At 33.6% G+C, this 72089-nt stretch overlaps 6 protein-coding genes and 2 non-coding genes across 9 annotated transcripts in view; 1 reads left to right on the forward strand and 7 right to left on the reverse strand.

Annotated features, from left to right (window-relative positions):
- Positions 1-1208: 1208 nt before the first annotated feature.
- LOC131182176 (probable LRR receptor-like serine/threonine-protein kinase At3g47570) lies at positions 1209-8933 on the reverse strand. The gene is made up of 5 exons (XM_058150845.1): positions 7709-8933; positions 7222-7602; positions 6289-6360; positions 1679-4372; positions 1209-1594 (listed from the first exon to the last, which is right to left on the reverse strand). The coding sequence occupies exons 1-5, from the start codon at positions 8931-8933 to the stop codon at positions 1209-1211; spliced, it is 4758 nt and encodes a 1585-aa protein (XP_058006828.1).
- A 10970-nt stretch (positions 8934-19903) lies between these two features.
- LOC110660818 (probable LRR receptor-like serine/threonine-protein kinase At3g47570) lies at positions 19904-26994 on the reverse strand. The gene is made up of 5 exons (XM_021819255.2): positions 24312-26994; positions 23842-24223; positions 22828-22835; positions 20374-20777; positions 19904-20275 (listed from the first exon to the last, which is right to left on the reverse strand). Exons 1-5 carry the CDS (start codon positions 26992-26994, stop codon positions 19904-19906), a joined length of 3849 nt encoding a protein of 1282 aa, XP_021674947.2.
- Positions 26995-32989: 5995 nt separating this feature from the next.
- LOC131182691 (small nucleolar RNA R71) lies at positions 32990-33097 on the reverse strand. Its single transcript, XR_009150952.1, has one exon. It is a non-coding gene; the product is annotated as a small nucleolar RNA R71 (small nucleolar RNA).
- A 7171-nt stretch (positions 33098-40268) lies between these two features.
- LOC131182709 (small nucleolar RNA R71) lies at positions 40269-40375 on the reverse strand. The gene has a single exon (XR_009150970.1). It is a non-coding gene; the product is annotated as a small nucleolar RNA R71 (small nucleolar RNA).
- A 21453-nt stretch (positions 40376-61828) lies between these two features.
- LOC110660819 (probable LRR receptor-like serine/threonine-protein kinase At3g47570) lies at positions 61829-63157 on the reverse strand. Its single transcript, XM_058150846.1, has 3 exons — positions 62776-63157; positions 62317-62664; positions 61829-62232 (listed from the first exon to the last, which is right to left on the reverse strand). The coding sequence occupies exons 1-3, from the start codon at positions 63155-63157 to the stop codon at positions 61829-61831; spliced, it is 1134 nt and encodes a 377-aa protein (XP_058006829.1).
- A 15-nt stretch (positions 63158-63172) lies between these two features.
- LOC110660820 (probable LRR receptor-like serine/threonine-protein kinase At3g47570) lies at positions 63173-64975 on the reverse strand. The gene is made up of 2 exons (XM_058150847.1): positions 64142-64975; positions 63173-64051 (listed from the first exon to the last, which is right to left on the reverse strand). Exons 1-2 carry the CDS (start codon positions 64973-64975, stop codon positions 63173-63175), a joined length of 1713 nt encoding a protein of 570 aa, XP_058006830.1.
- Positions 64976-67027: 2052 nt separating this feature from the next.
- Positions 67028-71190, forward strand: LOC110660797 (clathrin light chain 2). Its single transcript, XM_021819233.2, has 3 exons — positions 67028-67393; positions 67863-68016; positions 70628-71190. Exons 1-3 carry the CDS (start codon positions 67098-67100, stop codon positions 70988-70990), a joined length of 813 nt encoding a protein of 270 aa, XP_021674925.2. The 5' UTR covers positions 67028-67097; the 3' UTR covers positions 70991-71190.
- An 855-nt stretch (positions 71191-72045) lies between these two features.
- The window catches only part of LOC110660796 (uncharacterized), a 4823-nt gene continuing 4779 nt past the window's right edge, over positions 72046-72089 (reverse strand). For both annotated transcript variants that reach the window (XM_021819231.2, XM_021819230.2), the window contains one exon: positions 72046-72089. This exon is cut by the window's right edge and continues 593 nt beyond it. The gene's annotated coding sequence lies outside the window, so the exon portion shown is untranslated.

Genomic DNA, 72089 nt, shown 5'->3' on the forward strand with positions numbered 1-72089 from the left:
TTTTAAAATATAATAATTTAATTTTAATTTAATTCGATTTGAACTGAATACTAAACCCTAATTCCAAATCCTTCTCATTGATTACGGAAAATCCATACGAGAATCACTATGATTAGCATAGTAGTAAAAATTCTCTGCCAGCGCACATATTCATCCAAATTTTAGGCTGATCCTTGGAAGGAAAGTCAACCCCTATTTTGGCATGTCGCATACTCCACATATTAATGTCTTAAAAGGTTTGGTCCCATTAGCGAGAGGTCCCCATTAACCGTTGACTCAAAACCGACAAGCCACTTGCTTCAGTCGTAGTTTAGAAAACACTAATTCCCAGAAATTGGCTTGTGGACCGCAAGGCTAAGAAATGGGTTGGATTTTCATACTGCTAGCGTCTCTAAAACGTCGAGATCCATGAGCGAACCTTAAATATGGTTTGATAAGGGGAGCCACCTCCACATGGCATAATCTCTTTTATTTTCTTTTTATATAAAAAATTAATCTATCATAATAAATACTAAATTTTTATTTAAACATTTTCAAATTTTCAACTATTAAAATCTCATTACATGCAAAAATAATAATAATTATTATTATTATTTAAAATTTTTTCACTACATTTATTAAGAATTTTTAAAATCTTAATATTACAATTTCAGACATTATAAAAGTCTACTCATTATATTATATATATCTAAAAAAGTAATCATTAATTAAATTTTGCTTAGATTAAAAAAAATTCTGAAATCATTTGATTTTTCATTATTCTTAATAAATTTAAATATACATATACATTTCTGAGTATTTAACCCAAAATCGATTTTAAATAGCAAAGTATTAAAATAACGATATTTTATCAGTATCATATTACATTTTTTTAATATGTTAAGGGTGATTTTGGCGTAATGATAAAATCATATATCTGCAAAGCAGAATAAGACCCTCTTTAGAATCTATGAGTGTTGATGCATTATACTAAACCATGCATTATGAAATATTAGTTGAAGCATTTTAGCTCCAAGGTTGTAAGAACAAATAAGGCAATAGCCTCTCAACATGCAGTAGTTGTAGATTAATTAATTAAATGGTTTTTGTCTCTCTTAATCTCTATTGCAATTTAATTCATAGCGGAAACATATTATCAGGTGTGCTTTTTGTTCACAAATCACTAACGAAAAAGAAATTAACCCATAAGATCAATTACCCAAATGCGATTACAGTGTAATAGTTCTGTGTCCCCTAGCTCCAAGGAGTTCGTTTTTTATTGATTGCAGCTCTGCCACAACATTGCTGATATTCCTCCGTTCATGTGGAAGTTCTGCAGAGCAAGCAACTCCAATTTCTAATATAGAAACTAAGCTCTTCCGAACTCTACAGCCTCCTGCGCCCCCATTTTCCCATTTGACAATTTCTCGAAGCAGAAATGGATCCACAATCTCTGGCATTCTATCAGGCAGAGCTGCCCTAACGAAGTTGTGAAGGTTCAAACCTTCTTTAAATATGTCATTGGTTGGCTTCTTTCCCGTAAACATCTCCAACAAGAGGATGCCATAGCCGTATACATCACCATCAGTTGACACTTCACTTCCCATCCCATATTCTGCAATTACACAATAAAAAAGTCACAATAAAAGAATGGAAAAGGGAGAAACCTGAAGGAAATGACCAAGCTATATACATTTACCTGGAGCAGCGTAACCAACAGTTCCCCTTACACCAACTGAACTTGTTCGACTAGCAGGCAAGTCTTGTGTGGCTTCTGAAAGGATTCTTGCCAATCCAAAATCACCTACATGTCCTGTCATATCATGGTCCAGGAGAACATTGCTTGGCTTGAGATCACAATGAACAATTGGCGTTTCACACTGATGGTGAAGATAATCCAGTGCACAAGCAACATCAATGGTGACATTTAGTCTCTGAAGCAAATTCAAACTCCTCGGAGTTTCTTGTGTCTCCTCTGTTGTTGGCTTCTGATGTAACCACTCCTCCAGGCTCCCATTAGCCATGAACTCATAGACTAGAGCTTTGAAATCATTCCCCTGATAATCAACACTTGAGCATACGGTTAGTATCTTGATGAGATTTCGATGTCTAATATTCCGTAAAGCCTCACACTCCGCTGTAAAACTCCTTGAAGCTCCATGGCGTACAAGAGTAAACACCTTGACAGCAATAGCCATTCCACTTTGATCAAGAATTCCTTTATATACAGATCCAAAGCTACCAGCTCCAATCAAATTAGCCAAGGAGAAACCATCTGTAGCTTTTGAGAGACTATGGTGAGACACCATCAAATGCAAATTTTCAGCAAAGTCTGAAGTAGGTTCGTTTCTTTTCTTTCTAGTTAAAAATAGGAAATAACTAGAAAGCACAAGAATTACACATAGCAGCCCAGAAAGTGTCGATATTACTATCTTCCATGCAAGGGACAGTTTCCCTTTTGAGCGTTTAAAGTTGCATCCAGGGAGATGAAATTCGGGTGTTCCTCCACAAAGTCTGCTATTTCCAATGACTGAAGTTCGACTTGCATTCTTGAAAACTCCTCCTACTGGCACCACACCCTCAAAATTGTTGTAGGATAGGTTCAAAACTTGCAAGTAGATCAAGTCCCCTAAAAATTCTGGAATTTCACCAGATAAATTGTTGTTTGAAATATCTAATTCTTGAAGGCCTCTCAGTGAGATCAAAGATGAAGGAATGGGTCCTTGGAAGAAATTGCCTTGCATGAATAGAAATTCTAACGTCACACAACTACCCAGAGTGCTAGGAATCTCCCCTGTCAACATGTTCTCAGATACATTGAGCACATTTAAATTTTTCAGATTTCCTACTTGTAATGGAAGGACACCACTCAATCGATTATGAGACAAGTCTAGGTAAATGGACAAGGAAGAAAGGCCTATAACTTGTGCAGGTATGGAACCGCTTAGATGGTTATAAGAAAAATCCAATATTTGCAAATTTTGGCAGTTTCCAAGACTAGAGGGGATGTCTCCCTGAAGATTGTTTGTTGCTAAAAAAAATGCATATAAATTGGTTAAGTTCCCAACAGAAGCTGGAATATACCCCGATAACTCATTAAAATCTAAACTCAGTATATGTAGATTTTTAAGCTCTCCAATTACAGTTGGAATGTTACCTGAGAGATGATTGCCTGCTGCCAGGAAGACGATTAAGTTGATGAGATTTTGTAACCCTGCTGGGATGTTTCCAACCATATGATTGCCATTAAACTGCATAATTTCAAGCGTAGTTGAGAAGTTGCCAATTAGTTCAGGCAACATTCCTCCAAAGTTATTGTCGCCCGCAACCAAAACTCGTAAATTGGTGGCATTGGTTAACGAGGAGAGAAAATTCAAGTCACTGGCTCCCCCATTCCCAAGAAAGTTGTATTCGATAGAAAAGAGTTGAAGTCCAAGTGAGTTCCCAAAAGTAGGCACCTGGCCAGTAAGACTGTTCGATTGCAGTTGGATCACTTCTAAATTTGAGGCATTAGACAATGATGGTGGAATGGATCCTATCAACTGGGCTTGGAACATTCCGAGATGTCGAAGATTTGGAAGTGAGATTCCTAGAATGGAGGGAAGACTACCAGGATAAAATGGGTTGCCTGCTAAATATAAATCTGTCAGAGAAGAGAGATTGTAGATTGAAGGAGGGATTGTGCCAGAAAATGTGTTAATATGAAGGAAAAGCTTCCTAAGGGTCGTTAGTTTGCCTAAAGCATTGGGAATACTCCCACTGAAGTAATTCTCTCCTGCAGCGAGTGATTCAAGGGATGATAAGTTTCCAAAAGAAGCTGGGATAGCTCCTGTCAGGTCGTTGCCAGAAACAGCAAAAAGTGTGAGCTTTGAAAGGGAGCCAATCTCCATAGGTATTTCTCCAACAAGCTGGTTGTTTACAACGTGAAATTTGATAAGGTTGGAGCATCTGGATAAATTTGATGGAATCCCACCGCTAAGTGAATTATTGAAGAGATAGAGATACTGCAGTTTGCTAAGACGACCAATTTCAGAAGGGATTTCTTGACTGAAGCTGTTGTTATCTAGACTCAACTCTCTTAAAAAACTCAAATTTCCAATATGTGGTGATATGGAGCCTGCAAGCTGCAGGGACATGAGATTCAGTGAAATGACTCTCTGGTGTCTGTGACTACAAGTAACACCTTGCCACAGGCAAAAGTTAATGGAATCATTCCATGAGCTCATAACTCCAAGGGGGTCATGAGGTATCCTGGCCTTGAATTCAAGCAAAGCCAACCGGTCTGTCTCATTCCCACCAAGCGCACAATCAGTGAGACCAAGGAACAGGAAGAAAACGGAAGCATAGAAGCAGAAAAATGACCAGAAGTATCCCAACTGCATGGTTGCCGCGGCTAGACGAGAAACAAGTAAATCAAAAACCAATTAAGTATGCTATGAATCTCAAAGCTCACGTAAATTTAATCTGTTTGTTTTTTGTTAAAAAAATATATATTTAATGAAATATTTCATTCTCACTGTGACAAGAAAATTGCCATGCACCCTTGACTGATTATGTTTTAGACGGGGTAAAAATTTGTCTTTTCATTTGGCCAGCATAAGGCCGAATGAAAGAAATATTTTTAAAATAAAAGTGCCTTGGATGACAAGTTTATTCATATAATTTGGATATTCAGGTGGAATCATCGAAAGCACCAAACATGTCAACTAGAAAAACAACAATTTTATTTCGCCTTTTGTTTTGTTGTAATTTGCCATGTTTGGTCCAAATGGAGGTCTGAAATACAAGTAATCAAAGACCAACCAAATATCAAAACTCATGTAGTTCATATTAAAAATAATTGTTCGATATGAATTAAGTGATTAGCTCAGCTGTGTAAAATCTTTTTTATATATATTGAGATTATGTTTATTACTCTTATTAAATTTTTATTAGTGAAGGCTATGCACCAGGCTTAAAAATTTCTTTTAGAGGATAATTTTTTTTTTTTTTGAAAATGAAAATACTTTAATATCAATTAGAAAAAATTAAATTAGTATTTCATTTCTATTTTTATTAAATTTTATTATTATGAACACTTACATGCCTTGAACTTCTATCATTATTAACATTTTAATCTCTCATTGAAGATCTTTTAGTTAAATTAATAAAAATACAAGAAATGATAAAAATATATGAAAAAAATAAAACATAGAAATACTAGTTTTTTATACAACATACATTATACATTATTATATTCACTATACAGGCTTGAAATTGAATTTTTTTTTTATAATTTTTTATTAATTTTTTGTATATATAATATAATATTACCATAATATTATAAATATTATATTGAATTATTTGAATTAAAATATTAATTTTAACGTCATTATAATTAATTATATAGATAAAAATATCTATCAATTTACGAATTATCTTCTGAGTATAATTGGTTGGCAATTGAAGTTTGGTGGAGCTGGGTTTTGCGTTCTTGGCTTGATTTGCAGACTCTTCAGTCTTCAAGCCTCCTATGTGCTCTTTTACCTTTTGAAGATTCTAATGGCCAAGGAGTTCTGAGCTTTCTGCTTTTGTTAGCTCTTGGTCAGTTTAGCAAATCAGGGGCTTTCAGAAGTTCTTTGAATCAATGAGGATGCTTTGGTGTTCAAGCGAGGAACTCCTGATGGTGCTCTTCCACTAAAATGCTTCTTTTAGGGTGCTGTAATTTTCATTGCGCAAGGGATTTTTTTGGGCCTCATCTTGATTTTGATTGGTGGCCTTGGGTTTTATTTCGCTTTTTGATTATGGGAATCATGGATGTGGTTTGCTGTTTTCTTATGGATTAATTGCTTCAAGTATGATTGTTTGAGACTTGAAACATTGGTTAGCGCGTTTTTTGGTGTAAAAGCCTAAGGGATAAATCCGTAAGGCCTAGTATGGGCTGGGTCAAAGCGGACAATACTAACCAATGGGCCGGGCCGTTACTAGTGATATCAGAGCTTTGGTTTTCATACAAGTTTTGAATTTCATATTTGAAATATTTTGATAAGTACAACTGCTCAATTGTCATTAATTGATACATATAGTGCATTACATCATGAATATAGATTAATGGAGGGAAACCTCCTTGTGTTGGTTGTACAGGGAGTAAAATTTCTTGTGATTCAGTATGGAAGAGGGGGATCACACAGTAGAGCAGTCAGTAGCAGCTGAGGTACAGGGGGAGACACCAGCTCCTCAGAATGCCAGTGGGCCGAGCCGTTACAAGGTAATCTCCTGTAGTTGAGGGTGTTACTTCCATAGATAGATTAATGAAATTCCTAATTAGACCATGTACCCTTGCCCGCTGTTGTTGACTGACAATCCTTTTTAGAGTGCGCATTATACGAGCCATTATTTTATCTAAGACATAAACAAAAGGGAACATAAATAAATAAGAAATATATCATAGTGCAGTAATTATATTAAATAATGCAATAATTTGAGCTGATTACCATTATATTAAATAATGTTAGGAGTATAACGCTATTTAATTTTTTTTAATGCATCCTTACGGTAAGTAGCCCCAACAAATGCTACCATTATCAATCGAAAACAAACACTTCAAAAAGCAATAAGTAATATTTATATGTATCTATTATGAATATTTTATAGTCACAATATATAAAGATTAAGATAACATTGAAATGCACTTAACCTAACAACATGGGGGTAATAATACACATAAAATGAAAACATAATTATGAAAATAGTGTCCATAAATTTGTGATAATAATACAAAGTTTTTGAAAACAATGTGTCCTTATTCACGACATAGCCTTCAATGGATTTTAGACGTATCCCCTCATTTTTTATTCACCTCAAATCCATTTCATTCTTCTTCCTTAAAGAAGTTGGTCTTCTTTTAGACCTTTTCCGATTTGGGTCAGGTACAAAGATTAGATTTGGCCAATCATCATGATGTCCAAGTGTATGAAACTGTCACTCATAGTAATTAAGCGTTTGCTCCAATATATAATAATTTGAAACGTATTGCTCATAATTGATTGACATTGATTGGCATGCTGCTATCACATGGGAACATAGAATACGTATCTCTTGAAACATATTGCTCATAATTGATGAAATTTGGGTGTTCCCCCGCAAAGTCTGCTATTTCCAATGACTGAAGTTCGACTTGCATTCTTGAAAACTCCTCCTACTAGTACCATAGGTTCAAAACTTGCAAGTAGATCAAGTCTCCTAAAAATTCTGGAATTTCACCTGATAAATTGTTGTTTGAAATATCTAATTCTTGAAGGCCTCTCAGTAAGCTCAAAGATGAAGGAATGGGTCCTTGGAAGAAATTGCCTTGCATGAATAGAAATTCTAACATCACACAACTACCCAGAGTGCCAGGAATCTCCCCTGACAACATGTTCTCAGACACATTGAGCACATTTAAATTTTTCAGATTTCCGACTTGTAAGGGAAGGACACCACTCAATCGATTATGAGACAAGTCTAGGTAAATGGACAAGGAAGAAAGGCCTATAGCTCGTGCAGGTATGGAACCACTTAGATTGTTAAAAGAAAATTCCAATATTTGCAAATTTTGGCAGTTTCCAAGACTAGAGGGGATGTCTCCCTGAAGATTGTTTGTTGCTAAAGAAAATGCATATAAATTGGTTAAGTTCCCAACAGAAGCTGGAATATACCCCGATAAGTATCTGTAGATTTTTAAGCTCTCCAATTACAGTTGGAATGTTACCTGAGAGATGATTGCCTGGTGCCAGGAAGACGATTAAGTTGATGAGATTTTGTAACCCTGCTGGGATGTTTCCAACCATATGATTGTCATTAAACTGCATAATTTCAAGCGTAGTTGAGAAGTTGCCAATTAGTTCAGGCAACATTCCTCCAAAGTTATTGTCGCCCGCAACCAAAACTCGTAAATTGGTGGCATTGGTTAACGAGGAGAGAAAATTCAAGTCAGTGGCTCCCCCATTCCCAAGAAAGTTGTATTTGACAGAAAAGAGTTGAAGTCCAAGAAAGTTCCCAAAAGTAGGCACCTGGCCAATAAGACTGTTCAATTGCAGTTGGATCACTTCTAAATTTGAGGCATTAGGCAATGATGGTGGAATGGATCCTATCAACTGGGCTTGGAACATTCCGAGATGTCGAAGATTTGGAAGTGAGATTCCTAGATTGGAGGGAAGACTACCAGGATAAAATGGGTTGCCTGCTAAATATAAATCTGTCAGAGAAGAGAGATTGTAGATTGAAGGAGGGATTGTGCCAGAAAATGTGTTAATATGAAGGAAAAGCTTCCTAAGGGTCGTTAGTTTGCCTAAAGCATTGGGAATACTCCCACTGAAGTAATTCTCTCTTGCAGCGAGTGATTCAAGGGATGACAAGTTTCCAAAAGAGGCTGGGATAGTTCCTATCAGGTTGTTGCAAGAAACAGTAAAAACTTTGGGCTTTGAAAGGGAGCCAATCTCCATAGGTATTTCTCCAATAAGCTGGTCGTTATAAACGTGAAATTTGATAAGGTTGGAGCATCTGGATAAATTTGATGGAATTGCACCGCCAATTGAATTATTAGGGAGATAGAGATACTGCAGTCTGCTAAGACGACCAATTTCAGAAGGAATTTCTTGACTGAAGCTGTTGCTATGTAGATGCAACTCTCTTAAAAAGCTCAAATTTCCAATATGAGGTGATATGGAGCCCTCAAGCTGCAGAGACATGAGATTCAGTGAAGTGACTCTCTGGTGTCTGAGACCACAAGTAACACCTTGCCACTGGCAAAAGTTCATGGAATCATTCCATGAGCTCATAACTCTAAGGGGGTCATGAGTTATCCTGGCCTTGAATTCAAGCAAAGCCAACCGGTCTGTCTCATTCCCAGCAAGTGCACAATCAGTCAGACCAAGGCACAGGAAGAAAATGGAGGCGTAGAAGTAGAAAAAAGACCAAAAGTATCCCAACTGCATGCTTACCGAGCCTAGTTAGTTGAGAAAGAAGTTCAAAAAAAGCAGAAATTCAATGGCAGAAGATTTTGCAAAAATATAGAAGCAATAAGAGAAGTTGCCCAAAAAGTTGCATAACTAAAAAGGATTTTGGGTTTATATATATCATGGCTAATAATAATGTTAATATATAAACATTTTTAATGTGTGTGTATATATATATATATATATATATTTATAAATAAAAATAAAATAATATTTTAAATTTATTATTAATTACTCTATATTTTACTTTTTGCACATTTACGAGGATTTAACCTAAAATCGTTTAGAGTGGAGAAAGCGAATCCATATAGCCGACCCCAAATTTTTGGGATAAAGGTTGAATTGAGTACTCTATATTTTACTTTTATTACTTTTATATAGAATATATTTTTAATTCTCAAATTTTTTTAATGAAAATTTCATAATAAAATAATAAAAAAATAAAACAATATAATAGAAATATTTATTAAAAATATAAAATATTTGGAGTTTGGTTGAATTACATTATCATTTTCATCAATTTAAAATATCAAAATTTTTTTATATCTTTTTAATATATTAAAAAATATAATATATTTAAATATTATACTTATTTAGTAATATTAATATTATTTTAAAAATGTAATATTAATAATCTAAAAGCATAAATATATTTGAAAAACAAAATTTAATTATAGATATATAAAATAAACATCCGTTAACATATATATTATAAGTTTCCTAATAATAATATTTTTTTTTAAATAATTACTATAGTTATAAATTACGACAGTCAAGGGCGGAGCTACAGCCATTTGTGTGGGTTAATTGACCCAACTCAACTGAAAAAAAAAATTATATATATAATTAATTAAATTATTCATATCACAACTCACTAATTAGAAAATATTTTTTTATTTTACTAAAATGTTTAAAATATTATTATATTTAATAAATTTAAAAACACTTATCATTTTAATATTTAAAAATAAATAATAAATCCTAAACTTTTATTATTTAAATATCTTATTTTATATTTAATAGATTAATAATTATAAAATTTATTATTTTAATAATTAATATGTATATCTAATATATCGATTCAAACTGAATACTAAACCCTAATTCCGAATCGTTCTCATTGATTACGGAAAATCTATATGAGAATCACTATGATTAGCATAGTAGTAAAAATTCTCTGCCCGCGCACATATTCATCCAAATTTTAGGCTGATCCTTGGAAGGAAAGTCAACCTCTATTTTGGCCTGTCGCATGCTCCACATATTAATGTCTTAAAAGGTTTGGTCCCATTGGCGAGAGGTCCCCATTAACCGTTGACTCAAAACCGGCGAGCCACTTGCTTCAGTCGTAGTTTAGAAAACACTAATTCCCAGAAATTGGCTTGTGGACCGCAAGGCTAAGAAATGGGTTGGATTTTCATACTGCTAGCGTCTCTAAAACGTCGAGATCCATGAGCGAACCTTAAATATGGTTTGATAAGGGGAGCCACCTCCACATGGCATAATCTCTTTTATTTTCTTTTTATATAAAAAATTAATTTATCATAATAAATACTAAATTTTTATTTAAACATTTTCAAATTTTCAACTATTAAAATCTCATTACATGCAAAAAAATAATAATTATTATTATTATTTAAAATATTTTCACTACATTTATTAAGAATTTTTAAATTCTTAATATCACAATTTCAGGTATTATAAAAGTCTACTCATTATATTAAATATATCTAAAAAAGTAATCATCTTTTTAATTAAATTTTTGCTTAGATTAAAAAAAGTCTGAAATCATTAGGTTTTCCATTATTCGTAATAAATTTAAATATATTTTTATTTTTTAAATTATATTAAGAATACACATATATTTAAATAATAAGTCACTAAAAAGTTATTTATAAAATTTAAATATTTATTTTTAAATGGTATATGTTTATTTTCTTACATTATTTATCTTTTTATTGGTATATATCTATTAATTTAAAAAAATAGTAGAAAATAATTTATTTATTTATTAACTTATTTAAAAAATAAAAATTAAATAGTATATATTTTTATATTTTTTTCAAATACAAATACATAAGTTGTTATTAAAAAATCTATTTATTAACATTTGAAATAAAGTTATAATTAGTTAAGAATTTTATCATTAATAAAATTTTATAATATTATTTTAAAAATATGAAATACAAAAAATAAATATTAAATTATATTATTAAAATAAAATAATAAATAATTCACATAATGCACAGATAAAAAGACTAACAATATATGATGACTAAAGATAAATAAACAGACATTAAGGGCTACTAATTAAATAAATTTTAAATTTTATATAAGTATGGTGTGGATTGGAACCTGGCCAAAAATTCTCTTTAATTTTGATTTTGATTTGATTTAATTTAATTCATTTAATTTTATTAAATTTAGTGGTCAAATTTTTTATTTTTTAAATGTGAAAAATCTGATTTCAACCCAGAATCAGATTGAAACAATTAAAATCAATTTGGTTTAATTTAAAACAATTTTAATGAAATTCAAAATTCAATTCAATTCTAATTAAAGCTTGAACCATCTAATTTTGTGTGTTCTTAAAAATTTTTGAATCGAAGATTTTAAGACCTTGATTTTTGTGTGAATGTCCAAACTGACACATAATGTTGACCGTTAAGCACTTGCCAGTTGATTTTTGTGTGAATGTCCAAATAAGTTTTTTTTGGCGATACATAGACTTATGGTATCCCTTATTTTATATATATTATTGAGGGGCACTATAGCTTTATTCTATATTATTTTTGCCTCTTAATTTTAATTTATTATTAAAAAATTTTAATTTTAAATTTGATTTTATAAAAATTCCTCCCACCACTATTGTAGGTTTTCAAGTTAAAAAAATAATGAAATTATTATTTTATTTCTTTTTCATTTACACTTAAAAAAATATTGGCTATTTCAATTATCATCTAGATTTATTATAAAAATACCAATGCTATCATAATGATATACTTCATAGATAAGAGAAGTATTTATTCTTTACTTGAGAGTGCTGAAACTGCATATATAAATATTACACTGTAATGTAGAGAGTTTTTTTAATCTGAAAACCTGTTATTGTATATTAGAGGGATTTTTTTGTGAAATAAAATTATAGTTTAGGTATTTTTAAGTGACAAATTAAAATTAAAGAACAGAAATAAAATTACAGTTTAGGTAAAGTTTAAGTACAGACGATAAAAGATACCCAAATGTTAAGTGTTATGGATGGATAAAGATTGATATAGTCTATATGTTAGATCACTCATTGACATAAAAAGCAAATTAATTGCCAGAAAACCTACTTGGATAACAAGTAGATGAAAAAGGCTATAACTACCACAACACAAGTCAACATCATTCATTTCATCAAAATCAACCACTAGCACAACACAAATCAATATCATTTCTATCAATTCCATAATTCAAAACAATTCTCAATTCAATTGTCTTCAAAAATAATACTGAATAACTTCATTCATATTCCATTAAAGAAAAATCAATTTACATTCATCAACCCAAAATTTACATTAGAAAATCCAAAATAATATTATTACAAAATCTATACAACTGCTTAAGACCAGTTTATACATATACATATAGTTACATACACCAAAATAAATATTACAATAATGGTATAAAATTATACCCGACAAAATCTCAAAGATGTAGCTCCGAGATCCTCAGCAGCTCACTCTGCTGCTCCACTAGTCTCTTTATCTGCGATAGCAATAAACAACCATCACTGAGTACTATGACTCAGTGTGCACAACATACTAAAATAACATTTTATGCATAATTCAAATCACATTTATTCAAATATAGTACTGAAAATGAAAAGTAGATACAAAAGACAATTTATAATTTTAGTCAAAACAGTCTCATTTCGGAAGTCTCAAAACATGTTTCATAAAAACACAGTTATATCATGCTATCAGAATAATGTTCATCTCAATAGCCGAAGGCTTATGAGGAATTACAAGGCTAGCTAGCTCAATCTATGGGTACCCATTTAATTTCTTCCTCGACTGGCACACACCTCAACACTTCAACCAGAGAGGGAATCAAAATTTAAAACTAATTACTCTCATTAGTCATGCTAGTGAGGCATTCAAATATATGGTCATGACACTGTGGTTTCAAAACCATCTCAATAATTTTTCAAACATTTATTGACAATTAACACACATGCAGTTAAATTTTCAACAATTTAGATCAATAGCATAATATACATTTCAATCACCATTTTACAATATAAGTAAATCACAATTCATTTTATGCACTTTGCAAAGAAAATTTTAAAGAATATTTATGTTGTGCACAAACCTTGTGTGAGTCGCCTTTAGGCCTTGATTTGACGTTTCAGGTTCTTTCTAGGTATTCATTTCAACTGAACCACACAATTTTACAGTATTTCAGTATCACAATTTATCATAAATCCAAAAACAAATTCAAATCTATTTGTATCTAGCTTTAATATGCTTAACTTGATGTTTTTTAAAATTTACATTTCAGGGTTACTATTCACGATATTATTCAAGTCAAATTATTGACTTTCTCATGCTTAATAGGTATGAGAATTTTAATTTCACTCACATACCACATTTTGGTTACCTAATTTATTTATTTTTTTTGTTGTTTCCTCAAATTTTAAGTCTCTTAGGTGAAATTTCCAAATTTTAGATTTTGTGTCTTATTTTGTACTATTCCATTAGTCAAATTGCTGTTAAAATTTGGCTAAGTTTTCTTCATAGAAGTTGTTCCTTATTGTCTTAACTTTATTTTCCTTTTTGAATCACTCAATTTGGAGTTTTTAAGCCCAATATATAACTATTTGAATGGGGCTAGCCGGATTTGGTGTTACTAGAATTCTGGGCATTTTCTGGATACTGGCAGTTTCGGTGTGCTGATTGCAGGTGACTTTTCAAATAGGTTATGATCAAAATTTGGATTTATTTTCTTCATAAAAGTTGTAGGGCTATGTCTCAGTTTTCTATCAGTATAAGATTCAGGTCATTTCGACCTTCCTAGACCAAGTTATGGTCATTTAATAACTACTATTCATTTGGTCATTTTTTATACAGGGCAGTGTACCCAAATCTAGATTTGGCCTAATTGTTCACTATCTTAATGTCATTTTCTAGGCATGATTCCTAAATGAAAAATGTGTCATTTTGTGTCTATTTTCATTCCCAATTGACCTCACACCAATTAGGTTAGTAAATTTTCAATTTGGATCCCTGAAAAGGACCTAGGTCAAGCTGCCAAAATCTGATCACGAACCAATCCGAATTGTAACTTGGTTCTAGCAATTCACACACACCACAAATGGTCATAATTGACCATTTCTTAACTCAAGTAAGGTCAATGGCATCAATTAACCAATTCTCTAAATTTTTTCTCAATTGTCAAAATACTCAAGAATCCTAATTGCATAAAGTTCAAATCTAATGCATTCAAAATATATATCCATACTCCACATACATAACTCAACCTAAACAAACATTTAATTTCACTAAATTCCATCAATTCAATTCAAACCACACCTAAGACTGGTTGAATTTCTAGCTACTCCCCCAACAAGTGTTTTCTTTTGATTTTAAGTTAAGATCCAAGCTACTTAAACTAAAAACATAAGTATTAAACACAAATTTTCAATTTAACTACTAACCTCACACTTGAAATTCAATTATCAAATTTCCTTCACTTTCTCCTTTCTTTTTCCTCTTCAATCTCCTTCTCTATTATAGATTAGAAGCTTTTATCAATTGATTGGGGATGAGATTAGGGTTTAGTGGGGATTTAAAGCTTGAAGCAAGCTAATGGTGGATTTTAATGGAGGAAAAAAAAGTAAAGAGAGAGAGGAAGGAGATGAGTGTCGGCATGGTTGGGAAAAATGACCTTTTTCTCTTTTAATTTTTTTTTTTGTTTTTATGTTTATTTAAGCAATAGTTGACTTGGTCAAAAATGGGGGTAAATAAAATTGAATTATGATGTCATAAATGAGGTAATGTGATGATGTAAATTTTCATTTTTCTTTTCTTTTGCATTTATTTTTTCATTAGTTCTTTAATTTAATTCCTGATTCTGAAATTTTCTTTTCTCCGATTTTATTGGACAGTTAAGTCAGGAATCAGCTATAGGGGTGAATTGACCAAATTGCCCCTCGTTGATTTAATCCGGTTTGCAAATTATTTAATATTTCTTCCGGATCCCTGACCTAATTATTTGACATGCTTAACAACTTGTTTTCATAATTTTCTCTTTTTCACTGTGTTCACAATAGTTCTAAGGACCACGGCGTCACATTTTCTGGTTCGAAATTTGAGTTAAGACTGACCTTGCAGTCATTTCCCAGGAAGGTCACCCATCGCTATGACTCTTGGCTCATTTAACATTTTTTGTTCTGTTTTTCTTTTTTATACTTAACTATTTGGCAATTACGAATTATTTGCGTTTAGGGCTTATCTAGGTGTCTTAGATGTGATTCTAATCCCCTTAATTGTTTGGACTGATACTGGTCACTGGAATAGTAAAATGTACCAGACTATGCAAATAGGATTGTTACATTAAAATAGATTGTTAATCGATTTAGTAACTAATTCAGTCAGTTGCAATGAGAGTGGTTGCTAAATCAGTTAGCAATGTTATTAACAACCGATTTAGCAAATAAAAATTAATTATAAATAGCAACCGAAAACAAAATCGATCACTAAAATAATCAAATTTAAAAAATAAAATTTTTGATTAAAAATTATTGGTTGGTACTAACAATTGATTTAACAACCAAAATCGGTTGTTAATAGCAACCGATACATAATTGATTGAAAAAAAATCAATGCTTTTAGTTTGACAATTTTGTAGACATTTTGTAAGTCGGTGCCTATTTACAACTGATTTAGCAATCGATTGTCGGTTGCTAATTAAAAAAAAATTCTAAATAACAAATAAAAATTTTCATAAATAAATTATTCTAAAAATTACTAAAATAATAATTTATTAATGAAAAATATTCTAAAAATTACTAAAATAATAATTTGTTAATGAAAAATTAGTACTACAAAATTATTATAAAAATATTAAAAACAAATTACTGATAATAATTATTAATCAAAATAATAGATATAAAAATATATTTATAAGACAAATTAGTAAAAATTGACATATATATATTATAACAAAAATTAAGAAAATTAATTAGTAAAAAAAATTATTACTACAAATAATTTACTATAAAAAATATATGAACAAAAAATAAATTATAATAAAAAAATCAATTAAATAAAAAAGATAAGAAAAAAAAAAGATGATAAAGAAGAAAAAGATAATACTCAAACTCAACTACGCATTTATCCCAAAAATTTGGGGTCGGTTATATGGATTCGCTTTCTCCACTCTAAACGATTTTGGTTTAAATTCTTGGAAATGTGTAAAAAGAAGAAAAAGATAATGAAGAAGAAAATAGATACGAAAGAAAAATATGATAGAGAAGAGAAATGAGAAAAAAAATTATGAAAAGAAAATAGATTAGAAATGAAAAGATGATGGATAAAATAGATAAGAAAGAAAAAGATAAAGAAGAAAATGAGAGAAAAGAGAAAAAAAAAAAAAAGAGAGAGAAAAAGAAAATGAGTAGTAGTTTATCTAAGTGAATTAATAACCAATTATTGGTTGATATTTTTTAAAAAAATTGGGTTGGAATTTTTAAGGGAAAAATTTTGCAACTGATTCACAATCAGTTACAAATAAAAAAAATGGACGGGAACTTTGCAATAAATTCCCTATCTATTTCAAAATCGGTTGCTGTTAGTAACCAACTCCCAAATCAATTGCAAATTAAAAAAAAAATTGAGTAGAAATTTTTTAGGGGAAAATTAGCAACCGATTTGCAATTGATTGCAAAAATGATTTAAGTCTGTTGTAAAAATCGATTGCTAGTACAACTGACAAGGAATTAATTGCAAATTTGGAACCTTTTAAAAGAAAGCTATAAATTTAGTAAACAATTTGAAAATCGATTACTAATAGTAATGTCACGACCCAAAATTCTGAACCGTGACCGGCGCATAATTTAAGTATTCTTAAATCATGCAAGCCTTATCAGAGTATCTTGAATGAATATATTGTCACTTACTAATCCCAAAAATAGACAAAATCCAAATAAACAAAATGCTGAATAACATCATAAATATCCCATAAGTAAATCATGAGTCTCTCTACAGATTTCAAATAAAAACTTAAACTGTTCAATAAACTAAACTAATTATTAGCCCGAGAAAACATGAATTCGGGCATACCATGAGAACAAATCAAAGTTGTCCCTCTCCAGAAAATGGACTGAATATTTGGATCAGCTGCAGAATTCTACTGATCGAAGCAGGATAATGACGGAGAAAACGTGGTTTGAGCTAGATACTCAGTGAATGATAATTATAGCACACAACGGAATAGGAACAGGTAGACGCTTGATTAATTTCACAATAAATTTTCTATTCAATAAAATCATGCTCATGCTGTCAAAAATCATTAATAAAATAACTTCATAAAAACATATATATAAAAGAAATTCATTCAATAAAAATTTTATGGTACAGTGCACCAGGGTGATGATACCCCTCATCACCAAAGGCGGATGGTAGCGCGCTACGGATATCGAATACCTTCCTCCTCCTTCACAGATATCAATGCATATGATACTAATGCAAACCATAAACTGCAATGATGCATGACTCGACAATGCAACCTAATACCGTGATAGTCCACACGGCGGGGCCAGATAACAGAAACAGATACTGGGCACAGGTAGCAATTCAAAACAGAAAATTAATTTGTACAAATCAATCAAAATCAATAAAAAAAAATTTCAGATAGCAAATAATAACTGATAGTGCAATTCCAATAGTGTATTTTAATAGTTTCAGAGAGTCAAGAAAATCAAATCAATCTCAAATCAATTCAATAAAATCAAATCAATCTCAAATCAATTCAGTAACACATCAGTAAATTTTATAATCAAATATCAATCAATATAAATACATTAAAGGCCTGTTCCCGGAATCCTAATGGGTCTAATGCAGAGATAGTTGATAAAATTAATTATTTAATCAAAATCGAAATAAAATTCAATAATAATATAAAACTCTAGAAAATCATATATAAAATAATTGTTAAAATATTGATTTAAAATTTTATTTAATAACAAACTTAATGCTAAGAAATTTTAAAAGGGACTAAAACGGTGCCATGTACTATAATTACCACTCACCTGGAACCTCCAAAATAATAGCTAGATTCAATAAAAGAGAGACAATTTCAGCTGACAGAATGAATATTTGAATCTCCTACATACCCAAAATATAAAGAAAATATCAAATAATAATAAAATATAATAACTTATATATATATATATATATATATATATATATATATATATATATATATATAAACGTGAACGGGACGAGGTGAACGGGACGTCGTGGGACGAGAGGCTATAATAATAATAATAATAATAATAATAATAATAATAATAATAATAATAATAATAATAATCAATTATTATCCAACAGCAATTATGATCAATCCAATTCAATACTAATGATCAAGGAAATAAATTTCTAGGGTAGTTGTAACAAATCAATGAAAGAAAATAAAATTAAATTCACCCATTATTGAATAAAGAATGAGAATTTTTAACTTGAAAACAGAATCGAATGTGATGAATAAGAAGTAAAAATTTAGGGATTCTCTGTTGAGAGTATTTAATAGAAAAAGGAGGTGACAAACAGGTTTTGAGAGCAAAGTTTAACAGAAGAGATGATTAGGATATATATATATATATTTCAAGAGTTCTATTAGGTGTAGAATAGGATAAGAGTTATTATTGAACTGGGTTGTTCAGATTACAGATATATATTTAATTTCAAAAATAATATATATATATCTAAAAATAAATAAGCAGACCATCCAATAAAATATATATATTTTTTATAAATATATTAAATTATTGTTAGCTAATTAAAATAAAATAATAATAAATAATAAATGTATATGGGTTTTCACAAGTAACTGATTTTTACAATAAATTATAAATCGATTTCAAAATTTTGGAGCCAATTTTAATTTTTAATTTAATAATCGATTTTCTAAATTAGTTATTAATAACAATCGATTTTAACAACTAATTTCTTAATTAATTACTAATAGCAACTGATTTTAAAATTGATTACTAATTGTACATTCAAAGTTTTTTTAATTTCGATTAACAATTTATTCTTAAATCGATTGCTGTAAATTACTAATAACATTTGATTTCATTTAGTTACAAAAATCAATTACAGAACTGATTAATTTTTTATAGTGTCCCAACAATGGTGACTAAAGAATTCAAACCTCTTAACTTTGCAGTAAAATTTGTCTGGAAATGCTGTCCACCACTTTCACTAATCCAACCGTGATGTTATTATATTTTTATTCATCAGTTTACATAACAATATAATTTTGAAAGTTGAGTTATTAAACACCTTATATATTAATTATTGATTATAAATCGCTAATAATTGATTGCTAATGATATATTAACAGTGGATTAATGTCGATTGATTACGATCAAACAAGCGTTAAGTGAAAAGATAAACAAGGACTTTATGTTATGATTGAGATCAAAACAAGAGGCAGAGGGAGAGGAGATAACGATTAACAACTGTAATGGGATTCAATTATACAAAATTCCATCTCCTCCCTTTCTCTTTCTTTCCTTGCTCTTCTCCTTCTTCTGTTTTGCTGTAAACAAGTCACAACCTTTTAATTTTTGTAATTTTATAAATTAATAAAACATTATTTTCTCATATAAAATTATTAATAGATGTAATTAAGTACATGTTGTTCTTATATGAAAAATTTTATTTAGATCCAATTGATAATTATAAATTATACAAGGCCCTAATTCCTTGAATATCATCGTCCTGCAAGTTCTTGACCTCTCCAGCCCCAACATATGGATACATAACAGCAGCCTGAACTGTGCTATGTTGAAGACCCAAAGCATGCCCAATTTCATGCAAGCTAATGGTGTACAAATCAATAGAATGGGGAAATTTACCCAATGTCCATCTCTCTTCACTGTCGAAGTGAACTGCTCCAATGGGTGGTGCCCAAGCATGAGCATAAACCCCACCAGGACCATCAAAAGGATTATTATCTTTATGATGCCTTTTCTGGAAGGAAAATTTCAGGTCAGCATTTGCATAATCTTCAGTGTCCTTGAACGTATAATGGCTAACACTTGCCCAATCCTGTAAAGATTTCCGAATTGCGTATACTCCTTGTCTTGGTGTTCCATACAGGAATCCATAGGTTAGTGTTGATTTAGAAGGTGGCCTTTTTGGATTGCATCGTAGAATTTGTAGTCAAGATGAAATCCTGCATTGTTACCATTCATTTTATCTGGCACACCACATCGTGGCATCATCATCTTCGATACAATATTTGAGTCTAAGCTTCCTGTTACCGTGAGATTGTAATTCTGCTGAAACTTTCTGATGGCAGACTCTGTTTGCTCATCGAAATCATCATCACCACCACCACCTTCATTATTGTTGTTGGTGTTCAAATAATTGCTGCTGGACTGGTCATGGTTTAGGTAGCCAAATCGTTTAAGGTACTCTTTTAGCTCTTCGACGCCTTTAACTTTTTGACCCTTTTGAGATCCCTGCAAATTCTTTAGGAAATCAAATGGTGATGGTGGTGGTGGTGGAGATGCTTCTTCTGTCTTATTTGATTGATCATCTAATAAAACTGCATGATAAAGTGTATAGAAGATGAAGAAAAAAATGAGAAACAATGGGGTAACTAGTTTATGTGTCATGGTTGATCACGATGTGGTTTTCCTAAAGATTTTTGGCCTATTTATTGAGGAGAAAATTAAAATTACCATAATAATGTGCATGCTAAATTGTTAATTATTATTATTTTCTTTTTTTTAAAGAAGATTGTTAATTATTATTATTATTTGGAGGAAGGTTTTTTTTTTAAAAAAATTTTAGGTGAAAGGTTGTTAACTATTATTAGTAGCTATTACTGATAATTTACGGCTGAGTTAACTCAACCACTAGAATTTACCTATATACCATAAAATTAAAGAATTAAATTTTAGTGTTAATTGATGTGGCCCAACCGCAAGTGCACGGGTCGTACAACTAATATAGAAAAGTTATCGTTCCCTCGAAGAGTTGTGTTAATGATTGAATTTTTGATATAAAAATTGATTAATTCAAGTTAATTTTGAAATTCAAGCGATAGATTGATAGAATTTGAGGTGAGAAATCTATACATGCAAAATTTAATAATCTAATTACCAATATGAGGATTCAACTAAATTTGCAGTAAATTAAAATGAGCAAATTGAAATATGACAAGAATTAAAATGACAAGCAATTAAATTCGATTAAAAATTAACAATGATAAAAGGGTAATTCTGGAGTTTGGGGATTTATATTTAAGTTATTTTGGAATTTTTAAATTGGTTATCCAATTTTATAGAAATTATGAGTTTTAAGGAGATTAATTCTTAAATCCTTTGAATACCCTTTCGAGTAAGACAAAGAGTGCCTTAATTAACTTAATCCTACTTGTGAGTTAAAATTAATCAAGACTCATTAGATTCCTTAATTAATCTGTAAATCCTCTTAATCCTTACTCTATTTCTAGATATATCTAAGTTAATTAAGTCCAATTTCTTGATTATTTATCACAGGGTTTTCTCCTTTCGGTACTTCAACCATAGATTATGAATAATATTTAATGATCCTACACTAAGCATGTAATTAGGCACACAAGAAATGGATAAAACCTCATAAAAATCACAAAATATGGATTGCCCAATCAAAATTCACAAAATATCTTAAATATTATATTCTAACTCCAAAATCTATGAAAAACTACTCACTATCCATAATAATTACAAGAAATTCTGAGTAGATATGGAAATAAAACTTGAAACTATATTAAAAACTAAGAAGCCCAATACAAGAAATGTAGAAAATAAGAAGAAAATAAGAAAACTCTAAATCTGATCCAGAAATGGAGAGAGACGCCTCTTGCTCTGTTTTCTATCTGTTCCTTTCTTCTATTCTTTCTTCCTTCATTTCTTCCCCTTGCCAAAATGAGATAAGCACACTATTTATATTCTTCTGACAAGTAACCCTAAAATTGTGTGTTTGAGGTGAAGTTCACGTGTGAAAATCTTTCTACCAGCTCATTATGAAGAGTTGCACAAGTTGTGCAAGCTTCTTATGCAGATTCTATGCATTTTTTTGTGGTTCTAGGCACTTTCCGTGATGCTGCATAAGTTATATAGGCTGGTTGTACAGATTTTTCATACTTTGGAGTCCTTTGTGAAACTGCATAAGTGGACTGCATAAGTTATACAGCTGGTTATGCAAGTTTCGGCAGGTTTTGTGCTCTTTCCGTGATGCTACTTAAGTGAGGAGTAGAACTGCATAAGTTATGCAGCTAGTCATGCAAGTTTCGACCAAAGCAGTTGTTCCCTTTTTTAAGCTGCACAAGCAGGTGTGAGACTGCATAAGTTATGTGACAAGTTATGCAGGTTTTCGTGAAACTGCATAAGCAAGGAGCGAATCTGCATAAGTCATGCAGTAACTTATACAGGTTTCGGCAGGTAAAAAAATTGCTTCTTTTTCTTATGTATAACTGCACAACTTGTGCAACAGGTTATGCAAGCTTCGGCAGATTTGCGTTCTTTAAACTTCAAGCTTTATTTTTGATATTTTTAGCTATGGGAATCACTCCTCACTGGCATAATTTCTTTTTAGTCCCTCAAAAATACCATCTTGCCTACAAAACAAAGCAAAATTACACATTATTCCAAAAATTGATAATTATGAAAAATTATCTAAATAACTAATAAAATTAGGCAAAAGTGACTAACAAATAAATGAAATTGCCATAAAATTTAATCTAAATGACTATGCAAAATGCATGTATCATTAATTTAGAAAATTCAAGCAACATTTTTCTTTAAAAAAATAGAGAGTTTAGTTAAAGTTCTTGCCTAGATTTAGTCTATTTGGTCTATGAAAGACTCAAGATATAAACATGTAAAATTCAAATCCCATCATATCTTATATCTTGGATTCATAGTAGAACAAGAAAATTTAATTAGAGACTACAAGCATTAAAAAGAAATTTCCATATTAACATTCAAAATCCCAATCTCCTTTTATGATTAATTAATTTTACCTTAATAAGGACCTTAATCAAGCCACAGATTAGAAAATCTTATTATTAATAGTAATAGCCAGACTTTTACCATATATTTTCATAATTAATTTTAGAAAAAATTACTATATATTTCAGCTTAATTGCAGGCATATCTTTTTCAATCGATTTTAAATAGCAAAGTATTAAAGTAACAATATCTTATTAGTATCATATTACATTTTTTTAATATGTTAGGGGTGATTTTGGCGCAATGATAAAATTATTCTATTTATGATTTCAAGATGGCAGATTTCGAACATAAAAATAATCCATCTGCAAAGCAGAATAAGACTGGATACATAAACCCTCTTTAGAATCTTAGTGTTGATGCGTTATACTAAACCATGCATTATGAAATATTAGTTGAAGCATTTTAGCTCCAAGGTTATAAGAACAAATAAGGCAATAGCCTCTCCACATGCAGTAGTAGTAGATTAATTAACTAAATGGTTTTTGTCTCTCTTAATCAATATTGCAATTTAATTCATAGCGGAAACATATTATCAGGTGTGCTTTTTGTTCACAAATCACTAACGAAAAAGAAATTAACCCATAAGATCAATTACCCAAATGCGATTACAGTGTAATAGTTCTGTGTCCCCTAGCTCCAAGGAGTTCGTTTTTGATTGATTGCAGCTCTGCCACAACATTGCTGATACTCCTTCGTTCATGTGGAAGTTCTGCAGAGCAAGCAACTCCAATTTCTAATATAGAAACTAAGCTCTTCCGAACTCTACAGCCTCCTGGGCCCCCATTTTCCCATTTGACAATTTCTCGAAGCAGAAATGGATCCATAATCTCTGGCATTCTATCAGGCAGAGCTGCCCTAACGAAGTTGTGAAGGTTCAAACCTTCTTTAAATATGTCATTGGTTGGCTTCTTTCCCGTAAACATCTCCAACAAGAGGATGCCATAGCTGTATACATCACCACCAGTTGACACTTCACTTCCCATCCCATATTCTGCAATTACACAATATAAAAAAAATCACAATAAAAGAATGGAAAAAGGGAGAAACCTGAAGGAAATGACCAAGCTATATACATTTACCTGGAGCAGCATAACCAACAGTTCCCCTTACACCGACTGAACTTGTTCGACTAGCAGGCAAGTCTTGTGTGGCTTCTGAAAGGATTCTTGCCAATCCAAAATCACCTACATGTCCTGTCATATCATGGTCCAGGAGAACATTGCTTGGCTTGAGATCACAATGAACAATTGGCGTTTCACACTGATGGTGAAGATAATCCAGTGCACAAGCAACATCAATGGTGACATTTATTCTCTGAAGTAAATTCAAACTCATCGGAGTTTCTTGTGTCTCATCTGTTGTTGGCTTCTGATGTAACCACTCCTCTAGACTCCCATTAGCCATGAACTCATAGACTAGAGCTTTGAAATCATTCCCCTGATAATCAACACTTGAGCATACAGTTAGTATCTTGATGAGATTTCGATGTCTAATATTCCGTAAAGCCTCACACTCCGCTGTAAAACTCCTTGAAGCTCCATGGCGTACAAGAGTAAACACCTTGACAGCAATAGCCATTCCACTTTGATCAAGAATTCCTTTATATACAGATCCAAAGCTACCAGCTCCAATCAAATTAGCCAAGGAGAAATCATCTGTAGCTTTTGAGAGACTATGGTAAGACACCATCAAATGCAAATTTTCAGCAAAGTCTGAAGCAGGTTCGTTTCTTTTCTTTCTAGTTAAAAATAGGAAATAACTAGAAAGCACAAGAATTAAACATAGCAGTCCCGAAAGTGTTGATATTACTATCTTCCATGCAAGGGACAGTTTCCCTTTTGAGTGTTTAAAGTTGCATCCAGGGAGATGAAATTCGGGTGTTCCTCCACAAAGTCTGCTATTTCCAATAACTGAAGTTCGACTTGCATTCTTGAAAACTCCTCCTACTGGTACCACACCCTCAAAATTGTTGTAGGATAGGTTCAAAACTTTCAAGTAGATCAAGTCCCCTAAAAATTCTGGAATTTCACCAGATAAATTGTTGTTTGAAATATCTAATTCTTGAAGGCCTCTCAGTGAGCTCAAAGATGAAGGAATGGGTCCTCGGAAGAAATTGCCTTGCATGAATATAAATTCTAACATCACACAACTACCCAGAGTGCTAGGAATCTCACCTGCCAACATGTTCTCAGATACATTGAGCACATTTAAATTTTTCAGACTTCCGACTTGTAAGGGAATGACACCACTCAATCGATTATGTGACAAGTCTAGGTAAATGGACAAGGAAGAAAGGCCTATAACTTGTGCTGGCATGGAACCACTTAGATTGTTATAAGAAAGATCCAATTTTTGCAAATTTTGGCAGTTTCCAAGACTCGAGGGGATGTCTCCCTGAAGATTGTTGCTTGCTAAAGAAAATTCATATAAATTGGTTAAGCTCCCAACAGAAGATGGAATACGCCCCGATAACTCATTAAAACTTAAAGTCAGTATCTGTAGATATTTAAGCTCTCCAATTACAGTTGGAATGTTACCTGAGAGATGATTGCCTGGTGCCAGGAAGACGATTAAGTTGATGAGATTTTGTAACCCTGCTGGGATGTTTCCAACTATATGATTGTCATTAAACCGCATAATTTCAAGCGTAGTTGAGAAGTTGCCAATTCGTTCAGGCAACATTCCTCCAAAGTTATTGTCGCCTACAACCAAAACTCGTAAATTGGTGGCATTGGTTAACGAGGAGAGAAAATTCAAGTCACTGGCTCCCCCATTCCCAAGAAAGTTGTATTCGATAGAAAAGAGTTGAAGTCCAAGTGAGTTCCCAAAAGTAGGCACCTGGCCAGTAAGACTGTTCAATTGCAGTTGGATCAATTCTAAATTTGAGGCATTAGACAATGATGGTGGAATGGATCCTATCAACTGGGCTTGGAACATTCCGAGATGTCGAAGATTTGGAAGTGAGATTCCTAGATTGGAGGGAAGACTACCAGGATAAAATGGGTTGCCTGCTAAATATAAATCTGTCAGAGAGGAGAGATTGTAGATAGAAGGCGGGATTGTGCCAGAAAATGTGTTCATATACAGGAAAAGCTTCCTAAGGGTCGTTAGTTTGCCTAGAGCATTGGGAATTCTCCCACTGAAGTAATTCTCGCCTGCAGCGAGTATATCAAGGGATGACAAGTTTCCAAAAGAGGCTGGGATAGTTCCTGTCAGGTTGTTGCAAGAAACAGTAAAAACTTTGAGCTTTAAAAGGGAGCCAATCTCTATAGGTATTTCTCCAATAAGCTGGTTGTTATAAACGTGAAATTTGATTAGGTTGGAGCATCCGGATAAATTTGATGGAATCCCACCGCTAAGTGAATTATTAAGGAGATAGAGATACTGCAGTCTGCTAAGACGACCAATTTCAGAAGGGATTTCTTGACTGAAGCTGTTGTTATCTAGACTCAACTCTCTTAAAAAGCTCAAATTTCCAATATGCGGTGATATGGAGCCTGCAAGCTGCAGGGACATGAGATTCAGTGAAATGACTCTCTGGTGTCTGTGACTACAAGTAACACCTTGCCACAGGCAAAAGTTAATGGAATCATTCCATGAGCTCATAACTCCAAGGGGGTCATGAGGTATCCTGGCCTTGAATTCAAGCAAAGCCAACCGGTCTGTCTCATTCCCACCAAGCGCACAATCAGTGAGGCCAAGGTACAGGAAGAAAACGGAAGCATAGAAGCAGAAAAATGACCAGAAGTATCCCAACTGCATGGTTGCCGCGGCTAGACGAGAAACAAGTAAATCAAAAACCAAGTATGCTATGAATCTCAAAGCTCACGTAAATTTAATCTGTTTGTTTTTTGTTAAAAAAAATATATATTTCATTCTCACTGTGACACGAAAATTGCCATGTACCCTTGACTGATTATGTTTTAGACTTGGTCAAAATTTGTCTTTTCATTTGGCCAGCATAAGGCCGAATGAAAGAAATTTTTTTAAAATAAAAGTGCCTTGGATGACAAGTTTATTCATATAATTTGGATATTCAGGTGGAATCACCGAAAGCACCAAACATGTCAACTAGAAAAACAATAATTTTATTTCGCCTTTTGTTTTGTTGTAATTTGCCATGTTTGATCCAAATGGAGGTCTGAAATACAAGTAATCAAAGACCAACCAAATATCAAAACTCATGCAGTTCATGTTAAAAATAATTGTTCGATATGAATTAAGTGATTAGCTCAGCTGTGTAAAATCTTTTTTATATATATTGAGATTATGTTTATTACTCTTATTAAATTTTTATTAGTGAAGGCTATGCACCAGGCTTAAAAATTTCTTTTAGAGGATAATTTTTTTTTTGAAGGTGAAAATACTTTAATATCAATTAGAATAAATTATTTTTTTTAAAATTAAATTAGTATTTCATTTCTATTTTTATTAAATTTTATTATTATGAACACTTACATGCCTTGAACTTTTATCATTATTAACATTTTAATCTCTCATTGAAGATCTTTTAGTTAAATTAATAAAAATACAAGAAATAATAAAAATATATGAAAAAAATAAAACATAGAAATACTAGTTTTTTATACAACATACATTATACATTATTATATTCACTATACAGGCTTGTAATTGATTTTTTTTTTATAATTTTTTATTAATTTTTTGTATATATAATATAATATTACCATAATATTATAAATATTATATTGAATTATTTGAATTAAAATATTAATTTTAACGCCATTTTAATTAATTATATAGATAAAAATATCTATCAATATAAGAATTATCTTCTGAGTATAATTGGTTGGCAATTGAAGTTTGGTGGAGCTGGGTTTTGCGTTCTTGGCTTGATTTGCAGACTCTTCATGTCTTGAAGCCTCCTATGTGCTCTTTTACCTTTTGAAGATTCTAATGGCCGACGAGTTCTGAGCTTTCTGCTTTTGTTAGCTCTTGGTCAGTTTAGCAAATCAGGGGCTTTCAGAAGTTCTTTGAATCAATGAGGATGCTTTGGTGTTCAAGCGAGGAACTCCTGATGGTGCTCTTCCACTAAAATGCTTCTTTTAGGGTGCTGTAATTTTCATTGAGCAAGGGATTTGTTTGGGCATCATCTTGATTTTGATTGGTGGCCTTGGGTTTTGTTTCGCTCTTCGATTATGGGAATCATGGATGCGGTTTGCTGTTTTCTTATGGATTAATTGCTTCAGGTATGATTGTTTGAGACTCATGCAGCCTGAATTTGTTCTATTTTTGGAGCGCTCAGGTCCAGCTATGTTTTTGCTATACGCTTTCAACTTTGATTGGATTGTCATTTGGAGCAGTAAGTTGGGAATACTGGTATTTTATGCTGCTTCAGTTTTTCCTTGTTGCAAGTTCTGTTGCAGCCTGTCCTTGGTCATTGTTGTCAATCCTATTGCTGCTGTGTATAAGGCCTAATCAAGAACTATTCTTTTCGAATTTTTTTACCGTACAAGGTTACTGTAGAAGGAAAAAAAATCAGAATTGAGTGCGATTTGAAAAAATTATGAGAACGGGGTGAAAAAAATCAGGACACCAATCAAAATTGCGCGTAAATGGCCGAAACGCTAGTGATAATGGCATCCAAGTTAACACATTCAAAACGCTACTATCACGGGTCCAAAACGCTACTCATACTCTCCATCATTTCCCTGCAGCCGTCAAATCTTGGTGGGCCAAATATGATTTTATATAAAAATCCCAGAGCTGTTTGCAAGTCAGCAAGCGTTTTGGAACAAATATGATTTTATTTATATATAAAAAAATAATAATGTGTATAATATTTGAATTACACTATTAGGAATTTTTATGTTATATTTTTTAAAACATAATAATTTTGTATTTTTTAAAATATAATAGTTTTGTAAATTAAAAATATTAAAGTGTAAAATTGTAATCGTATTAAATTAACAAAAATATGTACTATAATTTTTTAAAATAATATGTTAGTTTTATAAAATAAAAAAAAATTAAAAGTATTATATTTGAACTATATTTTTTGAATAAAAATTTAAATTATAATTATTTAAAAAATAATTAATTTTATAGATTTAAAGAAATTAAATGTTAAATGTAAAAGGGTATTGTACAATTCAAATTACTAGAAAATGATGTCAATAAACTAAATTACGGGAGAGAGTGAATGTCAATTAATAGGAAGTATTTCGTACGCAGCACACTAGCTTAATTAGCATTCTGAAACCATATTCGTACATGCAGACATAAAAATTTATAACAATTTGTACACGTTAAAAAAATTAAAATTGTAAAATTATAATTTCGCAAAATATTTGTAATATACAAAAAATAAGAAATTAAGTAAAATTCATTGCTTTAATATTAATTTTTATTCTTATTATAATTATGAATAATTTATTTTGTTGATAGCAATTAATAAATTTAAATTTTAAAAGAAATTAAATTATTATTTATTATGTGTGAGCATTTATAACAATATAAAATTTAGATACTATAATTGATTTTCAATTAGTGTCAAATTAAGTTATTAAAAATTTGTAGGAAATTAAATTGCAATATGTTATAAAATTTATAGTTTTTAATAAATTGTGGGTTGTATTGTGTATTATATAGTCATTAGTTTTAATTACTTTTTTATTTTCAATTTAATTGTGCAAAAAATATAAAAATTGTCAGTAGCTTATTGTAGCAATTGACTTAAAGCAAGATATAACTTGAGAGAAGTATTTATAATTAACATATAAATGAAAACAAATATTTAAATCAGTCATGTGCCACAACCAAATCTTCGTATATGTCGTCTCGGTCGAAAAACTCGATGTTGTCCCCCTTCTTGATGTTCTGCTGGATGACCTTGTGCATCTTCGGGTTGGCTAGGTTACCTTTGATGTTGTCCTGATGATTCCTCCCCTGCAGTATAATGCACAGCACTTTGTTTATGGTGTCCAAATAGACCCACAGCAGATGGAATATGGCCTAAGGCACCAGACTAATATGGTGTAAAGTATTATTCTAACCCATATCAACTAAATTGATCTAAAGTATAGTGTGATGGCCCAATGCTTGATGGTTTGCCAAAAGGAGCAAATAAGCCACCGAATGGTGTTTGTGGCTGCTGACTCTCAGTGAAGTCAAATGTGCTTTTGTTTTGCATTTGAGTTTGATAAGGCATCCATAGTGCTGATGGGCCAGGCATTGATGGGGTAGCCATCCAACTAGTGTAATGAGTGGGAATAGTTTCTGAATATGGTTGGAATATAGTGGATGGAGCAGGGTCAGACAGTGCAGGAGCTGAAGGAATAGGATCAGAAGGATCAGGCGCTGATGTGATGCAATAAGGTGATACATGCATTTTGCATAGTCATTTAGGTTTAATTTCATGGCTATTTTATTTAATTTTTAGTCACTTTTAATCAATTTTATTAGTTATTTAGATAGTTTTCATGATTGTCAATTTTTAGATTAATTTATAATTTTACTTTGTTTTGTAGAAAAAATGGTATTTTTGATGGACTAAAAAAGAAATTTTATCAATGAGGAGTGATTTCTATAGCCAAAGATATCAAAAACAAGTATCAAAGTTAAAGTATCCATTGGCCAAATTGCGCATAACTTGCCGTATAAGTTGTGCAGTTCTGCACAAGGAGAAGAAGCAATTTTCCAAACCTACCGAAATCTGCATAAGTTACTGCATAACTTATGCAGATTCATGCCCTGCTTATGCAACTTAATGGAAAACTGCATAAATTATGCAGTCTCGCACCCTGCTTATGCAGCTTCACGGAAAGAGTACCCAAACTTGCTGAAATCTGCACAACTAGCTGCATAACTTATGCAGTCTCACACCTCACTTATGCAACATAACAGGAAGCACCTGGAATTACCAAATTTACTCAGAATCTGCATAGGAAGCTTGCATAACTTGTGCAAGTCTTCATAATGAGCTAGTAGAAGAATTTTTATACATGAATCCCTTTCTCAAACACACCATTTTTAGGGTTATTTGTAAAAAAGTATAAATAGTGTCCTTACCTCATTTTTTGCCATAAGAAGAAAGAGAGGAAGACAAAAAAAGAGGCAGAAAAACATAGGAGCGGTCGACTTCCATTCTTGGGGAGCAGAATCCAGCTTCTTCTTCTCTTCTTCACCATTTTCTACATTTCTCCTATCGGGTTTCTTTAGTTTTAGTTTATTTTCATGATTTATTTCCTCTTTTACTTAGAATTTCTTGTGTTAAACATGGATTATGAGTAGTTTTCTTTGATTCTGGAGTAAGAGATGTAATATTTTAGTTATTTTTGTGGATTTGAACTGGGTTAGTCCCAATTTAATAAAATTTATAAGGTTTAATCCATTTCTTGTGTGTTTATTCACATGCTTAATGAAGGGCCCCATTAAGTTATGTTCTTAATCCTTGGTTGAAGCACCGAAAGGAGAAAACCAAGTGATAGTTAATCAAGAAATTGGACTTAATTAACTTAGATCTAGAAATATGCTAAGGGTTAAGAGGGTTTTAATAGATTGATTAAAGAACCTTAATTTTTAACTCCACGAAAGTAGGATTAAGTTAATTAAGGCACTCTTTGTCTCACTCGAAAGAGTTTTCAAAGGATTTTAGAATTAATCTCCTTTAAACTCATAAATTTCATGGATTGGGCTAGCTAGAGAAAATTCTAAAATGACTTAAATATAAACCCTTAACTCTAAAATCGTCTTTTATCAATTATTGCTTGGAATTTTACTTTTGAGTGTTTAGTTTAATCTCATTTTATTAATTTTCATTATTAATATTATCAATTTCTTTATTTAGTGAATTATTAAATTAGTCATTGTTTGAATTTAGTTTTGCATTTTCATACCTTATGCTTCAAATTCCTAAATTTATTTTATTAATTTGATTAAAATACAATTTTAATATATTTTATTTTACATCAAAAATTCAATTGAAAACACAACTCTCCATGGAAACGATATCTTTTTCTATACTACTTGAACGACCCGTGCACTTGCGGCTAGGACACATTAAGTTTTTGGCGCTATTGCCAGGGAGTTGTTAGTTTAAGATTGAATTCTTGATTATTTTAGTTGTTTATAGTTTTATCTTTGTTATCTTTTCATTTTGTGTTTATTTGTTCTTTTTATGTACTCTTAATCTTTTATGAGAAGAGCTAGAAGCACAAGTGACACGTCCTTATTATTTAATCCCGAAATTGACTAAGTTTTGTAAAGCCAACAAGAAAGAAACCAGAAGAAGAAAAGAAGCATTGAGAGCAGCTGAAATTGAACAAGAAATGGCTGAAGAAAGAGTTGGAATCGATGGTGATAATGCTGAAAATGATCGAAACAATGATAATGCAGCTCATGGTGAAGAAGTTGTAAATGCTAATGTGCCTAAGAGAAGTATGATGGATCATGCATTTCCTCATTTTGATGACTTAAGAGAGAGTATAGCAAGACCAAGAATTGATGCAAATAGTTATAATATGGATTTTGGAGTACTACAAATGATTCAGAATTCTCAATTCGGAGGTCATCCTTTAGAAAATCCTCATACTCATCTTAAGAAGTTTGTTATGATATGTGACATGCAAAAGCAACCATGAGTGTCCGATGATGTAACAAGGATAAAATTGTTTCCATTCTCTTTGAAAGATAGAGCATTGGATTGACTTGATTCTTTACCTCACAACTCAATTACAAATTGGGAGTAGCTCACTGATGCATTTCTTGCCCAATACTTTCCACTTGGAAAAACTCAAGAGTTGAGCAATCAAATGATTGCTTTTAGACCAATAGAAGATGAGACTCTTTATGAGTCATGGATGAGATGGAAGGAGTTGGAGAGACAATGTCCACATCATGCCATTCCTAAATGGATGATAAACAAGAATTTTTATACAAATGTCACTTCTGCTATCAGAGGAATCATTGATGCTCAAACTGGAGGGGAATTCATCATTAAGCATGAAGATGAAGCTTATGAGTTGTTAGAGAAAATAGCAAAGAACAGTCATCTATGGAGTAGTCCAAAAGGGTCAACTCCAACTCAAAAAAGGCAAGTTGCTTGAATGTATGAGCTTGATCCATTCAACATGATCAATGCCAAATTTGATTCACTCACTAATGTCCTTGCTAAGAAAATGGAGGATTTAAGTATGCTAGTTAGTTCATCATCATGCTCTAGAAGTTCTCAACAAGTTACTTATGCAGAAGGAACAATGAGCTGTGGAGTAGATTATCCTTCATATGCTTGGAGGAATCATCCCAATTTTTTATGCGAGAATCAGCAAAATCAAGCTTCAACTCAAACTTTCCACCACAACAACAAGGGCATCAATACCAACAACCTAGGCAACCACCACCTAGTTTTCAGCAAAAGAATGCAAATCCTGCACCTCTACCAAAACAGCAAGAACAAAGTTCTACCACAAAGGCTTTATTATAATAAATTCTTGCTAATCAAACGAAGCATGATGAAGAGATGAGAGAGATGAAAGCAAGGCTGGAACAAATGCAAACACACAATAGGATGCTGGAAAATCAGATTGCACAACAAGCAAGCTCTTCAGGTACCAAATCAATGGTAAGACTTCCTAGTCAGATAGAAAATCCAAGGGAGCAATGTCATGCCATCACATTGAGAAGTGGTAAAATAGTGCATACTGAGAAGAGTGAAAAAGTTGAGAAGAGAGAAAATGAGAAAGATGTTGAGAGAGATGAAAAACAAAAGAGTGAAAAAGGGAGTGCAAGAAAAGGTAAAGAGGAGGTTGGAGAGAAAGAAGAGAAATATATACCTCCAGAGCCTTATAAGCCACAGCTTCCCTTTCCACAGAGATTTCAAAAAGCCAAGCTTGATAAGCAATTTGGGAAGTTCTTAGAGGTTTTGAATAAGCTATATCAAATGTGCCTTTTATTGATGCTCTTTCCCAAATGCCTTCTTATGCTAAGTTTTTGAAAGAAATTCTCTCAAACAAAAGAAGACTTGAAGATTATGAGACTGTAGCCTTAACTGAGGAATGCAGTGCTATCCTCCAAAGGAAACTTCCTCTAAAGCACAAGGATCCAGGGAGTTTTTCAATTCCATGCCACATTGGGGAATCATGTTCTATAAAAGCTTTATGTGATTTAAGGGCTAGTGCAAGCCTTATGCCCCTCTCCATCTATGAGAAGCTTAACATGGAAGATCTTAAGCCAACCCACATTTCTCTTCAGTTGGCAGACAGATCAATTAAGTATCTAGAAGGGATCTTGGAAAATATACCACTGAAGGTTGGAAATTTTTACATCACAGTTAACTTTGTCATTTTGGACATGGAAGAGTATTCTCATATGCCAATCATTTTGGGGAGGCCTTTCCTGGCTACAGCTGGTGCTTTGATTGATGTGAAAGGTGAAAAGCTTACTCTTAGAATTGGAGAGGATCAGTTAGTCTTCAATATTGGTAATGACAAGAAGAAGCAACATGAAGATGTAGACACTTGTTTGAGAATTGATATAGTTGATGAGTTAGCAAAAGAGCACTTTAGAAAGAGCTATCCAAAGGCTTCTCTTGAAAGTTGTCTTGTCCATGAAGGGACTATCAATGATGAAAATCCAAAAGAGGTCGTATTTGCACAATATTTGAAGAGTAATCCACCTTGTCATATGGCACCAATCTTTCAACTTGAGCAAGTGGAGAAAAGTGAGGTCAAGCAACCATCTCTCAAAGAAAAAGATGCACCAAAGGTCACCAAGAAAGAAATGGTTGGATTTTTAGACAAAGCAACAAGGATCTTCTCATGTGATGGAGAGAAAATGAAGTATAGATTTATTGAAGCACCTATTGGAAATAGAGGCAATAAATTCCAATTCCAGCCACCATGAAGCATGACAAGGGTCAAGCTAAGGACCATAAATTAGTGCTCTTAGAAGGCACCCCAAGTTTCTTTATTCTATTTTTATTAAGTTTATTCTATATGCATTATTTTTGTTTTATTTTAAATATCCCTCAAATTCAATTTTGACATTGTTGAATTTTTCCTTTTGTAGATGCATTTTGAAGGACTAGAGGCTATTGCACTGTTGAGAAGTTATTCTTACTTGATGTTTTAATTGTTTACTTCCCCAAAACTGATTTGTTTTAGTTGCCTTTGTTACGAATTCTTTTGGCTTGTGCAAAGAAGTTTTTGTGAGCTAATTCTACAGCATATGCTGTCAACTATTTCTCATTGGCCGAGGTTGGGTGTATTATCTTCATATATCTATGTCTTTAATGTTGGTATTATAGTGAGTGGTTCATTTTTGTGGTTGTGAGCTCAATTGGGTTGTGTTATTCAATTTTATGGTGCTGTATTTGATTAGAAAAACTGAGCATGCATGATTCATTTTTGTGGATAAATGTAACTTTCTGATTGTAGTGCAGTGGTATTAATTCTTGCTAAGCTTAAAATGTGATTAATGTCAAGCTGCAGGTTTTGAGTTGAAATGATATTGCTCACAAGTTTTTGTGCAGAAATTTTTGCTATCATGAACTTGAATGTGCAACTAATTTGGATTTGCATATGTTGATGAATTTTTATGTTAACTTTTAATGATTCATGCAATTTTTTGGCTAAAAATTCTCATTTTTAATGAAGCTTAAACATTAAAAGTCATTTTCCCTTGCAATTTCCAAATTTACAAAGTGATTTTATCAACTTTTGTTTCTGATGAATTGTGCATAGGCAAACTGCACAACTTATACAGTTTTTATACTTCATTTTTGTCCTGTTTCTCATTTCTGTCGAAACCTGCACAACTTAGTGCATAACTTATGCAGTTTTGCATCACTCAACTTCCTGTTATTTCATTTTTGCCGAAACTTGCATAAGGACCTGCATAACTTGTGCACCATCACCTCCATCCTTGCCACCACCTCAACAGCAGCACCCCCATCCAGTTCAGCAGCAGACTTTTTAGACAAGGGCAAAGCCATAAAAATATATTGATTCTTGATCTATTCTTGTTTAGCTTCTTGTAGTTTCCCTTTATATACAGTGTTTACATTTTTATAGTTGTTGGAACAAATTTAACTTGCTTTGATTTAGTTTGCTGAACAAATTGAATGGATGGTAACTTTGGCTTTTCACTGTTGCTTTACGATTGTGAGCTCCAATTGTGCGTACTAGTGTATATTCCTTCTTGACCCACAATTCTTTTCATTTTTTCTATTATATAATTCTGCTACAGTTTTTAGTCCACTGCACAACTTGTGCAGTTGTTTATGCAACTCATTTCAAGGTTTTGTATGCTGCATAACTTGTGCAGTCTGCTTATGCACTTATTTTACAGAATACTCTTACTGCGTAATTTGTGCAATCTGCTTATGCAACATGCATTATGCACTTTAAGCTGCTAAATCACTGTCCTGTGCCAGGTAACTTTTGACATTTGCTTTTCATTTCACTAATAACTGGTTATTCATTTTTAACTTGAATTTCAGTATGCACTACCTTAGACATTGAGGACAATGTCCAATTTTGAGTTTGGGGGTATGCATTAGTTTTAATTTTGATTTTTGCAAAAAGTTTTCACATTTTAATATAGGAAATAGTACAAAAAAAAAAATTTCATTCCATTTCATTAGCATACATATACATTGTAAATAGATTGCATACATTATGTTGTACATATATACATACATTACACATTATCTAGGAAGCATACCATATAGATATTACAAATAGATTTGTTTTATTTAGTTAATGCATTGCTCAATTTTTTTTTAAGGAATCATGCATTTATAAAATAAAATTTTTGCCAAGTCCTTTGAGTTATAAGAAGTTGCTTATGAGAGTGATTTGACTTACCTTTAATTGGGTTTGTGGATTGAAAGTTTCCTAAGAGGTGCAAAGTTTTGAAGTGTTTGTCATTTGCCTATATCTTCTTAGCCAAAAAGCCACCCAACTAGTCATTTGGAGATGGAAGTGTTTAGAGAGAGCTATAGGATAAAAAGTAGTCAAGTGATGTCTCACCAATCCTAGAACAAATTTTCTAAACCTTTCGAAGTGAAATACCAGCTTGTACTTGAAAAGAGAGATGATTAGGCATTCTTTGATTTAAACCTTCTCATTTTAAACCTTTGGCCTTTTTCCTAATTAAAATTAACCCTTGCAAACCCCTTTGAGCCTTTATATTCCTAATTTTTCTTGAAACCCTTATTGCTACCTAGCTAATGAACCAAACACTCCAACCCTTTTCATGAGAATAATTATTTATAATATTAGGTACACTATAAAAAAAAAAACAAAAAAAAGGGAGAAAAAAAATAATAAAAGGGAGAAGAAATGCTTATCATGATATAAAAATGCTAGTATACATGCTTTTCATTATTGTAATTCAAATTGAAAGAAATCTACCCAAAGTAATTAAAGGAAATGAGTTTGGGGGTAGCATTTTTAGGGTCAATCATCAAGAGAAAATACAAGATACAAGCTTAAAGTATCAAAGTGTCCCTCCATTTTATGTATTTTGTAAAATATGCTAGCACTTGAAAATTCTCATTGTGTATTTCTCTCCTCCTTATATATATATAAAAAAAAAGAGAGAAAAAAAAAAAAAAGGGTGTACCTTATGTTTTCAAGATTGAAAATATTCTCATGCTTTGAATCCTTTTTACCCTTTTTCTTCTTAGCCTCATTTTGAACCCCATAGCCCCATTACATCCCTAAAAAGACCTTTTATCTCTTGAATATACTTGCTACATTAGTGGAGATAGGAGTAAGGAGTTTGCCTATGGGATTGGAAATTCATTCATTAAATTCCATCATTTTATATTGTTACACTCATTTCATATAGGCATTTTAGGGTAGTTTTGCATCCATTTTGCCCTTATATTTTAGTATATTTTATGTTTTTAGCTTTATTTTAGCTTATTTGTTAAATTTAAATACTTTATATGTGATTTTTGTAATTTTGTTGTTTTTTATAGGATTTTGTGGCAAATCGAAGATCAATGAGTGCAATAGGAAGTGAATTGAAGAAATTTGGGATTCTTTAAGCATGGAGGAAAGTTGAAGAAATCAAACCTTGAAAAAAAGCAAACCAGCCGAAATTTGCTTGAGGCTTTGCTTAAGGTCATGCTTAGGGTAAAGCGGCAATGCTTAAGGTGCAACACAAGTCAAGCATGAGCAGAAAAGTCCATTTTACTATAAGTCTGCCGAGATTTGCTGAAGGTCTGCTTAACCTTAAGCGCATACGACTGCAGGCTAAATTTGCTAAGAAGCTACTTAGGGTTAAGCCGAACCCTAAGCAGAATGCCCAGAACGTGAATAGTGCTGCTGACTTTGATAATTTTACACCTCATTTCCTATCCACTCCTTGTCTTTTATTTACTTTTAGGGTAACTTTTAGGGACCATATAAATTCATCATTTCCTTATTTTTGCCACAAGAGGAAGGGGAGGAAAAACAAAAAGGAAAGAAAATTTAATAGAAAGAGAGAGGAGGCGCCATTTTCTCTAGGAAGAGGAGCTGCTGCACGAGTTTGGAGCTCCAGAAACCAGAGACCTTGGTTCTTCCACCTGGGTTTTCCCATTTCAGTCCTTTTATCATGTTTTTCTTTATTCTTCCATCTATATTTCTTGTAAATACCATTATGAGTGAGTAATTTCTTTAGATTAATTTGTGGATTTGGATTGGGTATTTTCTTATTTTACATAAATATGAGTTTTGATTCCTTCCTTGTGTGCTTGATTTACTTGCCTAATGTTGGTACCCATTGGGTATTGTGTTAATCTTTGATTGAAGGACCGAAAGGTGAAAGTCATTGATAGTTAATCAAGGATTGGAACTTAAAATCACCTAGATTTAGAAATAAACTAGGACTTTAAGAGGAATTAATTATTGGTTACAAAACTTAATGGGTTTTAAAATAATCAAATACATACGAAAGTAGGTTTGGTTATTTTAGAATACGCTTTGATTTGCTTGAAAAAGATATCAAAGGGATTTAGAATCAATTTCCTTCAAACTCTATTTTCTTTTAAAAATTGGAATGCCCAAAACAAATCCCAATTAATTTATGCATAAACACCCAACTCTGGAATCACTTTTACCATAATTAAACTTTTGCTTAAATTACCCATTGTTAATTTTAGTTTAATTGCGAGCTAGAATTAGAATTTATTTGTTTGCTCTTTACCCATTTCAATTGGATTAATCAATTTACCTTGCTCATTTACATTTACCATTTATTCATTAATCATTAGCCCAAATAATCGCTTCATTCATAGTTTAGTAATCAAACAGCAAATCCTCGTGGGAACGATACTTGATTCATCACTTTATTACTTGAGACGACCCGTATACTTGCGGATTAGTCACATCAAGTTTTTGGCGCCGTTGCCGGGGATTTGATTTTTGTTTGATATTGAACAATTGTTTGTTTGGTTAATTTGGGCATTTTATTTTATTTTCTTTTTACCATTTTACTTTGAGAATTTGTTTATTTTTGCTTTTCAGGTGCTTTATTTTATGAGAAGGACAAAAAGTGAAGAAATCAATCTATTCTTTGACCCAGAAATAGAGAAGACAGCAAAAGCTTTAAGAGCAGAATCTAAGAGGAGAAAAGCTGAAATTAAAGCTCAACAACAACAAGAAAGAGCACAAGAGCAAGAGCAATTACAAGAAGAAATGGCTGACAACAACAACAATAACAACCGCTCTGTGAAGGATCATGCCTATCCTAACATTGGAGATTTCATGCCAAGTATCACAAGACCAAGGGTAGAAGCTAATAATTTTGAACTGAAGCCTGCACTTTGTCAAATGGTACAACAAGCACAATTTGGAGGAAATCCAAGTGAAAGTCCACATGTGCATCTGGCACACTTTCTTGAGATCAGTGATATGTTGAAGATAAATGGAGTTTCTGATGATGCAATTCGACTCAGATTATTTCCTTTTTCTCTGAAGGACCGAGCTAGAGAGTGGTTACATTCTTTGCCACCGGGTTCTATCACAACATGGGATGAACTTTCTCAAGCATTTTTGGCTCAATATTTTCCACCAAGCAAGGCAAAGCTGAGAAATGAGCTGACTTCTTTTAAACCTAGAGATGATGAGAGCTTGTATGAAGCATGGGAGAGGTACAAGGATTTGCAAAGGAGATGTCCACATCATGGGATTCCTAAGTGGATGCTTGTTTAACACTTTTATAATGGAGTTTCACCAGCTATTAGGAGTACAATTGATGCATCTTCTGGAGGTGACCTTATGGAGAAATCTGAAGATGAAGCTTTTTCTGCTCTTGATAAAATTGCTTATAACAACTACCAATGGAGTTGTGAGAGGAATGAGATCAAGAAACCAGCTGGTATGTTTGAGCTTGATGCCATGAATATGATTAATGCTAAGTTTGATGCTTTGACAAGGAAGATGGACAAGTTAAGTATGAAAGTAAATTCTTCAGCCGGAGGTTCTAGTAATTCACTAGAAATTGAGTGCAAATGTCAATTGTGCACAGATTTTTCTTCACTTAATCAAGATTTTTCAAGTGAGCAAGTGGATTATGTAGGAACTACAATCAAAGACCGTGGTAACCCATTTTACGCAACTTATGATCCAAAGCATGGAGAAACCACCCAAATTTCTCTTGGGGAGGTAGACAAGGGCAAAATCGAATTTTCAAGAACCTTACGGATATCAACAAAATCAAATTTTCAGAGAATAGAGGTCCTCCTCTGGAATTTCTAAACCTCAAAATGTACCTGCTCCACCTCTACCACAACAAGCACAACTAGACAAGACAGCTAGATTGGAATCTATGATTGAAACTCTACTTGTGAGCCATCAAAGTCAACAAGAAATGATTTCTCAATTAGCATCTAAAGTGGATCAAATGGCAACACACAACAAGATGTTAGAGAATCAAATAGCTCAACAAGCTAGCTCTTCAAGTAACAAAGCATTTGGGAAGCTTCCTAGCCAACCAGAAAATTCAAGGGAGCATTGCAAGGCTATTACATTGAGAAGTGGAAAAATATTGGAGAATGGGGATAAAAATATTGAAAAGAAAGTTGAAGAAAAGAAAAGCAGAGAAGGAGATGAACAAACTGAAGTTGAAGTTAGAATTGAAGCTGAGAAAGAAAATTCAGTGGAAGAAAAAGGAAGTAAGGAGAGGGAGAGCAAAGAAGAAGAGCCCAAATATGTTGCACCTAAAGCCTACATGCCACCTTTACCATTCCCACAAAGGTTTCAGAAAGCGAAATTGGATAAACAATTTGGGAAGTTTTTGGAGGTATTGAAGTCTTTGCATGTGACTATTCCTTTCACTGATGCTTTAGCACAAATGCCTTCTTACGCTAAATTTTTGAAGGAGATTTTATCTAACAAGAAGAAATTGGAGGAATTTGAGACTGTAGCTCTCACGGAAGAAAGCAGTGCCATTTTGCAAAATAAGCTTCCACCCAAACTGAAAGATCCTGGGAGTTTCTCCATACCATGTCACATTGGGGATATCAGTATAGATAAGGCTTTATGCGATCTTGGAGCCAGTGTTAGTCTGATGCCATTGTCTATCTATGAGAAAATGAAGATTGGAGAAATGAAGCCTACTACCATATCACTACAGTTAGCAGATAGATCTATTAAATTTCCAATTGGAATAGTTGAGAATGTTCCTCTGAAAGTTGGGAAATTTTTCATACCAGTGGATTTTGTGGTATTGGAGATGGAGGAGGATGTACACATTCCTATTATTCTTGGTAGACCTTTCCTTGCTACTGCTGGAGCTGTGATAGATGTAAAAAATGGGAGGCTTACATTAGAAGTTGGGGAAGAGAAAGTAGAATTCAATTTGTTTCAAGCAATGAAAAAGAAAGATGATTCAAACTCATGCTTGAGAGTTGATGTGATAGATGAAGAGGTTAGAGAAGTGCTTAAAAAGCAACATCCTAAAGATCCCTTAGAAGCTTGTTTGGTTCATAACATCAAAAAAGGGAATGAGATTGAGGAAGTTGCAGAATATGCTACAATTTTGGAAGGAAATCCACCATTGCCTATGGCTGATATTGAAAAGATTGGGAATTTGAAGCAAGAAACAACTTCATCATCAAAGTTTGAAAAAGGTGAAGCACCTAAGGTAGAGTTGAAACCTCTTCCAACAAATCTCAGGTATGCTTTTCTAGGTCAAAATTCTACATATCCTGTGATTGTTAGTGCTAAATTGACTGATTGTGAGGTTGAAAAATTATTGAGAGTTCTTAGGAAGCATAGAAGGATAATTGGTTATACCATTGATGATATTAAAGGAATACATCCTTCTGTGTGCATGCATAGAATTTTGTTGGAAAATGACCATAAAGCCTCTCGAGAATCACAAAGGAGATTGAATCCAAACATGAAAGAAGTTGTGAAAAAGGAGATCTTGAAATTGCTTGATGCAGGTATCATTTACCTGCTTCGACAAAGAATTGGGTAAGTCCAGTTCATGTTGTACCTAAGAAAGGGGGCATCACAGTAGTGAAAAATGAAAATGATGAACTAATACCTACAAGAACTGTAACTGGATGGAGAATGTGTATAGACTATAGGAAATTGAATAAGGCAACTAGAAAGGACCATTTTCCATTACCATTTATAGATCAAATGCTTGAGAGACTAGCTCATCATTCTTATTTTTGCTACTTGGATGGCTATTCAGGGTTCTTTCAGATCCCTATTCACCCAGATGATCAGGATAAAACTACCTTCACATGTCCTTATGGTACCTTTGCATATCGAAGGATGCCATTTGGACTATGTAATGCCCCTGCTACATTCCAACGATGTATGATGTCTATATTTTCTGACATGATTGAGGGTATTATGGAAGTGTTCATGGATGATTTTTCTGTGTATGGTAAATCTTTTGATGAATGCTTATCTAACTTGTCTAAGGTTTTGCAGAGATGTGAAGAGTTCAATTTAGTTTTGAATTGGGAAAAGTGCCACTTTATGGTACAAGAAGGAATTGTTTTGGGACATCTTGTGTCAAACAGGGGTATTGAGGTGGATAAATCAAAGGTAGAAGTTATTGAGAAAATGCCACCCCCAACATCTGTGAAGGGAGTGAGGAGTTTCTTGGGGCATGCTGGATTTTATAGGAGATTCATCAAGGATTTCTCTAAGATTTCTAAACCTCTTACCAATTTATTGAGTAAAGATGTGGAATTTAATTTTGATACTAATTGTATGAATGCTTTTGCGGGATAAAGGAAGCTTTGATATCTGCTCTTATTATGGTTCATTTCGATTGGTCATTACCTTTTGAGTTAATGTGCGATGCTAGTGATTATGCCATTGGGGCTGTTTTGGGACAAAGGAAAGATAAGAAGGTGTATGCAATATACTATGCAAGTAGGACCTTAGATGATGCTCAAATAAATTACTCTACTACAGAGAAAGAGTTTTTGGCAGTAGTATTTGCAGTAGACAAATTCAGGTCCTATCTTGTGGGGTCTAAGGTAATAGTGTACACAGATCATGCAGCTATCAAGTATCTCCTTCAGAAAAAAGAGGCTAAACCTAGATTGATAAGGTGGGTGCTACTCCTTCAAAAGTTTGACTTGGAAATTAAAGATAAGAAAGGAGTAGAAAATGTGGTAACAGATCATCTATCTAGATTGAGGCAAGAACAAGGAGACAATCTGGGAATAGAGCCCCCAATAGATGATTATTTTCCTGATGAGCAATTGTTAGTAATCATGAATGCAAAAACCCCATGGTATGCAGATTTTGTGAACTATCTAGTGTGTGGAATCCTTCCACCTGATTTAACATGGCAGCAAAAGAAGAAATTTCTTTTTGATGTGAAGGATTATGATTGGGAGGAACCATTTTTGTTCAAGAGATGTGGAGATGGGCTGATTAGAAGATGTTTAGCTGATGAGGAGATAGGGAATGTTATCAAAGATTGCCATTCTTCACTTTATGGGGGTCATATGAGTGTGACAAAGACTGCAGAAAAAGTTCTTCAAGCAGGGTTCTTTTGGCCACACATGTTTAAGGATGTGAGGAAGTTTGTAAATGCATGTGATAGGTGTCAAAGGATGGGTAATATCTCAAAGAGAGATGAAATGCCCCTCCAAAATATATTGGAAGTGGAATTATTTGATGTGTGGGGCGTTGATTTCATGGGACCTTTTCCATCGTCCTTGGGACACAAATACATTTTAGTTGGAGTAGATTGTGTAAGCAAATGGGTTGAAGCTATACCATCTCCAACTAATGATGTAAGAGTTGTGATTAAATTCCTTAAAAAGTTCATTTTTACAAGATTTGGAACTCCACGTGCCATTATAAGTGATGGAGGTTCTCATTTTTGCAACCATCAATTTGAAAGATTATTGCAAAAATATGGTGTTAAGCATAAGGTTGCAACACCCTAACATCCACAAACTAGTGGTCAAGTGGAGATCTCCAATAGAGAGCTGAAAAGAATTCTTGAGAAAACAGTGAATTGTTCGAGGAAAGATTGGTCACTAAAGTTAGATGATGCTCTTTGGGCCTATAGAACAGCCTTTAAAACTCCTATCGGAACTACCCCATTTAGATTGGTTTATGGGAAGGCTTGTCATTTACCTTTAGAGTTGGAGCATAGAGCATATTGGGCCATAAAGATACTGAACTTTGACTTAAAGACTGCAGGAGAAAAAAGAATGCTGCAACTAAATGAACTTGAGGAGCTTAGATTGGATGCTTATGAAAATGCCAAGCTTTACAAGGAAAGAACTAAGAGATGGCATGATAAGCATATTAGGAGGAAAGAATTTCAAGAAGGTGATGTTGTTCTCCTATACAATTCTAGGTTAAGGTTATTTCCAGGAAAATTGAAGTCAAGATGGTCAGGGCCCTACACTGTTATAAAAGTATACCCCTATGGAGCTGTTGAGATAGGCAATGAGACCTCAGGGACTTTCAAAGTTAATGAGCAGAGATTAAAACATTATATTGTTGGAGAACCCACGCAAAAGTTTGTAGAGGTTTCATGGCTTGGTTCTCCAGTCAGGGATACTTAGGAGAATTGGAGTGGAAGGTCAAGCTTAAGACCTTAAACAAGCGCTCCTTGGGAGGCAACCCAAGCGTATCCTTTTATAGTTAATTAATTTCCATTTAATTTCATTTCAGTTTTCACCCCCATTAATCTCAAAAGTGACATTTGTTTATCTTTTGTAGGTCATTCATGAAGATGGGGCAAGTTTACACTTGTGGCAAAAACAAAGAATTGAAAAGAAGCAAGTATAAGCAAAATTCTGCACTTTATGCAGTGCCTGTGAACAGTAACACCTTTAAACTTGTGCTAAATTGCTGATATTGCAATATACTTGATAGCACATGTTTGATTTTGTGTTTTGTGTAAATTCTGTGAAATGCAACTTGAATGAGAATCAATTTTGATATTTAGGACTGATGAGAGCTTTATTGAAGTGCAAAAATAATGTTTGTTAAGTTTCACCTTTTAGTGTATATATAATTTTGTAGTCTGATAGGAATTTGCATGCTTTTGTTTGGAATTGCTGCTAATTTTTGAATTCTATGATTTTAGTTCTTGTATGCTACTGTTCATGCTGCTAAAAAGGTCAATTTCTACATCTTTTCTGCAATTCTTGGTTGATTGGAACTTGTCTCAAATGCTGCTGAAAATGTGCTTTTGGTATAAGTTTAGAAAGGAGGCCATTTCATTAAATGTGCAAAAAGGTAGTCACAATGGGTGCTTAAAATGAACAATGATTGCAAAAAGCTAAATGAACATGTGCTATGCTTACTAAGTTTATGAGAGAGATGAACTTAAATCCCTCAATTTTATGGTGTTTGTCTGTATTTGGTAATTGCTGAGGGTCATGATAGCATTTCATAGCTTTTGGACTGTTTTTGGCAAGCAAAACCATAATTTTTCCCAAAACCTGCCGAAACTTGCTGATGACATTGCTTATCAAGCAGAGTCTTAAGCAAATTCTGCTGAACCTTATGCTTAACCCCAAGCATGGCCCATCTTACAACAGGTCTGCCCCACAATTTAAAATAGCCCAAGATGTCCGCCAATTTGCCAAAAGCCTCCGCCAACACTCCCGATAGACCTCGTCGACTTCTTTTCCCACGCCATTTCTTCTGGCAATCTTTACAGGAAGCCGAACAGTCTCTTTCCTTTCATTAAAATGGTAAGAACGAAAATGTGGTCTTCCCACAAACCCAAACTCAGCAATTTTCGACCTAAAATGGGTACTCCATCTTCATTGCCCACAAACCCTAACCCCAGCCCCAGTCCGCCACTCCCTCAGTCACCACCACCACAAACGCTTCCATTACCACAATCGCCACCACCTCAGTCACCGCCACCACCCCCAAGCCAAATACCACCTCTCATTCCGCCGACTCCCCTCTCGCCGCAATCTGAGCCGTTAAATGAAACACCAATTCCCGACTCCCATTCCCCAGAACCAGCGCCTGAACCTGTGCCTACTCAAACGAAAACCCAAGGAAAAACAAAAAAGGCTGCAAGTAAACCTAAGAAAACCCCTGTCGGAAAACGGAAACAAGTACCCTCTATTCCTTTCAACCTGAATTCTCCACCTCAGCCGTCTTCTGAACCAGTTAGCAAAAGGACCAGGTCTTCCTCACAAACTCCAGCACCAGTGACCCAATCACCAATAACTCCGTCTCCCTTACACTCTCCAGCACCTGCATCATCTGCAGATACTATAGAGGAGGTAATTTCTCCATTACCTTGGGCTTTTAGGGATATGGATATGAAAAAGGCCTATGAGAAATTACTTTCTAAAACTATTTTGGCAAACAAGTATATGGATGAGCAGATTTTGAAAGAATTAGGCATTTATGATTCTGTATTTGCCTATTTGGATGTTGTTAGCTGGACTGATTTTGCTAAAATTAGGGAACCAGTGTACAAGGATCTAACCCTCGAATTTTTGAGTTCCCTAAGGTTGAGTTTCAAACCAACAGTGCCTGAACATAAAGATATGATATATTTTCGATGTGCTGGAATTGATAGGGAGTTAGACATGGCTGCTATGAATGCAATTTTTGGTTTTCAGGATTCGGGGTATAAAAACATTGAGTGGCAGCAAACTTTATGACCTGTTCAGTGCGGAAGGATATTGCACCTTTTGGAGGTTATTATAGGCAGAGGACTGCAAAGCCTCTAGGATAGTTGACCATGTATTGAAATACCTCCATAGGTTCATTACTTACCTTTGTTTTAGGAAGGGGACACGATATGATATTGTGGGTCTTTGAGGATTTGTTTCTCTTGTGGTGCATGAAGGAGAGAAAACAAGTAAGTACAGCCCATTTCATAGCTACTCCTTGGCACCAAATTGTCACAAAGCATACTAAAGGTAGTATTGTTTTTGGGGGGTATATAACTGCTATAGCAAAATCATTTAGCTTTGATGCTAGTCTATATAAATTCTGCGGTTTGGGAATCATATATAAACGACACAATGTTGCTGCATATGGATGTTTGTGAGAAAATAGGCCATACCTATACTCTGTTACAGCAGCATCCTGATACCCCAGGTACTGCAGACCCCACCACTTTTGCACCAGCAGAACCACAACCAACCTCTACCCCACAGTTTTCAGCAGACATTTTATCCATCTTAAAATCCTTGGAATCCAGAATAACAAATTTCACTGTCCAACCATCTGTTCCCTCACCTGACACCACAGAAATTCTTGCTACCTTGAAAAACTTAGAAATCAAAATTGAAGCCATGGGTCAGGAGCAGGTTAACCAAAAGAAGAAGCTAGAAAAGAAACTTAAAAAGAGATTTTTATCTCTTAAAAAGAAACAGAAGCAACATCAACTTCAAATGCTGGAGCTTTACAACAAACTGGCCCAATCCTACAACAATTTATATCATTGGGGCCAAGCCATGTTTCAAGAAATGAAAGACTTAACAGAAAACTTGGAAACTGCTTCTGAAGCTTCGGATCACAATGAACCTACTGCAGAACCTGAAGCAGACCCTGATGCAGCAACAAAGGCTTGATAGCAGAACTTGATCAGTAGCAGCAGTTTTAATTTCTGTTTTAAGTTTATTTTTGTAATTTGTTTATTTTAATTTTCAAACTTTGGTCATGGTTGTAATACTTTGGTACTTAGTTTTTATTATTATCTCTGCACTTCTTTCCTTTAGTTTACTTTATTTTATTTTATCTTCTGATATGGACATAAATACTCTGTGAATGTTTCTTGGTTTAATTTTTTATTTAACTGTTACATTTTATTTCTTTACACTCTTTCATTTTCTTGAACATTATTTTTGCACTTTATCTTTTCTTCAATCCTAATTTTGTTGACATTGATGAGTTGCACAAATTTTCTTTGAGCCACACCTGTTCCACATCAGTTGGAGGTAACAGCTTACCCTTACACCATTTAAGCTTATGGTATGTTACCAATCCTTATGCTTTCGCTTTACCCTACGCAACAGGTTAAGCAACATCTTAAGCAGTGTAAACTCATACATTTGGGATACTTTTTCACATTTTTCTCTCTAAAGCTTCATTGTTAATATCATTTTGAGCTAATTTTGGAATTCTTGAGCTTATATTGATTTAATCCCCAATTGTATAAATTTCAATAATTGAGTAATTCACACAATTTTGCCCATCTTTGCATTCATTTTAGACATTGAGGACAATGTTTCATTTGAGTTTGGGGGTGAGGGCAAAATTTTTGCAAAATTTTTAAAATTTTCTTTTATTCATTTATTGCATTTCATTCATCCATATATAGATAATCCATACACTTTTACATATACCACACACATGTCTATACCCATACACATACATTTGCATATAGTTTTCATATAGATTACATTTAGTTTTAATTCGATTTATGCATTCATTTTAGGATCATGCATATCATAAAAATAAATTTTTATCTTATCCTTAGAGGATTGAGAGTTGCTTTGAAGAGCAATTAAGCTTACTTTTAGAAGGGTTTAATGGATTGAAAGTTCTAGATAGGTGCAAATTTATTAGATTCTTGCTTTAGTTTATATCTTCTTAGCCAAGGGCCACCCAATCAATTGCATTGACTTTAAGTGCTTAGAGAAAACTCTAGGGTGAGAAGTAGCTAATTGATGTCTCACCAATCCTAGAACAATCTTCCTAAACCTTTCAAGGCGAAATCATAGCATACACTTGAAAAAGAAATGATCTAGGCATTCTTTGAATTTTAAACCCATATTTTAGCCTTAGCCAACCTCACTTAAAAATTTCCCTTTGGAACCAATTTGAGCCTACATTTATCTCTCTTATTCCTTTGGAACCCACATTAATGCCTAGCCATAAACCCAAACACTTACCTACCCTCTATGAGATAATCCTTTGAGTGATAGATACAATTAAAAATAATAATAATAATAATAATAATTAGTTGGGAGAAGTGACTAAAAAAAAGAAGGGCTAGCAAATTCAATTATGGTATGTAAAGTAATTCACCACCCAAGTACACAAAGAAATGAGTTTGGGGGTGAATTGAAAGGGACAATTGTAATTCAAAGTCAATATCATTTATATAGTCCCTCTAAAAGCTTCAAAATTATATGCTAGCATTGGTGAATAGTTGTAAAGTTCCTTCTTCCCAAATTTGATTCCTTCAAAAAAAAATAATAAATAAATAAATAAAAATAAAAAATTGTGTGTCTTGATCTTTTAATAATTTGATTATTCTCATATTTTGTTACCCTTATCCCTTTCTTGTTAGCCACATTATCACCCCCTTAGCCCCATTACGACCCTTGAAAGTCCTTTTGATCTTTTGATGGTGTTTTGCTACATTAGTGGAGATTGGAATAGGAGAATTGCCTATGGGATTGTGATATCATTAATCCATTCATTTACTTCCATCATTATTTGAGACACTTTAGTTTGTGGATTACCCTATAGTCTATTTAAGCACGATTATTCTTTGTGATTGATTGGTTTGGGCTTGATGATATGGATAATTGACCCAAGGCTAAGCGGTGATAACTTTGGTAAGGATTAAACTCTTTGTATCTTGAAAGTGGGTATATGGTTTGTTGGTGGCTAAAAGTAAGCTTAAGAGTTTGGATAAGTAATTTTCATAAATTTAAGATAAGGTACCCCAAATTGCATTAATTGTTTTTAATTTGCTTGAGGACAAGCAAAGATTTGAGTTTGGGGGAATTTGTTACACTCATTTCATATAGGCATTTTAGGGTAGTTTTGCATCCATTTTGCCCTTATATTTTAGTATATTTTATGTTTTTAGCTTTATTTTAGCTTATTTGTTAAATTTAAATACTTTATATGTGATTTTTGTAATTTTGTTGTTTTTGATAGGATTTTGTGGCAAATCGAAGATCAATGAGTGCAATAGGAAGTGAATTGAAGAAATTTGGGATTCTTTAAGCATGGAGGAAAGTTGAAGAAATCAAACCTTGAAAAAGCAAACCAGCCGAAATTTGCTTGAGGCTTTGCTTAAGGTCATGCTTAGGGTAAAGCGGCAATGCTTAAGGTGCAACACAAGTCAAGCATGAGCAGAAAAGTCCATTTTACTATAAGTCTGCCGAGATTTGCTGAAGGTCTGCTTAACCTTAAGCAGACAGTGCGACCAGAGGCTAAATTTGCTAAGAAGCTGCTTAGGGTTAAGCCGAACCCTAAGCAGAATGCCCAGAACGTGAATAGTGCTGCTGACTTGGATAATTTTACACCTCATTTCCTATCCACTCCTTGTCTTTTATTTACTTTTAGGGTAACTTTTAGGGACCATATAAATTCATCATTTCCTTATTTTTGCCACAAGAGGAAGGGGAGGAAAAACAAAAAGGAAAGAAAATTTAATAGAAAGAGAGAGGAGGCGCCATTTTCTCTAGGAAGAGGAGCTGCTGCACGAGTTTGGAGCTCCAGAAACCAGAGACCTTGGTTCTTCCACCTGGGTTTTCCCATTTCAGTCCTTTTATCATGTTTTTCTTTATTCTTCCATCTATATTTCTTGTAAATACCATTATGAGTGAGTAATTTCTTTAGATTTCAGAGTTGGGAAATATGTTTTAGATTAATTTGTGGATTTGGATTGGGTATTTTCTTATTTTACATAAATATGAGTTTTGATTCCTTCCTTGTGTGCTTGATTTACTTGCCTAATGTTGGTACCCATTGGGTATTGTGTTAATCTTTGATTGAAGGACCGAAAGGTGAAAGTCATTGATAGTTAATCAAGGATTGAAACTTAAAATCACCTAGATTTAGAAATAAACTAGGACTTTAAGAGGAATTAATTATTGGTTACAAAACTTAATGGGTTTTAAAATAATCAAATACATACGAAAGTAGGTTTGGTTATTTTAGAATACGCTTTGATTTGCTTGAAAAAGATATCAAAGGGATTTAGAATCAATTTCCTTCAAACTCTATTTTCTTTTAAAAATTGGAATGCCCAAGACAAATCCCAATTAATTTATGCATAAACCCCCAACTCTGGAATCACTTTTACCATAATTAGACTTTTGCTTAAATTACCCATTGTTAATTTTAGTTTAATTGCGAGCTAGAATTAGAATTTATTTGTTTGCTCTTTACCCATTTCAATTGGATTAATCAATTTACCTTGCTCATTTACATTTACCATTTATTCATTAATCATTAGCCCAAATAATCGCTTCATTCATAGTTTAGTAATCAAACAGCAAATCCTCGTGGAAACGATACTTGATTCATCACTTTATTACTTGAGACGACCCGTATACTTGCGGATTAGTCACATCATATATAGAGACACTTTGGCTATTGATTGATCTAGAATTCTTTTTGAGCATGACTTTCTCTTTTGATTGGTTGGTTTGGAAATTTTGGATGATAATTGACTTGATGGCTAAGCGGTGAAAGCTTGGATAAGCATTAGATTCTTTGCATCTTGAAGAATGGGTATATGGATTGTTGATATGGCTAAAGGTATGTTAAGTTACTTTAATAGGTGATTTTCATAGCTCTTTAGACAAGGCACCCCTAAAAATTGTATTATATTTTAAAGTTTGCTTGAGGACAAGCAAAGACTTGAGTTTGGGGGTATTTGATACATGCATTTTGCATAGTCATTTAGGTTTAATTTCATGGCTATTTTATTTAATTGTTAGTCACTTTTAGTCAATTTTATTAGTTATTTAGATAGTTTTTCATGATTGTCAATTTTTGGATTAATTTGTAATTTTACTTTGTTTTATAGGAAAAATGGTATTTTTGAGGGACTAAAAAAGAAATTTTATCAATGAGGAGTGATTTCTACAGCAAAAGATATCAAAAACAAGTATCAAAGTTGAAGTATGCATTGGCCAAATTGGCGCATAACTTACCGCATAAGTTGTACAGTTCTGCACAGGGAGAAAAAGTAATTTTCCAAACCTGCCGAAATCTGCATAAGTTACTGCATAACTTATGCAGATTCATGCCCTGCTTATGCAACTTCACGAAAAACTGCATAACTTATGCAGTCTCGCACCCTGCTTATGCAGCTTCATGGAAAGAGCAGCCAAACTTGCCAAAATCTGCACAACCAGCTGCATAACTTATGCAGTCTCACGCCTCATTTATACAACATAACGGGAAGCACCTGGAATTACCAAATTTGCTCAGAATCTGCATAGGAAGCTTGTATAACTTGTGCAAGTCTTCATAATGAGCTGCCAGAAGAATTTTTACACATGAATCCCTTTCTCAAACACACCATTTTTAGGGTTTTTTGTAAAAAAGTATAAATAGTGTCCTTACCTCATTTTTTGCCATAAGAAGAAAGAGAGGAAGACAGAAAAAGAGGCAGAAAAACAGAGGAGTAGTCGACTTCCATTCTTGGGGAGTAGAATCCAACTTCTTCTTCTCTTCTTCACTATTTTCTACATTTCTCCTATCGGGTTTCTTTAGTTTTAGTTTATTTTTATGATTTATTTCCTCTTTTACTTAGAATTTCTTGTGTTAAACATAGATTGTGAGTAGTTTTCTTTGATTTTGGAGTAAGGGATGTAATATTTTAGTTATTTTTGTGGATTTGAACTGGGTTAGTCCCAATTTAATGAAATTTATGAGGTTTAATCCATTTCTTGTGTGCTTATTCACATACTTAATGAAGGGCCCCATTAAGTTATGTTCTTAATCCTTAGTTAAAGCACTGAAAGGAGAAAACCAAGTGATAGTTAATCAAGAAATTGGACTTAATTAACTTAGATCTAGAAATAGACTAAGGGTTAAGAGGATTTTAATAGATTGATTAAAGAACCTAATGGGTCTTGGTTAATTTTTAACTCTACGAAAGTAGGATTAAGTTAATTAAGGTACTCTTTGTCTCACTCGAAAGAGTTTTCAAAGGATTTTAGAATTAATCTCCTTTAAACCCATAAATTTCATGGATTGAGCTAGCTAGGGAAAATCCCAAAATGACTTAAATATAAACCCTTAACTCCAGAATCGTCTTTTATCAATTATTGCTTGGAATTTTACTTTTGAGTGTTTAATTTAATCTCATTTTATTAATTTTCATTATTAATATTATCAATTTCTTTATTTAGTGAATTATTAAATTAGTCATTGTTTGAATTTAGTTTTGCATTTTTATACCTTATGCTTCAAATTCCTAAATTTCTTTTATTAATTTGATTAAAATACAATTTTAACATATTTTATTTTACATCAAAAATTCAATTGAAAACGCAACTCTCCGTGGGAACGATATCTTTTTCTATACTACTTGAACGACCCGTGCACTTGCGGTTGGGACACATCATAAGGATGGAATGCGATAGGTGGGGGGAAAGCATCATCGGGCGGAGAGGCTCAACGCACTGGATGTCGACGATGCCAAATAGGACATGATCGACATCGTGCTACTCTATGTGAGGGCTTAAGCTGGTTAATGGGTTGGTCCTCTTCTAATTCATTATTAAAGGTTGTTGCTTAAGGTGCGGACTAAGGAGGTGGCATTTAGTAAAGCTGAATTTCTTTCTCTAGAGCAATCATTATTTTTCTTAATGTACGCTTAACTTCGGCCACATTTTCTATTGATGGATTCTGTAATTTTAGCAAATAATCCTCAATTGCATCCTCCTGTAAAAATAAAAAGTCCATGCATTACTTTACAGTTTGTGTTAAAAAAATTAAAAATTATTATTACTAAGTATTTAATTGTAACACCCTAGGCAAATCCCACATCGGCAAAACACGGGAGAGATGCTGGGTTTATAAGTTGGTGGTTCGTAACCCCTAGTGACACGTTTTAAAACCGTGAGGGCTTCGGCCCAGAGTGGACAATATCACAGTAGGCCGGGCCATTACATTTGTGGTATCAGAGCCGCTCCGCGTGCAACCTTGAACGATGGTGGGGCAAACCTCAGCGAGGACGCTGAGTCCCATAAGGGGGGTGGATTGTAACACCCTAGGCAAATCCCACATCGGCAAAACACGGGAGAGATGCTGGGTTTATAAGTTGGTGGTTCGTAACCCCTAGTGACGCGTTTTAAAACTGTGAGGGCTTCGGCCCAGAGCGGACAATATCACTAATAGACCGGGCCATTACATTAATAATGAAAAAATACATTGTGCAAATGATTACCACACAACCAATGGCAGCTCCACTTATTAAGATCCAATGTCTTGCAACTCGACGATATCAGTCCATATATTCAGAATGATGGTGGAGTGGTTGTGCCATTTCTTGCCCTTGAACAATGTAATGTTCTCGCCTATTCCAATGATTAATGTAATCGTATGGTGGTGCGTCCAATTATTGTCACTAAATTGGAGAGTAATCTCATGTAACTCATCTGTTTGCATCGGTCGTCGTGGAATAGGTTGGGCCAAACCAAACTGCCTCATCACTCTATCAGGCTATTGCCATTCAATAATATGGAAGCAAATTAATGGCACCACTGCCTTCCAAATGGGACAGCCCTATATACACATGTCAGGCATCTCATCCAACAATTCCTCATTATATGGTTCCCATGTAATCTGCAAGTGAATGTGAGCAAAACATGAAGTAAATATTAGCAAAACGTGAAGTGACTATAAATGTAGGAAAAAATATAACACTATTTTAAGTCAGATTTATAGAATTTTGGTTTACATCTTTAGGTCGTATCCCATCAAGGTTGTACCGAATTTGCTGTAGTACATGGGTTGTAACTTCAGTGATCTATCGAGCTCTATTCCCCCTGTTAATTGATAAGAAAATTTAAAATATAATGCAATAAACACCAATTTTTTGATTGTTTAATGGAAAAAAAAATAATAAATTTAGTGACATACCTAGCATCTCGGGGTGCATCATGAGGTGTCGATGGATCTCTTATTGATGGAGAGATTATTTTAAATCTCTCCTAGGCCTAGATTTGTAAAATGAATAGGGGTCCTGAAATCTCCTTTGCTTCAGTAAGTACAACACGACATAGCTCACGATAAAAGAAGGCTAAGCAAGCTCCACCCCAACTATATGTCCCAGCTTCCCTCAAGTCTTCTAATAGGGGTAGGAACATCAAGTTCACACTTGAGTTTGACTTGTCGGGAAATATCGAACTGATGAGTCGTAATATGAATGCTCTTGCATGCCATAACACTGTTAAATCATCAGCATGATGTGGAATAGCTCCAAACTCATCAGTTAGCCATGATAATTTTAATGTATATCCTCAAATCATTTCCGAAGGTGGTCTAGCTTCCGATAAGAGATCACAAACTTCTGGCCAGTCGGCTCGTGACATTTCAGTTACAGCAGAACCATATATTGGCAATCCGGTGTTAATGCTGACATCTTGAAGACTGATTGTGCACTCACCAATTGGCATCATAAATGTATGGGTTTCTGATTGCCATCGCTCTACAAAGGCACTAATAAGGTGCCAGTCAAGCAAAAAAAAATCCTAATCTAGTAATTCCAATAAATCCAAAATCATGGAGATGAGGAACAATTCAATCATCAATGTCAGAATGCAATATGTTCCCTTGCCTCCTACACATAAGAACCTCATGCTCAATTATACCATTCCAAATCCCTTCAGAACAGTATTGTGGCTGGAGTCGAAGAAATTCTAGATCAATTGGACCTAGCGCAATGTAATCTCTTCTTTCTTGTTGATTAGCCATACTTATTCATTACATGAAATATACATTTTCAATTTGTATTTTGACAGGTACAACAATGCACATATTTTCCTTATACAGTAAATAATACATGAATGGTAACAAAAATATGTAATACACATATTAAATGGTATAAGTAAACATTTTTCATTCAATGCATTAATTAATAAGTCTACATTACATAGTCAATGCAAAGATAGAAGTACAAAATTGTTTACTACATCAACAAACCTATAAATATTAGTTACAACACTAGAAGTAATTAGGTCAATCTGACTATTTGATTTATAGGACATGAACTAATGAGCTCGTCATAAAGATCTTTCTCCAATGTGTAGTTGATTTTAGGTAACATGAGCTTTACCAGAGTATGTTTGTTAATATCACAAATTTTTATACCACTGGCCTGACACATTGTCCTTGTAGCGACCCAACTAGCATACTCTTTAACAAATCCTTTAAGAAGTAGTAAATATGATGGGGTACGGTTAGCTTCTAATTTTTTCCATGCACAGTCAGGTATACCTTTATAGTGGACACAACTAAAAGCTGACCTTAAAGCCAAATATCTAGGTTTATCTATTAATAGCTCTCCTTCCCATATGATTTGTTGAATTAGCTCATTCACCCTTATCATATGCTTAACAATGCAGATTAGGTAATCTCCTGTAGTTGAGGGTGTTACTTCCATAGGTAGATTAATCAAATTCCTAATTAGACCATGTACCCTTGCCCGCTATTGTTGACTGACAATCATTTTCGGAGTGCGCATTATACAAGCCATTATTTTATCTAAGACATAAACAAAAGGAAGCATAAATAAATAAATAAGAAATATATCATAATGCAGTAATTATATTAAATAATGCAATAATTTGGGCTGATTACCATTATATTAAATAATGCTAGGAGTATAACGCTATTTAAATTTTTTTTAATGCATCCTTACAGTAAGTGTTAGTAGTATGCCCTAGAGCATATCATTTAGTATGTATCTTATACATATTTTTATTAATAAAATGTATTTTCACTTTTCCATTTACATAATATATTTATGTGTAATAAAAAAGGTCCATTGATATTTTGTTAGAAATATTATTCTTAAGTTGTTAAGAATATGAGTGACTGTATTTCTAGCACAAAGTATCATAAATAGGTTCACAATCGAAGATACTTCATAATAAGGATATAACTTATCCAGAAAGATTGTATTCATATTTGTTCCCAAGTTATTTATATGAGATATAAATAAGATGGAATGGTGAGTCTCATGCCATATAGCAAACATGATAGGCACTTATAAATGATAAGTAAGCCGAACCAGTGACACTTATGACAAGCACATGGAGTTTACTCTTATCAATATATTGTCATAAATGATATCAGTGCATATAATCTTTAAACCTGAGATAGCACAGTTATCTTGTATATAGGTGTTTTGAGTTTGATACTGCTTTCATACTTGTACTATGTATGGGTATATGGGCATGTGTTGCCTCCTACTAGTTATATATGGAGGTAGGTGTTGATCAAGATGGAATCTGTTCCTCTAAGTAAATAGAGATAAAATCCTATGTTCATTTAATTGTTCTTAATGTTTCAAGTTCCTGGCCAGAACAGATAGATTTATTCAGAAAGAGTTTCTGATGAGAAAAATCTTTTTAATCAAGAACTGGAATTAAAAGAGAACATAAGATTCATAGCAAATGGAGTTTGACATAAACCATGACTCCAGCTTGAATTGGGATTTTGTAACAGAGAGATTCTAGTGCATGGTAACATATGATTATAGGTTCATTTAAGGTAAACCTTATTACTAATTGGGTGGCCATGATATGCTATGCTAGGTGTTAATCATGGTCTATGAGGTGCATAAAATGATTTAGAGAAATCATTTATGGTAAGAAAGAGTTCTAATGATATTAAGAGTTAATATCATGTCTCATTGCCAATTAGTGATGAGCCTAGTAAGTCACACACATACACAAGTAATCACCTAATTAAATATGATTTAATTAATTAATTAAAGAGTTTAATTGATTAATTAAATAGGTTTGGTTTGTAATTAGATTGCAAAGTCCCTAGCATGACTTGAAACCAAATCTAGGTTATTGGATGTACAGTATAAGTTAAATTTAAATTTAAAGTGTTTAAATATGAATTTAATTAATGAGAAATTAATTAATAAAATTTAATTAATTGATTTATATTTGATATAAATTGATTAGAAGAAGAGAAATAATTATTTTAGATTGAGAACTCAAAATTAAGACACAGGGGCATTTTGGTCATTTCACAGGGTGACATGTGGCACCATGAGATGGTGACATATGGCTCTACACATAAGCTTGCCAAATGTCTTTTAATCATGTAAGATTATTAAAATTAAGATTAAATATAGGTTTGACACTTGGCACAATGTGATTGGATCAATTAAACCTAGAAACAATCAGAGGGTGACATGCGGCAAGGGTTTAGTGTGTTGACCTAGCTATTTAAGTGTTGTTATGAAAAGAAAATAATACAACCAGCTGCTGATCTCATTTGTGCCACCACCTTGAGGCTCTCCATCTCTTCTTCTTCATCTCTCATCAATTCAAAGAGATTAGCCATCAATCTCTTGAATTAAAAATACTAGAAATCGTTTCTAGTGTCCTGTTTACATCTTTAATCTCCTAAAAGGCATAACTTGATTTTCTAAATAATAGAAAAAGCTTTAGAAGCTGTTCAAGGGCTGCCATAGGTGTTCTTAGTGTGGACAATCTAGAGGGACAACATCTGGTGTCCTGAAGACGAATCTCAAAGGCGCAAATACACTGCAGTGCATCAAGAGGTTAGTGTATTTGTTCTTAATTTAATCTAGGGTTCTAAAATTAATCTGATTAATTTTAGAATCTTAAATAACAAATACAGATCCAAAAATATATTAAAAGAGTTTTAATATATTATTTATCATTGAAATCAAATAGATAAAAATAAATCTTGCATGATGCATGTGACTCTAGGTGGAAAATTTTTGAATTTAATGGTATAAACTTGTGTTTTTCACGCTTCTGCTCCTTCAATTGGTATCAGAGCCACTATATTTGCCATTTAGATTGTTGATTATATGATTTAATTATGTGTTTTGATCATGAAATATAGATCCATTGCTAGTTGCAATAGATATGTGGCGGCATGATTGAAGAACACCAACATGGTACGCAAGGTTTATGGCTTCATGGGTGGTGCAAGGTTTGGCTTTTTAATTCTGCAATTGTTGTATGATCTAAGGCCTTTCCTATGACTAATTAAAGTGTTTAGTTAGTAGTTTTAATCACACAATTAATTTTGATTCAAATCAGAATTTTAAAAATTGTTTGAATGTGATTCAAATATGAATTTTAAAAGTTGTTTGAATGTGATTCAAATCTGAATTTTTAAAGTTGTTTGAATCATATTTAAATCTGATTTTTTAAAGTTGTTTGAATAATATTCAGATCTGAATTTTTAAAAATTGTTTTAATGTGATTCAAATCTGATTTTTTAAAAATTGTTTGAATGTGATTCAAATCTGAATTTTTAAGGTTGTTTGAATGTGATTCAAATATGAATTTTTAAATTTGTTTAAATAAGATTCAAATCTGAATTTTTAAATTTATTTGAATCATATTCAAATCTGGATTTTTAAGTTGAATATGAGATATTCAATTTAATTTAAGTATGTATGTTTTATTTAATTGTTAAATAGTGATATGCATGATAGATGATCATGGAAAAGACCAATGTGATTGGATTTATTCTTTTATGTTTCTTTGGGATTGTAATTTAAATTAATTTATTTTAATTTATTTTGGGCATATATTATTAAGGTTGTAATAATTTTGGGTTGTAATTTCATTTATTTAAGTTCTTGTATATTCGCCTTGGTATGCCAAGGATTACTATGTAATTGGATTGCAAGAAGTTCAAGGAGGTCAAGAGCATTGGTAGGACCAGTGGGAGGAATTCAAGATCAAGTGTTGATTATGTACTAGTTCAGCAACTCTTGTAAAATGAATGAATGAAATGCACCTAGGAATGCCCTGATTCAATTCTTGGTGGCTCAGAATTGAATCCCTTAGAAAATCCATGATCATACCATATTTATTTATTGTCCATGAATGCATGAGATATGTGTGAATATATGCAGTATATGATATATGCATGCTAAATGGATAATGTGCGAAGTGAGACCTTAATAGTAATTAGGACGACCACAAAAATCTTCCAAACAAATGATTAAGTTGAAAATGCTATAATTAAAGTAATTATAACATAGGCCCTCCATTGGGGCAATTATTTTAAGAAATTTTAAATAGTTGCATAAGAAGCAATTAATTTAAGAGATTTTCTTAAGAATAATTGTTAAGCATGAGATGTTGTAAATATGTAAATGGTTTGGTGGCCAATATTGGATGTACCTGAGGACATTAAAATTATTTGCATAATTACTGGCTCAATGGAATCAACTTAACTAATGCAAGATAAGTCGATAATGGATGTACCTGAGATTTTGAGCATTAGGGGCTAGGTAAAGGATTGAACCTCACATGAGATGTGATGGGCAAGGAGTTGCTTACTTATAGTTTATTGTAATTCCAATAATGGATGTACCTAAGGATGATCAATAGAATTATAAGAATTCAGTCACCCACTAGAAATTCATCCAACTAGGATTTTCGTTTTCTACTTTGGAAGTGTATAATTCACTAAATTAGTGGGAGGACCAATTTGATTAAAAAACCATAGTCATTTTGGTTAATTATATGATACATTCACTAATTAATCTGATTATTTTCTGCAGTTAATTTTCTGATAATAATGAGCACAGAATAACTACCACCATCTAATATCCTTGCAAGCATACTTGATCGCAATAGGTTGACAGGGCCTAATCTCTCTTATTGGCTAAGAAATTTGAAACTTGTCCTGAACCTTGAACATATAGGATATATTCTAGACTCAAATGTTCCTGGTCCCTTATCTCCAGAGGCCACTCAAGAGGAACATGAAACTTTAATCCAAAGTCTATGATAAAATAAAGCAAGAAAATTCCATTAAATAACTCTGAAAACTTTTTACTTAAATAATTTATAGATGAATTAAAGAGTTTTAATCTAAATGGAAAACATATTTAAAGACCTACATTAAATAGATTAAATAAAAGTAGTATTTTAGAGCCCTAAATATACTAGGAAATATAAATAAAATAGGAAAACCCAAGTATTTGGGTCTAGATTTGGGCACTGCCTCATACTTCAATCATGAGAACATAGAAAAATATATATAGTTGGGTATTACACCAAACAATGCATTATGGAATATTAGTTGAAGCATAAGAACAAATGATTTTGCCTCTCTCTTTCTGTCTATTGCAATTTAATTCATAATCGAAACATATTATTAGGTGCGCCCTTTGTTCACACATCACTGATGAAAAAGAAATTAACCCATCAGAACAATTACCCAAATGTGATTACAGTGTAATTGTTCCTTGTTTGTCCCCTAGCTCCAAGGAGTTCGTTTTTTATTGATTGCAGCTCTGCCACAACCTTGCTGATATTCCTCCGTTCTTGTGGAAGTTCTGCAGAACAAGCAACTCCAATTTCAAATATGGAAACTAAGCTCTTCGGAACTCTACAGCCTCCTGCGCACCCATTTTCCCATTTGACAATTTCTTGAAACAGAAATGGATCCACAATCTCTGGCATTTTTCCAGGCAAAGCTGCCCTGACAAAGTTGTAAAGGTTCAAACCTTCTTTAAACATGTCATTGGTCGGCTTCTTTCCTGTAAACATCTCCAACAAGAGGATGCCATAGCTGTACACATCACCACTTGTTGACACTTCACTTCCCATCCCATATTCTGCAATTACACAATCAAAAATCATGATAAGAGAATGTAAAAAAGCAGAAACCTGAAGGACATGACCAAGCTATATACATTTACCTGGAGCAGCGTAACCAACAGTTCCCCTCGCTCCAACTGAACTTGTTTGACTAGCAGGCGCGGCTTCTGAAAGGATTCTTGCCAATCCAAAATCACCTACATGTCCTGTCATATCATTGTCCAGGAGAACATTGCTTGGCTTGAGATCGCAATGAACTATTGGTGTTTCACACTGATGGTGAAGATAACCCACTGCACAAGCAACATCAATGGCGACATTTAGTCTCTGAAGCAAATTTAAACTCCTCGGTGTCGCTTGTGTCTCCTCTGCTGTTGGCTTCTGATGTAACCACTCCTCTAGACTCCCATTAGCCATGAACTCATAGACAAGAGCTTTGAAATCATTCCCTGATAATCAATACCAGAGCATACAGTTAGTATCTTGGTGGGATTTTGATGTCTAACATTCCATAAAGCCTCACACTCGGCCATAAAACTCCTTGAAGCTCCATTGCGTACAAGAGTAAAACACCTTGACAGCAATAACCATTCCACTTTGATCAAGAATTCCTTTATATACAGATCCAAAACTACCAGCTCCAATCAAATTAGACAAGGAAAAACCATTAGTAGCTTTTGCGAGACTATGGTAAGACACCATCAAATGCAAATTTTCGGCAAAGTCTGAAGCAGGTTCATTTCTTTTCTTTCTAGATAAACATAGGAAATAACCAGAAAGCACCAGAGTTACACATAACAGCCCAGAAAGTGTCGGTATTACTATCTTCCATGCAAGGGACAGTTTCCCTTTCGAGACTTTAAATTTGCATCCAGGGAGATGAAATTCAGGTGTTCCTCCACAGAAGCCTGCTGTTTCCAAATACTGAAGTTCCACTTGCATTCTTGAAAAATCCTCTTACTGATACCACACCCTCAAAATTGTTGTAGATAGATTCAAAACTTCCAAGTAGATTAAGTCCCCTAAAAATTCTGGAATTTGACCTGTTAAATTGTTGTTTGAAATATCTAATTCTTGAAGGCCTCTCAGTGAGCTCAGAGATGAAGGAATGGATCCTTGGATGAATAGAAATTCTAACATCACGCAACTACCCAGACTGCTAGGAATCTCACCTGACAACATGTTCTGAGATAAATGGAGTTCATTTAAATTTTTCAGATTTCCAACTTGTAAGGCAAGGACACCACTCAATCGATTATGAGACAAGTCTAGGTAAACCGACAAGGAAGAAAGGCCTATAACTTGTGCGGGTATGGAACCGCTTAGATTGTTATAAGACAAATGCAACTCTTGCAAATTTTGGTAGTTTCCAAGACTAGAAGGAATGTCACCCTGCAGATTGTCTCTTGCTAAAGAAATTGCATATAAATTGGTTAAGTTCCCAATAGAAGCTGGAATATGCCCCGATAACTTATTAAAACTTAAATCCACTGGCCCTAGATTTTGAAGCTCTCCAATTACAGTTGGAATTTTACCTGAGAGCTGATTTATTGCCGCCCTGAAGTAGATTAAGTTGATGAGATTTTGTAACCCTGCTGGTATGTTTCCAAATATATGATTGTCATGAAACCACATAGTATCAAGCATAGTTGAGAAATTGTTAATTTGTTGAGGCAACATCCCTCCAAAATTATTGTTGTTCACAGCCAAAAGTTGTAACTTTGTGGCATTGGTTAACGAGGAGAGAAAACTCAAGTCATTAACTCCCCCACTTCCAAGGAAGTTGGATTGGATATAAAAGTATAGAAGCCCATGTGAGTTCCCAAAAGTAGGCACCTGGCCAGTAAGATTGTTCAATTGCAGTTGTACTAGTTCTAAATTTGAGGCATTGGATAAAGATGGTGGATTGGATCATATCAACTGGGCCTTGTACATTCCAAGCCGTCGAAGATTTGGAAGTAAGATTCCTAGATTGGAGGGAAGACTGCCAGGATGGAGTGGGTTGTCTCCTAAATATAAATCTTTTAGAGAGGAGAGATTGAAAATTGAAGAAGGGATTGTACCAGAAAATGTGTTTGAAGACAAGGCAAGCGCCTTAGTAGTCGTTAGTTTGCCTAGAGCATTGGGAATACTTCCACTGAAGTAATTCTGGGCTGCACCAAGTGTCTCAAGGAATGATAAGTTGCCAAAGGAAGATGGGATAGTTCCTGTCAGGTTGTTGCGCATTGCTAAAGAAAATCTGAGCTTTGAAAGGGATCCAATCTCCATAGGTATTTCTCCAACAAGCTGGTTGTTTATCACATTAAGATTGATAAGGTTGGAGCATCTGGATAAATTTGATGGAATTGTACCGCCAAGCGAATTATTGTGGAGATAGAGATACTGCAGTCTGCTTAGAAAACCAATTTCAGAAGGGATTTCTTGACTGAAGCTATTGTTAGCAAGATGCAACTCCCTTAAAAAGCTCAAATTTCCAATATGCGGTGATATGGAGCCTGCAAGCTGCAGAGACATGAGATTCAGTGAAATGACTCTCTGGTGTCTGCGACCACAAGTAACACCTTGCCACTGGCAAAAGTTCATGGAATCATTCCATGAGCTCATAACTCCAAGGGGGTCATGAGTTATCCCGGCCTTGAATTCAAGCAAAGCCAACCGGTATGTCTCATTCCCACCAAGCGCGCAATCAGTCAGACCAAGGCACAGGAAGAAAATGGCGGCATAGAAGTAGAAAAATGACCAAAAGTATCCCAACTCCATGCTTATCGAGTCCAGACGAGAAAGAAGTTCAAATTAGGCAGAAGATTAGAAGCAATAAGAAAACTTGCCTAAAGTTGCATACTTGTGAAGGATTCCACTAATGCTTTTCATACTCAGGTAGTTCTGAAAAGTGCCATGTTGAGTCCGCTAATAGTAGGGCAAAGTTTAGCAGACCTTTGTACTTTCAAGTGCAAATGAAAAACATAAGGCCACCCTTGTTGAGCTAGGAGACCGTTGTACTCTCAAACTTAACTGTAATCTTCAAGAGAGAAATGGTTGGAATCAACCACGGCAGTCGGAGAAAAGAGAAAAAGCTATTAAAAAATAACTCCACTGGTCAACACGGTACTTGAGTGTTTGGAAAGAGAAAAGTCCAACTCAATAATCAACTTTGGAAAATAGAACTTAGCATTTGGGCACGGCAACACCTACAAAATAATAATAAGACTATAAACAAACCAACTTGATCAACTGCTTACTTTTTTAAGTAGAGAAATTGGAAAAGTTGGGAGTTCAACTCATGTCGATGGATTGAGAAAATGCTTTCAGCCACTAAATTAAGTGAAATTTGGTAACCAATTTAGACAACTTAGCACTTCATAATAACTTAGAAAATGTCTTAGTATCTTTCAGGTTAAACTATTAATTTGGCATTACCATAGAAAAGGGATATATACTGTTAAGTCTGCTTACCGTGTTGCTATTGATTCTAATCCAGAATTATCTGCTGTTAGAATTTCTAGTGATTGGTGCAGATTATAGAAGGTGAATTTGCCGCCGAAGGTGAAGAACTTTCTTTGGCGTGCTTTGCGAGATATTTTACCAACAAAAGAGAGGTTGATTCGTAAAGGTATTTCCATTGATGAGGATTGTGGTATCTGTGGTCATCCTGAGAATCTTTTACATGTGCTTCTGTTATGTCCTCATGCTCGTTCTTGTTGGAATTTGCTTGACTTTCACGTTGATGCGTTGGCCATTCAGGATTTTCCCAGTCTATTGTCTAACATATTCTGCCTTCCGGATTCTGGTGATGTTAATAAGATGTGTACTTTGTTATGGAATCTCTGGGCTCATCGAAATATTTTAATTTGTTAGAATACTATCAGCTCTTCGGATGAGATTGTTTCTAGTGCTATTCATTTCTTGTCTGATTGGGAAAATGCTAGACTCTTGTCGCATTTTTCTGGTGTCTCAGGCTAGTGGTGTTGCCTCTGCTGCAACTATTTGGTGAGCTCCTTCTCCGAGTATACTCAAGTGTAACGTTGATACAGCTGTGTTTTCGGCTACTAGTTGCATTGGATTTGGCGCCTTGCAAGAGCTGCGTGTTCTTATGCTAATCCCAGGGGTGAGCATTCGGTTGAAACCGAACCGAATCAAACAAAACTAAATTAAATCATGAAAATCACATTAAATTGAATCAAACTGAAATGAGTGAAAAATCGAATCGAACTAAACCGTTCTATTTTAGTTTGATTAGGTTCAAATCGATCGGTTTTAATTTTTAATTAATTTTTTAATTTAAACTTGATTTTCAAGTTATTTGATCTAATTTTGACCTTGGTTTGAACCTAATAACCATTAATCAATGAAATTAAACAATTCACATATATAAAATTACATATAAAAAAAATTAATTCAAAAATCAATAAAACTATTCTGAGTTTCCCCTAAAAAAAAATTTTTTTTTTCACCACTGAATTTTATCATCATAAACATTTGTTTATTAAATTTTTACCATTATTAATACTTTATTCTCCTACTGATCACCTTTTAATCTCTTGACTAATAAATAAATTGATAAAAAAATAGATGAAAATATGAAAATATATGACAGAATTAAAATTTAAAATTATTTTCATTTATTTTTTAAAATAAAAGACCTAAGTATTAAATATAATATGAGAAAAAAAATTGTCAATTAACTCAATATTGGGCCTTCAACTTAACAATAAACATGATCTAAAGCCCATATAATCTAGCCCAATTACTAGGCCCATGGAGACAACGAGAGAGGCCTGCCCAGCAGATATTACTAACAGTAGACCTTCTAACCACGCCCCAAGCATATCGCTGCGTCCCCAGAGACTTTTGCGCTTGTCCGTGCAAACAGGCAGAAAAACCAATGTCTACTATTTCAGACTCGTTCGATGACTCAGTTCCTCAATCTGAGTCAAATCGCTCATTCGAAGAAGATAACGGTGGTTACGCCGACTACAACTCCCAACAATTCGACTCTTTCTCCGGCGGAGATGAAGTTTTCGAGTCGCATCAGCCGGTGTACGGAGTCGGCGGAGAGTTTAAGCCGGAGGAGAATGGAAAGGGATTCGATGGAGAGTTTGGCGGATCGGACGGTCCGATTTTGCCGCCTTCATCAGAGATGGGGATTGAGGAGGGATTTGCGCTTAGAGAATGGAGAAGGTAGCTCTATTCTTTTCTTTGACTTTCTGTATGGCTCCGGAGAAAATTGATTTGTTTTGTCCATTTCAATGGTTGATCACATAGTTGAAAGTTTAATTCTTTTTTTTTTTAATTTATAAGTTGCTAAGATTCTGTTAGTGGCGAACCTGAGATTTAGCTTTACTTGTGATTCAACTAATGAAGAATTGGAGATTTGCTTGAATTAGTGAAATTTTGCTGATTCTATGGGTCAAGTTTATTTTTGAAAATATGCAAATGTGTGTTTGAATGGGCTCTTTCATTTCACCGTGAGGGAAAGTTTTTAGATTGATTGTTTACTGGTATAAAGGTTTTGGCTTCAGTGTTCCTGTCTCTCTAACTGAGCCGGATTTCAAATTGGTAATTGTGTCATGTTTCTGCTTTTGACCCGATTGTGTTTCAATCTGAAAAGACGATACTGATTTAACATGTTAGTCATTTTGATGCTCAGAGAGAATGCATTGAGATTGGAGGAGAAGGAGAAGATGGAAAAAGACCTATTGAAACAAATAATCCAGGAAGCTGATGAATACAAAGTTGAGTTCTACAGGAAGAGGGAGATCACCTGTGAGAATAATAAAGCCACTAACAGGGAAAAGGAGAAGGTGAGAATGGGTTAGTTTTCTTTACATTAATTGATCTTTTGCTTTGCTTAATAACGTCAATTTCCTTCTTCATATAACTTTGTGAGTGATTGTGTTCAATATGTTCTCAAATTTCACACTTAACATTGTATATGGTACATGTGGAAGAGGAGTTAAGCAATGGTAAGGAGGGTGTGTGCAAAAGAATGTCATGCTTCATCCATGTCATGCTTTTGTAACTTCTTAATGGGTAGAATGATAATTTAACCGGTGAGATTTTTTTTTTTTTTTTTTTTGAACTGGAAAAAGAAATGGGATAATTGACTGGAATGAATTCTGGTTTGTATGTATTAGTTAATGTGCTTTATTTGAGAAGAATAAGCTTAGAATAACCAAAAAGATCATAGTTATTATATGCTTTCTCATTATCAGTTATGAGCTTATGAGTCATGACCATTGCAGTCTGTGGACTCCTGTCAAGTTGGCTTGCTTTGTGACTTTGTAAATGTATCATTAGGGTATCATATATTATGCGAAGGCTAACTAAATTGAGATATGAGATGCAAATTTTTTAACTTAGGAACTTTGGATTATCATTAATTTTTAAGGCATATCCATCCTGGTTGTACGTGAGGCATGAATGTGAGTAGAATCACTATCAGTCTATCACATAATTAGATCTTTTCTTCCCTGTACCACATCTTCTTCCATCTGTTGGTTGTCTTAATCTTAATTATCTAACTGTTGTCTTAGGGGTTCAGTTTTACAACAACATGCACTACTAGCGAATCATGTTTCGCTTGTGCATATCATCCTCGGCCACTTAGTTGCAGGGGAAAAATATTTTGTCTGATAAAGAATCTACATGCACCACACTTGACATTACTAGAAACCATTCATCATGTACTTAGCATGGTCCTACCAAATGATATTACTACACAAGTGATTATGTCCATTTAAATATAGGTTAGTGTTGTCAAAATCGCTAGGCGCTCTTAAGGCGAGAAGGTACTCCATCGTCCGAGGCACTAGGCACTTGCCTGGGCGAAGTGAGGCGCTATTTCATTCTAAAATAATAAATAATTAAATATACAAGGTAAAAAACTCTAGTATATTGCATAATCAATAAATTGCCAAATTTCATATTCATATTTCATAATATATTATATGTTTTAAGGTTCAAGATCAAAAGCATTCATCTATGTTTTCATGCTGGATCCTTTTTATTGTTTGTGTGTGATGATGTTATACATTTTTCAGCCATTTGTTTTGATCTAATCAAATAAACAAATTAAAAAAAAAAATATTAAAACTCCATAAGAATTAAGAACACTAGAATATATTAGAATGGTAACTTGTAAATACTAGAATAGACTAGATTATTGTAATAGAGTGCTCAAATAGAATGTAGTGTGTAATGTAACAGAATGTTAGAAAAATAATATTCATTGCATGTATTAAATGTTTTCTTAAAAAATAATATTCAAGAGGGGTAAAAAAATTTAGGATGGGCAGTGTATTTGATGAAGTTAGAAATTTAAATCATAGAACAATAAAGGAGAAGAATGAAAAGATTCTTTTTATTTTCTCTGACTGAGTATAAGAACAATGAAATCCAAAGGATTCCACGACAGTTCTAATAAGGAATAATAAGAACAAGAAAAGGAATGATAAACATACTTGACAGGAATAAGAAAAATGTGACAGAATTTAAGACAAAATAAATATAGAATACATGCAGAGTTTCAAATAATATATTGGTTTAAGAAAAAAAATGACAGCAAAAAAAGAATTTCAGAATTTGAGGAGGGATAGAAGAGAAGAATGAAGAAAAATAATGGACATTTTTAACCAAAAAAAAAAAAGGAAAGAAAGAAAGAAAGAAAGAAAGAGGAGAAGGTTGCCATGAACAGCTTCTCTCTCAACTTTTTTTTTTATTTATAATTTCTTGCAATTTCGCTCATTTTCTCATGTTTTCTCGCCTCACCTAGGCCTTGCCTGGTTGAAGTCGCCTTGCCTGGAGGCTTTCCAGGCGAGGTGCCTGGATTTCGCCTCGCCAGGGCGCCTGCCTTGGATGTCTGGATTTCACCTCGCCTGGGTGCCTGATGACAACACTGATATACGTATGGCCTAACCTTTCTTGTGGGTTGTGGCTTTTAGAAAATCTGTTAGTTTTTTGGGTCTAATACTTTGTGGCATTATAGAAATCTAGCTACTTGTTGGTACTAAAACAACCCCATTTTAATCCAAAAGCTTATTTTCTACTGTGTTGTGGAAGTGGGTTACCTTTGGTGAATTTTTTTCTTTTTTTTTTTTTAAAATTTGACATTCCCATGACTTTAGAAGGGAAGCTGCACAACCATGTGACGCATACGGAGGAAGGGAAATGTTTGAGACCTTTATGCTAAAACCTAAATTTTTGACGAACATGAATTCTGGAAGTTGAATAGCTAGCTGGGATGTTATTTCAGCAGCTGGTTAGATAATATTTTTTTGTGGGCAGTAAATTGCTTTTTGCAAGGGTAGCCTTACCAAAAATGTGTATTTTAACAGCAAGTTCTATTTCAGACATCTGATTGTAGATTGAACAATGAAGCATATACTCTTATGATTTTGTCTTCATCTTTTTCAGGTATTTGTTGCCAACCGGGAGAGATTCCATGCTGAGGCAGATAATAATTATTGGAAGGCCATTGCGGAGCTCATTCCTAATGAAGTGCCAGCCATAGAGAAAAAGAGAGGGAAGAAAGATCAGGAGAAGAAGCCTGGCATTGTTGTGATCCAAGGTCCAAAGCCAGGGAAACCCACTGAACTCTCAAGGATGCGCCAGATACTTATAAAATTGAAACACAACACACCTCCTCACCTAAAGCATTCTCCACCACCAGCACCAGCCCCAGCTAAGGATGGTAAAACGAGTGAAGATGCAGCTGCTACTGCTTCTGTCAAGGCTGCTGCTGTGGCAACCACTCCTGAGGCTGTAGCTGTTACTTGATTGTTTTCTTATCGACGCTGTCATTAGTTTACATGTAAAAGCTTTGTTACACTTTACCTTGTCGTGTAGCTTCAGGCTTTGTCTAGTGGACATGGTATTGGTACATCGGAATGTTCAGATTGTGCAAGGTTATATTTCTCGTCTGTCCTATGTAAAGAACTCGGTCGTATAGATTATGTCCCTATTTATTGCTCTTAGAATTCTAGCCTGCGATAAGCATATAAATATTCTAGGTAGGAATCTGTAGAAAAGCTGGAGGACTGAGGAGCACAATGTTCAATGACTGGGGAATCCGTTGTTATTGTTTCCCAAAGTTTGTGGGGCTTCTGTGACAGCAGTTAATGATTTAGATGGTTTAATAATTGGTATTGTGGTTGCTGGTTTTGTGGTCCAGCTGGTTGAGGGATTTGGCCCAGCTGCGGAATGATTTCATCTGGAAACAGGAAGTACCATGATAGTCTCATGTCTTTGCAAATTGCAGACAATCAATTGTGTTTAAAATGCAAACTCACAGGATATATTTGTACGCATATGTGGTCCAGCTTAGAAATATTCCATTGCATATGAACCATTATCTTCTTATTGGTATCATCGTCTATTGTCCCTTGGGTGCCATACTCGATTGCTTCCATCAACAGCCTGCAGAATAGATATTTGCTAGACCCCGACCTACATCCCATGTGCAACTCACTTTCTCTTTCTTCTTTCTTTCTCCCTTCTTTCCTTATCTTTTTCTACTTTAGTAGCAACTTTAATATCAAGAAACCAATTATCTAGAGCATTATCTAGTATCATAAATATTCCACAATTAATTTGTGCAAGTGAGCAACAAGCATTTGCTCCGTTATGGAAGTGCACAAAGATTTCGAAGAGTACTCTTAAGCCATGTTATTGCTCTAAAAAGCCTCTTCAACTATGAAAAATGTACCACTCTTCTATCTTTATCATGTTGTCAGCCTAGGTCTTTGCTTTCCTTTGGCAAGATATCTTAAATTCTTCAACCAATGTGCAGTTCATCGATACTAATTTTTTATTAAAAATGAGAATTATGCAAGTAAAGAATGAAGATGAGACGCGAATTGATCTCTGGGGTTTCAAT

Source organism: Hevea brasiliensis, chromosome 8 (genome assembly GCF_030052815.1).
Source record: "Hevea brasiliensis isolate MT/VB/25A 57/8 chromosome 8, ASM3005281v1, whole genome shotgun sequence".
NCBI lineage: Eukaryota > Viridiplantae > Streptophyta > Magnoliopsida > Malpighiales > Euphorbiaceae > Hevea > Hevea brasiliensis.

Coding starts and splice junctions, on each gene's coding strand:
- LOC131182176 (XM_058150845.1), bottom strand. CDS start 8,933: ATGCAGTTGGGATACTTTTGGTCTTTTTTCTACTTCTACGCCTCCATT. Junction 4,373..6,288: donor ACAGCGGGCAAGGGTACATG/GTCTAATTAGGA, acceptor TTTCTCGTCTAG/CCGCGGCAACCATGCAGTTG. Junction 1,595..1,678: donor TGTTGGTTACGCTGCTCCAG/GTAAATGTATAT, acceptor GTGTAATTGCAG/AATATGGGATGGGAAGTGAA.
- LOC110660818 (XM_021819255.2), bottom strand. CDS start 26,994: ATGCAGTTGGGATACTTCTGGTCATTTTTCTGCTTCTATGCTTCCGTT. Junction 24,224..24,311: donor TGTTGGTTATGCTGCTCCAG/GTAAATGTATAT, acceptor GTGTAATTGCAG/AATATGGGATGGGAAGTGAA. Junction 20,276..20,373: donor TTGACTACAAATTCTACGAT/GCAATCCAAAAA, acceptor AAATCTTTACAG/GATTGGGCAAGTGTTAGCCA.
- LOC110660819 (XM_058150846.1), bottom strand. CDS start 63,157: ATGCAAGTGGAACTTCAGTATTTGGAAACAGCAGGCTTCTGTGGAGGA. Junction 62,665..62,775: donor TGTCAAGGTGTTTTACTCTT/GTACGCAATGGA, acceptor ATTGATTATCAG/GGAATGATTTCAAAGCTCTT. Junction 62,233..62,316: donor TGTTGGTTACGCTGCTCCAG/GTAAATGTATAT, acceptor GTGTAATTGCAG/AATATGGGATGGGAAGTGAA.
- LOC110660820 (XM_058150847.1), bottom strand. CDS start 64,975: ATGGAGTTGGGATACTTTTGGTCATTTTTCTACTTCTATGCCGCCATT. Junction 64,052..64,141: donor GACGGCTTGGAATGTACAAG/GCCCAGTTGATA, acceptor CTTACTGGCCAG/GTGCCTACTTTTGGGAACTC.
- LOC110660797 (XM_021819233.2), top strand. CDS start 67,098: ATGTCTACTATTTCAGACTCGTTCGATGACTCAGTTCCTCAATCTGAG. Junction 67,394..67,862: donor GCGCTTAGAGAATGGAGAAG/GTAGCTCTATTC, acceptor TTTGATGCTCAG/AGAGAATGCATTGAGATTGG. Junction 68,017..70,627: donor CTAACAGGGAAAAGGAGAAG/GTGAGAATGGGT, acceptor CATCTTTTTCAG/GTATTTGTTGCCAACCGGGA.